The following is a 72089-nucleotide window of genomic DNA, read 5'->3' on the forward strand; positions in this document are numbered from 1 at the left end:
GAATAGGATGCTCTGGTGGATGAACAGGTGGCTGAGGAACTGGTGTAGGGGGCAGGGTTTCAGATTTCAGGATCATTGGGACCTCTTCTGGGGCAGGTGGGACCTGTACAAGAGAGACGTGTTACATTTGAACTACAAGGGGACCAATGTCCTTGCAGGGAGGTGTGTTAGTGCTATTGGGGAGGCTTTAAACTAGATTTGCAGGGGGATGGGAACCAGAGTGCCAGAGCAGATAGTGGAGCGGGGGTGAAAATAATTGATATTAAAAGTTCATGCAAACTCTCAAACAGAGGGATTGTGTGTGGTGGTAATAATCTTCTGAAGTGTGTCTATTTCAATGCCAGGAGTATGGTGGGGAAGGCTGGTGAGCTGAGGGCATGGATTGACACATGGAATTACGACATTATAGCCATTAGTGAAACTTGGCTGCAGGAGGGGCAGGGCTGGCAGCTTAATATTCCAGCGTTCCGATGTTTCAGATGTGATAGAGGCAGACGAATGAAAGGTGGGGGGGGCGGGGGTGGCATTGCTAGTCAGGGAAAATTTTACAGCAGTGCTCAGGCAGGACAGATTAGAGGGCTTGTCTACCGAGGCCATATGGGTGCAGCTGAGAAACAGGAAAGGTATGACCACATTAAGTGCTATAGAGCACCCAATAGTCAGCGAGAATTGGAGGAGCAAATCTACAGAGAGATAGCAGACAACTGCAGGAAACATAAAGTTGTGATAGTAGGGGATTTTAATTTTCCACATATTGATTGGGACTCCCATACTGTTAAAGGTCTAGACCGGTGAAAGTTTGTAAAATAGAGAGGATGCAATATTAGATCTCCTATTAGGAAACGAGTTAGAACTGGTGAGGGAAGTGTGTGTAGGGGAACACTTTGGTTGTAGTGATCATAACACCATTAGTTTCAACTTGATCATGGATAAAGATAGATCTGGTCCTCAGGTTGAGGTTCTAAACTGGAAAAAGGCCAAATTTAAAGAAATGAGAAAGGATCTAAAAAGCTTGGATTGGGACAGGTTGTTTTCTGGCAAGGATGTGATTGGTAAGTGGGAGGCCTTCAAAGGAGAAATTTTGAGTGCAGAGTTTGTTTGTTCCTGTCAGGATTAAAGGCAAAGTGAGTAAGAATATGGAACCTTGGTTCTCGAGGGATATTGGAACTCTTATAAAGAAGACGAGAGAGTTGTATAACATGTATAGAAAACAGGAAGCAAATAAGATGCTTGAGGAATAGAAAAAGTGCAGAAAAATACTTAAGAAAGAAATCAGGAGGGCTAAAAGAAGGTATGAGGCATGAGTCAAGGTGAAGGATAACCAATGAGCTTTTACAGGTATATTAAGAGCAAAAAGCTAGTAAGGAATAAAATCGGTCCTCTTGAAGATCAGAGTGGTCAGCTATGTATGGAACCAAAAGAAATGGGGGAGATCTTATTTTGTTTTTTTGCGTCTGTATTTACTAAGGAAATTGATATGGAGTTAATAGAAATAAGGCAAACAAGTAGTGAAGTCATGGAACCTATAAAAATTGAAGAGGAGGAGGTGCTTGCTATCGTGAGACAAATCAGAGTAGAAATATCCCCAGGACCAGACCGGATATTCCTTCGGACCTTGAAGGAGACTAGTGTTGAAATTGCAGGGTCCCTGGCAGATATGTTTGAAATGTTGGTGTCTATGGGTGAGGTGCCGGAGGACTGGAGGATAGCTCATGATGTTCCCTTGTTTAAAAAAGGCTCAAAAAGTAATCCGGGAAATTGTAGCCCGGTAAGTTTGACATTGGTAGTGGGTAAATTATTGGAAGGAGGACTAAGAGATAGGATCTACAAGTATTTGGATAGACAGGGACTTAATAGGGAGAGTCAACATGGCTTTGTGAGTGGTATGTCACGTTTAACAAATGTATTTGAGTTTTTCGAGGAGGTTACCAGGAAAGTGGATGTAGGGAAGGCAGTGGATGTTGTCTATATAGACTTCAGTAAGGCCTTTGACAAGGGAGTTTAGTTAGGAAAATTCAGTCGCTAGGTATACACAGAGAGGTGTAAATTGGATTAGACATTGGCTCAATGGAAGAAGCCAAAGAGTAGTAGTAGAAGATTGCTTCTCAGAGTGGAGGCCTGTGACTAGTGGTGTGCCGCAGGGATCAGTGCTGGGTCCATTGTTATTTGTCATCTGTATCAATGATCTGGATGATAATGTGGTAAATTGGATCAGCAAATTTGCTGATGATACAAAGATTGCAGGTGTAGTAGACAGCGAGGAAGGTTTTCAGAGCCTGCAGAGGGACTTGGACCAGCTGGAAAAATGGGCTGCAAAATGGCAGATGGAGTTTAATACAGACAAGTGTGAGGTATTGCACGTTTGAAGGACAAACCAAGGTAGAACATCCAGGGTAAATAGTAGGGCACTGAGCAGTACAGTAGAACAGAGGGATCTGGGAATACTGATACAAAATTCCCTAAAAGTGGCGTCACAGGTAGATAGGGTCGTAAAGAGAGCTTTTGGTACATTGGCCTTCATTAATCAAAGTATTGAGTATAAGAGCTGGATTGTTATGATGAGGTTGTATAAGGCGTGAATGGGCCAGTGAAGGAGTGGAACTTTGAGGCTTTGACTCGAGAGGCTTCGGCGAGAAGAGGCGGAGGACAAGCCAGCTTGCAGTTAGTTCTTACAATGTCTCCTGAGACAGTGATGTGCCTCTCATGTGAGATGTGGCAGTCTTGGGGGAGCTCCCCTCTCCCGCAGAGTCACATCTGCCAGAAGTGCATATGGCTGGGCGATCTGGAAGACTGTGTAAGGAATCTGGAGCAGCAGCTGGATGACCGTTGACTCATAAGGGAGAATGAGGCAGTCATAGATGAGAGCTACAGGGAGGTAGTCACACCTAGGCTGTCAGAAGCAGGTCGTTGGGTGACAGTCAGAGGGGGGAAAGCGAAGGTGAGCAGACAGGTAGTGCAGAGCACCCCTGTAGCCATTCCCCTGAATAATAAATTTACCATCCTGGATACTGTTGGTGGGGATGACCGACCAGGTGTGAGCCACGGTGGCAGGGCCTCTGGCACTGAGTCTGACCCTGTGGTGCAGAAGGGTGGGACGGAGAAGAGGAGAGCTGTCGTCATTGGAGACTCTATAGTCAGGGGAGCAGACAGGAGATTTTGTGGACGTGAGAAGGACACCCACATGGTTTGTTGCCTCCCAGGTGCCAGGGTCTTGGATGTCTCCGACCGGGTGCACGACATCATGGTACGAGAGGGAAAGCACCAGAAGTCGTGATACATGTTGGGACCAATGACACAGGCAGGAAGAGGGATGAGGTCCTGAAGTGTGAGTTTCGGGAATTAGGCAGAAGGCTGAAGAACAGGACCTCAAGGGTGGCGTTCTCAGGATTGCTGCCAGTGCTACGTGACAGTGATGGTAAGAATTGGAGGAGATGGCAGTTGAATGCGTGGCTGAGGAGTTGGTGCAGGGATCAGGGTTTTAGATTTTGAGATCATTGGGATCTCTTCTGGGGAAGGTGGGACCTGTACAGATTGGATGGGATGCACCTGAACTCGAGGGGGAGCAATATCCTTGCAGGTAGGTTTGCTAGCATGGTTCGGGAGGGTTTAAACTAATTTGCGAGGGGGATGGGACCCAGAGCGATAGAGCAGTGAAAGAAGTGCATGGAGTAAAGCCAGATCTAACATACAGAGAGGTTTTGAGGAAAGAGAAGCAGAATAAACGGTGTAAAGACAGTGACGTAGAAGGGCTGAAATGTGTGTACCTCAATGCAAGAAGCATCAGGAACAAAGGTGATGAACTGAGAGCTTGGATACATACATGGAATTATGATGTAGTGGCCATTACAGACTTGGCTGGCACCAGGGCAGGAATGGATTCTCAATACTCCTGGATTTCAGTGCTTTAAAAGGGATAGAGAGGGCAGAAAAAGGGGAGGAGGGGTGGCATTACTGGTCAGGGATACTATTACAGCTCCAGAAAGGGTGGGTAATGTAGCAGGATCCTCTTTTGAGTCAATATGGGTGGAAGTCAGGAACAGGAAGGGAGCAGTTACTGTGCTGGGGGTATTCTATAGGCCCCCTGGTAGCAGCAGAGATACAGAGGAGCAGATCGGGAGGCAGATTTTGGAAAGGTGCAAAAATAACAGGGTTGTTATCATGGGTGACTTTAACTTCCCTAATATTGATTGGCACCTGACTAGTCCCAAGGGTTTAGACGGGGCAGAATTTGTTAAGTGTGTCCAGGATGGATTCCTGTCACAGTATGTGGACAGGCCGACCAGGGGGAATGCCATACTAGATCTAGTACTAGGTAATGAACTGGGTCAGGTCACAGATCTCTCAGTGGGTGAGCATCTCGGAGACAGTGACCACCGCTCCCTGGCCTTTATAATTGTCTTGGAAAAGGATAGAATCAAAGAGGACAGGAACATTTTGAATTGGGGAAAGGCAAATTATGAGGCTATAAGGCTAGAACTTGTGGGTGTGAATTGAGATGATGTTTTTGCAGGGAAATGTACTATGGACATGTGGTCGATGTTTAGAGATCTCTTGCGGAATATAAGGGATAAATTTGTCCTGGTGCGGAAGATAAAGAATGGTAGGGTGAAGGAACCATGGGTGACAAGTGAGGTAGAAAATCTAGTCAGGAAGAAGAAGGCAGCATACATGAGGTTCAGGAAGCAAGGATCAGCTGGGTCTATTGAGGAATATTGGGAAGCAAGAAAGGAGCTTAAGAAGGGGATGAAAAGAGCAAGAAGGGAGCATGAGAAGGCCTTGGCGAGTAGGGTAAAGGAAAACCCCAAGGCATTCTTCAATTATGTGAAGAACAAAAGGATGACAGAAGTGAAGGTAGGACCGATTAGAGATAAAGGTGGGAAGATGTGCCTGGAGGCTGTGGAAATGAGTGAGGTCCTCAATGAATACTTTTCTTCGGTATTCACCAATGACAGGGAACATGATGATGGTGAGGACAATATGAGTGAGGTTGATGTTCTGGAGCATGTTGATATTAAGGGAGAGGAGGTGTTGGAGTTGTTAAAATACATTAGGACAGATAAGTCCCCGGGGCCTGACGGAATATTCCCCAGGCTGCTCCACGAGGCGAGAGAAGAGATTGCTGAGCCTCTGGCTAGGATCTTTATGTCCTCGTTGTCCACGGGAATGGTACCGGAGGATTGGAGGGAGGTGAATGTTGTCCCCTTGTTCAAAAAAGTTAGTAGGGATAGTCCGGGTAATTATAGACCAGTGAGCCATACGTCTGTGGTGGGAAAGCTGTTGGAAAAGATTCTAAGAGATAGGATCTATAGGCATTTAGAGAATCATGCTCTGATCAGGGACAGTCAGCATGGCTTTGTGAAGGGCAGATCGTGCCTAACAAGCCTGATAGAGTTCTTTGAGGAGGTGACCAGGCATATAGATGTGGGTAGTGCAGTGGATGTGATATATGTGGATTTTAGTAAGGCATTTGACAAGGTTCCACACGGTAGGCTTTTTCAGAAAGTTAGAAGGCATGGGGTCCAGGGAAGTTTGGCCAGGTGGATTCAGAATTGGCTTGCCTGCAGAAGGCAGAGGGTGCTGGTGGAGGGACTACATTCAGATTGGAGGATTGTGACTAGTGGTGTCCCACAAGGATCTGTTCTGGGACCTCTACTTTTCGTGATTTTTATTAACGACCTGGATGTTGGGGTAGAAGGGTGGGTTGGCAAGTTTGCAGATGACACAAAGGTTGGTGGTGTTGTAGATAGTGTATAGGATTGTCAAAGATTGCAGAGAGACATTGGTAGGATGCAGAAGTGGGCTGAGAAGTGGCAGATGAAGTTCAACCCGGAGAAGTGTGAGGTGGTACACTTTGGAAGGACAAACTCCAAGGCAGAGTACAAAGTAAATGGCATGATACTTGGTCGTGGAGGAGCAGAGGGATCTCAGGGTACATATCCACAGATCCCTGAAAGTTGCCTCACAGGTGGATAGGGTCGTTAAGAAAGCTTATGGGGTGTTAGCTTTCATAAGTCGAGGGATGGAGTTTAAGAGTCGCGATGTAATGATGCAGCTCTATAAAACTCTGGTTCGGCCACACTTGGAGTATTGTGTTCAGTTCTGGTCACCTCACTATTGGAAGGATGTGGAAGCATTGGAAAGGGTACAGAGGAGATTTACCGGGATGCTGCCTGGTTTAGAAAGTATGCATTATGATCAGAGTTTAAGGGAGCTAGGGCTTTACTCTTTGGAGAGAAGGAGGATGAGAGGAGACATGATAGAGGTGTACAAGATAATAAGAGGAATAGATAGAGTGGATAGCCAGCGCCTCTTCCCCAGGGCACCACTGTTCAATACAAGAGGACATGGCTTTAAGGTAAGGGGTAGGAAGTTCAAGGGGGATATTAGAGGAAGGGTTTTTTACTCAGAGAGTGGTTGGTGTGTGGAATGCACTGCCTGAGTCAGTGGTGGAGGCAGATACACTAGTGAAGTTTAAGAGACTACTTGACAGGTATATGGAGGAATCTAAGGTGGGGGCTTATATGGGAGAAGGGTTTGAGGGTCGGCACAACATTGTGGACCAAAGGGCCTCTGTACTGTGCTGTACTATTCTATGTTCTATAGATAGAGTGAATGCAAGCAGGCTTTTTTCACTGAAGTTAGGGGAGAAAAAAAAACAGAAGACATGGGTTAAGGGTGAAGGGGGAAAAGTTTAAAGGGAACATTTGGGGGTGGCTTCTTCACACAGAGAGTGGTGGGAGTGTGGCATGAGCTGCCAGATGAAGTGGTAAATGTGGGTTGTTTTTAACATTTTATAAAAGCTTGCACAGGTACATGGATGAGAGGTGTCTGGAGGGGTATGGTCCAGGTGCAGGTCAGCGGGACTAGGGAGAAAAATGGTTTGGCACAGCCAAGAAGGGCCAAAAGGCCTTTTTTTTGTGCTGTAAAGCTCTATGGTTCTCTGGTTCTATGCTCTATCATCTGATGATTTTACCTGTATTGTTTCAAATTCGCATTCTTCAGAATTTTATTTTCTCTGAAGGAAGCGGGTGTGACAGGGTCCTGAGTTACCCCTATGAACTGTGCTCCATTACCCCTGTGAACTGTGCTTTTGAAAAGAGAGAGAATTATTTAACATCGATATCTTGTTTTAAAGAGAGAGAGGGAGAGAGATGAAGACTAACTGTTGGACTGTCACTTTAAGGCACTGGAAGTAACTTCTGGATTTCTGCTGAGTTGGAGAGAGAGAGATGGCACTGAGCAGCTCGTAAGTTGCTATGGTAACTGAGGGCAGTTATTTGATGGACAATTGATGTTATGATTTATTCGGCAGTGTGTTGATACTTCCCAAGGACATGGCATGCTTTTCATTTCTTACACAGACAAAGGAAGGAGGAGTTATCTGAGTGACAGTTGATGCTCAGCACGGGAAGATAAAATTGAAGGTCAGATGATAGACCTCAGACACATGTTCTGGGACACTGAATGAGCTTTGTTGTGATCGCAGAAAAAGTGGGTTTTTGGAGGATCGATCAGGCAGATTGATCAGTGGCTCTTGCAGTGAAAAGGAAAGGCAGTGACCGGTGGGGAGTTGTCCATGTGTCCATCCTTGCCTGGGTGATAGCTCCACCACAGAAAACCGGTCCCCTTTCTTGTGGTCACAGTCGGTGACTTTTAAAGGATTTCCGAGGACGATGAGAAAATAGATGGCGTCACTCAACTGAAGACTCAAATCTCTCCCTCTCTCTCTCTCCATCACTACTCAACTCAATACCACGAACTGAACTGAACTGAACTTTACTCATCATCGTAAGACTGTATCTTTTTACCCCTAGACTTGAAGAAGCTTGCTTTTTCATACATATATTTCCATACTTACTGATATACTCTCTTTTATATATATAATGATTGCTAACCTGTTTGATTTATCTACATTTATATTACTGTATTGCGTAGTTACTAATAAATATTATTAGTTTATAGCAATGCTACACTCCAAAGTGTTTTCCCTCTCTGCTGGTTCTTTATTCCCGTCACAGGGTACGTTACAGGCTTGGAGTGCGCGGTGTCTCCTGGGTATATATATCGGTGGGTACGGGGTTAATAGTCACCATGGAGTGTTCAGGGTAGGGGCCCAGTGCTCCTGCGGGCGCCGGGTCGCGGATGGAGACTGTGTCCTCCCGCCCATCAGATAAAACCACATAGGCATACTGGGGGTTTGCATGAAGTAAGTGAACCCTCTCGATCATCGGGGAGTATTTATTGCTCCTCGCATACTTCCGGAGCAGCACTGGCCCTGGGGATGTCAGCCAAGTTGGTAGGGTGGTCCCGGTGGTCGACTTCCTGGGAAAAGAAAAGAGTTGCTCGTGAGGGGTGGCATTGGTGGACGTGCATAACAAGAAACGGATGGAGTGGAGTGCCTCAGGAAGGACCTCCTGCCAGCGGGAGACCGGCAGTCCCTTTGACCTGAGGGCTAAGAGTGTGGCTTTCCATACTGTGGCATTCTCCTTCTCCACCTGTCCATTCCCCCGGGGATTATAGCTCGTGGTCCTACTAGTTGCAATTCCCCTAGCCAGCAGGTATTGGCTAAGCTCGTCACTCATAAACGAGGACCCTCTGTCACTGTGGATATAGCATGGGTATCCGAACAGAGTGAAGAGCTTGTGCAGGGCTTTTATAACTGACGTAGTAGTGGTATTGGGGCAGGGGATGCCGAAGGGGAACCGCGAGTACTCGTCGATTACGTTAAGAAAGTACAAGTTGTGGTCGGTGGAGGGAAGGGGGCCCTTAAAGTCAACACTCAGTCGCTCAAAGGGCCGGGTGGCCTTGATTAGTTGTGCCTTTTCGGGTCGGTAGAAGTGCGGTTTGCACTCTGCGCAGACTTGGCAGTCCCTGGTCATCGTCCTGATCATCCTCAAGGGAGTAAGGCAGGTTTCGGGCTTTCATAAGGTGGAAAAGCCAGGTGACCCCTGGGTGGCAAAGATCTGCATGTAGGGCGTATAGCTGGTCGATCAGCGTGCTGGTGCACGTTCCCCAGGATAGGGCATCGGAGGGCTCTTTGAGCTTACCAGGCCGGTACATGATGTCATAGTTGTAGGTTCAGTTCTCCACCTCAGGATTTTATCATTTTTGATTTTGCCCCGCTGTTGGTTATTAAACATGAATGCGACTGAGCACTGGTCAGTCAGCAGGGTGAACTTTTTGCCGGTGAGATGGTGCCTCCAGTGCTTAATAGCTTCCACCATGGCCTGGGCCTCTTTCTCCACCGTGGAATGCCAAATGTTAGGGCCTTGAAGGCTACGGGAGAAGAACGCCACCGGTCTTCCTGCCTGGTTGAGGGTAGCAGCCAGTGCAAAGTCGGAGGCGTCACTCTCTAACTTGGAAGGGAATGGCCTCATCCACCGCGTGCATTGCTGCTTTGGCAATGTTCCCTTTTATGTGGCTGAAGGCTGTGCAGGCCTCGGCTGAGAAGGGGAATGTGGTGGACTTGACCGGGGGTGGGCCTTGTCTGTGTAGTTACAGACCCATTGGGCGGCAGGCTTTATCACTTCCTGCGCATTCCCTTCGGATATGAAAAGAAGCCCAGGCACCTCTTGAGGGCTCTGAGGGTGTTGGGAAGAGGGAGTTCCAACAGGGGACGCATACGGTCGGGGTCAGGGCTAATGACTCCATTCTCCACGACACACCCAAGGATAGCAAGTCGGGTGGTCCCAAACACACACTTGTCCTTGTTATAGGTGAGATTGAAAGCTTTGGCCGCTTGGAGAAATTTTTGGAGGATGTTGTCGTGATCCTGCCGGCTGTGACCGCAGATGGTGATGTTATCCAGATATGGGAACATGGCCTTCAGTTGGCACTAGTCCACCATCCGGTCCATTGCCCTCTGGGAGACAGATACACCATTTGTGACACCGAAGGGAATGCGCAGGAAGTGATAAAGCCTGCCGTCCGCCTCGAAGGCAGTGTGAGGGCGGTCCTCCCGGTGGATGGGGAGCTGGTGGTAAGCGGATTTTAGGTCTATGGTTGAGTACACCTTGTACTGTGCTATCTGATTGACCATATCCGCGACACGGGGTAGAGCTGTGTGAACCTATTGATGGTCTGGCTATAGTCCACGACCATCCTGTTTTTCTCCCTGTTCCGAACAACGACCACCTGGGCCCTCCAAAGACCTGTGCTTGCCTCAATGACCCCCTCCCTGAGCAGCCGCTGCACCTCCGACTTAATGAAGGCTCTGTCTCCCACGCTGTACCTCCTGCTTTTAGTTGCCACAGGTCTACAGTCGGGGGTCAGGTTGGCAAACAGCAGTGGGGGAGGGATTTTGAGTGGAGAGGCCGCAAGTGGTGTCCGTAGTGCTGCTGTCGGTATGGTGTTGAGTGGGATGTGCGGGTCAGTGTGTGGGGGTGGTCAGTAGCGGGGTATGTGACGTATTCCTAGAAAACTGAGGATTTCCGACAGTGATTGGTGGGCGGGGCCCGTCATATACATAGAACATAGAATAGTATAGCACAGTACAGACCCTTTGGCCCACAATGTTGTGCCGACCCTCAAACCCTGCCTCCCATATAAGCCCCCTGCTTAAATTCCTCCATATACCTGTCTAGTAGTCTCTTAAACTTCACTAGTGTATCTGCCTCCACCACTGTCTCAGGCAGTGCATTCCACGCACCAACCACTCTCTGAGTAAAAAAACCTTCCTCTAATATCCCCCTTGAACTTCCCACCCCTTACCTTAAAGTCATGTCCTCTTGTTTTGAGCAGTGGTGCCCTGGAGAAGAGGCGATGGCTATCCACTCTATCTGTAGCTCTTATTATCTTGTACACTTCTATCATGTCTCCTTTCATCCTCCTCCTCTCCAAAGAGTAAAACCCTAGCTCCCGAGACCTAGGTCATAAGAGTAAAGTCATACTCCATTGTCACGCTTTTCAGGTGGCTTTGGAAGTCGAGCCCCAATAGCACAGGGGCACACAGTTGATGCATGACCAGTAATGTAAAGTCTCGATAATCTGTGTCCTGCATCACTAGCGTCGCTACATAATCCCCTCCCCCCACCACCCCAGATGTCTGTTGTATGCAACCCGGAAGCCATGGCGACCCTCTGACACCGGCTGTATCGCGAGTCCGCAATGCTGCACTGTGTCCGGGTGGATAAAACTCGATGTGCTGCCCATGTCAAACAGGCAGCTTGCCCTGTGCCCCTCCACCAGGATGTCTATCATTGACCTTGCGAGCTGGTGGGGAGCGCTTTGGTCGAGGGTCATGGAGGCCAGAGTTGAGTTGCTGTCTTGGTCCGGCGCGGTAGGGTACCTGGTGAGCACCCGTGGGTTGTAGGCGGTGTGAGGTGGTGCCGACCAAGATGGCCGCCCCCATGTCTCGCACATGGTGGCAGCGTGCAGGCAAGATGGCGACGGCCAAGATGGTGACCCCCATGTCTCGCACGCGGCACTGCCCAATCCTGCTCGCGGTTTGGACTTATTGGCCTTGGAGCAGGTAGCTTCTCGGGCCGGGCAGCATTGCTGGTGGTGCTTCTCGGGTCCGCAGAAATAGCACTTCGCGGACTCGCGACTGGCGGCAGTTGAGGTCGATTCGCGGTGAGTTGCGGGGTCTGCGGCGTCCATGAGGCCGTCGGGAGATCGCGTGCCTGGAGAGCCTCAGAGTTGTGCAGAGCGGCCTCCAGCGTGTTGGCCAGCTCAATTGCTGAATGTAAGGTAAGATTGACGTGCATACACTGGCCTGGTCCCCGTGACGAAGGCATCTCTTACTAGGAGCTCCGCATGCTGTTCGGCCATCAGCCCCTGGCAAACACAGGCCCGCACGAGTGTCTGTAGGGCCGGGATGAGCTCAGCGCTTGACTCTCTGGGCCACTGCTGCCGCATCGCTAAGCGATGTCGCACGTAGATGGTGTTTACTGGCCACAGGTATTGTCTTCTGAGGGCGCTCATCGCACCGTTGTAGCTCCACTAGTCTCTAATCATTGAGTAGACCCATGGACTGACACTGGAGAGGAGAACTCTGCGCTTCGCGGCGGACTCAGTCACTTCAATCTCCTCCAGGTATGATTCGAAGCAGGCCAGCCAGAGCTCGAAAGCATTTCCGGCTTCAGGTGTTTGTGGGTCGAGGTTTAGCTTGATGTGTTCCATGCCGTAAAATTACTGTTAATAAAATTGATGCACTATCAATTACTCCAAAAGACTGGAAGTAGAGTAAATACTGAAAGGCTTTAATTAACAATAAAATGGATCCACGTCCATGCTGTATGTCTGTCCTGGACTGTGGGAGGAGCAGTGACACAATCGCCTTTATTCAGAGGTCTGTGGGAGGAGCCACAGGAGCAGTCAGCAGAGGGGCATGTCCAGGCATGTCCAGACAGGTAACCCAGTTACAGCCTATAAGCATGGTTTACCGCACTACCACTGAGAGTCTATAACTTCCAGGATTATCCCCGGTTCCCTTCTTGAATAATAGATCAACACTGACTGCTCACCAGTCCTCCAGGACCTCGCCAGTGGCTAGGGAGGGCACAAAGATATCGACCAAGGCCCCAGCACTCTCTTCACTTGCCTCAGTCGATAATCTGTGGTGTATCCCAACAGGCCCTGGGGTTATCCACCTTAATGCGATTTAAAAACCTGAAGCTACCTGCTTAGTTACTTCAAAATACTCGAGCATATTAATACTCTTCACCTTGATCTTCACATGCTTCACGCCTTTCTCTATGGTAAATATTGATGTAAAGTACTCATTATAAACCTCAGCCACATCCTTTGTATCCAACCAAATGTTCCCCTCCCCCTTTGTCCTTGAGTGGTCCCACCCTCTCCCATGTTATCCTCTTGCTCCTGATGTAATTATAGAATGGTTTCAGATTCTCTTTAATCATACTTGCCAAGGAGATTTTATGGGCTGTCATGGCTTTCCTAATTCTCCTCGAGTTTTTTTTATTTCTTGGAGTTCTTTTCTGGCTTCATATTAATCCTCCAAGTCTCTGTTTGATTTTAGCTTCCTAAGCTTTACCTGCTTTCTGTTTTATTCTGGACTACATTCATGACATCCCTCAACATCCCTGGTTCTCTATCTTGCCATCCTTGTCCTTCCTTGTGACTGGAACATACCTATCCTGTACTCTGTGTAGTTAGGCTTCAAACACTGTCCACCTGTTGGATGTGGACTTGCCCAAAAACAGCTGTTCCCTGTTAACTCTCCCTCCTTCCTGCCTAATCTCTCGTAATTTGCCCTGCTCCAGTTTAATACTCACCCGCAAGGTCTATGTCCTGCTTGGTGGTGCAATAATATCAGCACCGGACTCTGGAGCGAAGGTGCTCGAGTTCGAATCCAAGTCGGGTTGAGTGTCGAGCTAGCAACTTGGCCTCCTGAAAACAAGAAGAGCTTGCTACAGAAACACCGTCATAACGGTGCCCTAATAACTCCACTGCCAAGTTAAGGGCTATTCTTCTTCTCTACTGCAAGGTCTATGCTTATTCCCCGCATTCTCCCCATACATTCCTATCCTGCATTCACTATAACATTACTTCCAGTCATAACTACCATTTCTGCCCTGGAGAAAAATTTCTATTTGTCCACTCGATCTACTGTCGGCCTTTGATCATCTTGTACACCTCGATCAAGTCAGCTCTCCTCCGCCTTTGCTCCAAAAAAGAAACACCCTCTCTCGCTCAAAGTATCATCAGAGCACATGCTCTGTGATCCAGGTAGCATCCTGGTAAACCTCCTCTGCACCCTCTCTATAGTTTCCGCATCCTTCCTATAATAAGGCGCTCAGAATTGAACACAATATTCCAAGTGTGGTCTAACCAGAAATTGTAGAGTTACAACATGACCTTGTGATTCGTCTTCTTAAACTGCCTATCAACGTGTGAAGAAACATTGTGGGATCTGTGGATATGGACCCTAACATCCCTCTGTTCCACCACATTGCTAACAATCCTGCTGTTACCCCTGTACTCTGCCTTCAAATTCATCCTTCCAAAGTGAATCAGTTTGCCCTTTTCTGTGCTGAACTCCATCTGGCACTCCTCATCCCTGTTCTGCATCCTGTCAATGTCCTGTTGTAAACTACGACAATCTTCTATAATAACCACAACTCGAGCAATCTCCATATCATCTGCAAACTTACGAATTCCATCCTTCCAGTTCCTCAAAGAAATAACTTATGGAAAAAATAACACGAAAAAACAGGGGATCACAGAACAGATCCATGCACGTCACCACTGGTTACCAACCTCCAAGGAGAAAACACTCTCTACATAATTATATTCTGCCTTATCTGGATAAAAAAAAAACAACTTTGAATACACCAGACAACTTTCCCTGGATACTGAAATAGCCTATCATGGTTAAACCTATCAAATGTCTTATTAAAATCCATTTTTACCAAATCAACATCTCTACCTTTATCAATGTGCTTTGTCATATCCTCACAAAATAAAATACAGCCTCTGATACATGACCTGCCTCTCTGAAAGCCATAATGACTACTTCAAATCAGGTCTCCAAATTCTCATAAATAATGTCTCTAAGAACCTTTTCCAATAGTTTGTATACAGAGGTAAGTCTCACTAGACTATAATTTTCAGAGTTATCTCTACTTTTTTTAAACAAAGGAATAATATTTTCCACATTCCAAAGCTCTGACACTATTTCTCTGGCCAGTGATAAAGCCAAGGGTGCAGCAATCTCTAACCCACGCTTCCCACGGTGACCTGGGGTATATTGCGACAACACCAGAGCACTTATCTATCCTGATGATTTTCAAAAGTTGCAGCACATCCTGGCTCTGAACCTCATCATGTTGTCTCACATCAGCCCGTTTAACGCTGTCTTCACAAACGTCACAATCTCGCTCACTGGTAAATACTGAAGTAAAGTCTTCATTCAGGACCTGCGCTACCTTCCCCGACCCCAGCACATGTTTAATTTTCTATCCCAGACCAGTTCCTATCTTCAAACTAGTCATCCTTCTTCACATAAATTAACAACGTCTTGGGCGTTTCCTTAATCTCAGTTGCTAATTCCTTTCTATCTCTCCTAATTCCATTTTTCTGTTCATCCTTGACTACCGTGTAACTCTTGCTTCCGAAACCTTAAATCAGCCTCTTGACGAGATGTTCCACATCTCTTGGCAGCCATAGTTCCTTATCCCTACCAACCTCAATGGGACAAACCTATCCAGAACCCCATGCAAGTGCTGCCGACAATGCTTTCACATTTCCGTTGTGCATTTCCCAGAGTGCATCTGTTCCCAATTTATGCTCTGAGGTTCCAATCTGGGATTATATTAATACCACTTCCCACAATTTATTACTTTGTGCCTGACACAAAGCTATGGAGAGAGACCGGGACAGTGGGATTCTTTTGGGGCTGATACGGGCTGTTAGACCAAAAGACCATAAGATATAGGAGCAGAAGTAGGCCATTCAGCCCATCGAGTTTGCTCCACCATTCAATCATGGGCTGATCCACTTCATCCAGTCATCCCCACTCCCCTGCTTTCACCCCATACGCTTTGATGCCCTGGCTAATCAAGAACCTATTTATCTCTGACTTAAATACACCCAATGACTTGGCCTCCACAGCCACTCATGGCAACAAATTCTACACATTTACCACCTTCTGACTAAAGTAATTTCTCCGCATCTCAGTTCTAAAAGGATGCCCTTCAATCCTAAGTCGTGCCCTCTTGTCCTAGAATCCCCTACCATGGGAAATAACTCTGCCCTATCTAATCTGTTCAGGCCTTTTAACATTTGGAATGTTTCTAGGAGATCCCCCCTCATTCTCTTGAACGCCAGGGAATACAGCCCAAGAGCTGCCAGACGTTCCTCATACAGTAACCCTTGCATTCCTGGAATAATTCTTGTGAATCTTCTCTGAACCCTCTCCTATGTCATAGTCATACTTTATTGATCCCAGGGGGAAATTGGTTGTCAGTATATTCTTTCTAAAATAAGCCCAAAACTGCACTAAGTGTGGTCTCATGAGTGCCTTATAGAGCCTCAACATCACATACCTGCTCTTATATTCTATACCTCGAGAAATGAATGCCAACATTGCATTCACCTTCCTCACAACCGGATCAACCTGGAGGTTAACCTTTCGGGCTATATTGCACAAGGACTCCCAGGTCCCTTTGCATCTCTGCATTATGAATTCTCTCCCCATCTAAATAATAGTCTGCCCGTTTGTTTCTTCCACCAAAGTGCTTGGCCATACACTTTCCAACATTGTATTTCATTTGCCACTTCTTTGCCCATTACCCTAAACTAGCCAAGTCTCTCTGCAGGTTCTCTGTGTCCTCAACACTACCAGCTCCTCCACCTATCTTTGTATCATTGGCAAATTTAGCCACAAATCTATTAATACCACACTCCAAATTATAGACATACATCGTAAAAAGTAAGGGTCCCAACATCGACTCCTGTGGAACTCCACTGGTAACCGGCAGCCAGCCAGAATAGGATACCTTTATTCCCACTCTCTGTTTTCTGCAACCAGCCAATGCTCCACCCACGCTAGCAACTTCCCTGTAATTCCATGGCCTCTTATCTTGCTAAGCAGTCTCATGTGCGGCGCCTTGTCAAAGGCCTTCTGAAAATCCAAGTACACCACATTTACTGCATCTCCTTTGTCTACCCTACTTGTAATTTCCTCAAAGAATTGCAGTTGGTTTGTCAGGAAGAATTTTCCTTTCAGGAAACATACTGGTTTTGGCCTGTCTTGTCATGTGCCTCCAGGTAATACATAATCTCATCCTTAACAATCAATTTCAACAACTTCCCAACCACTGATGTCAGGCTAACAGGTCTATAGTTTCCTTTCTGCTGTCTCCCGCACTTCTTAAATAGTGGGGTAACATTTCCATTTTTTCCAGTCATCCAGTACAATCCTAGAATCTATCGATTCTTGAAAGATCATTGTTAATGCTTCCACAATCTCTTCAGCTACTTCCTTCGGAACCCAAGGGTGTATTCCATCAGGTCCAGGAGATTTATTTACACTCAGACCATTAAGCTTCCTGAGCACATTCTCAGTCGTAATTTTCACTGTACAAACTTCACTTCCTTGACACTCTTGAATGCCCGTATATTGCAGACGTCTTCCACTGTGAAGACTGATGTAAAATATGTATTCAGTTTCTCTGCCATCTCTGCATCTCTCGTTATAATATCTCCAGCGTCATTTTGTATTGTCTTATATCTACCGTCGACTCTCTTTTAGCCTTTATACTGTATACTTAAAAAAGCTTTTAGTATCTTCTTTGATATTAGTCGCCTCCTTCCTCTCATAATTCATCTTTTCCTTCCGAAAGACCTTCCTAGATTTCTTCTGCAAAGTTTCAAAAGCTCTCCAATCCTTTATCTTCCCACCAGCTCTGGCTTCCTTGTATACCCTCTCTTTTGCTTTTACTTTGGCTCTGACTTCACTTGTCAGCCACGGTAGTGTCCTTCCTCCCTTTGAAAATTTCTTCTTATTTGGAAAAAAATAATCTGTCTTGCACTTCCCTCATTTTTTTGCGGAAACTCCAGCCATTGCTGCACTGTTGCCCTTCTGCAAATGACCTTTTCCAGTCAACTTTGGCCAGGTCCCCTCTCATACCATTGTAATTTCTTTTATTCCACTGAAATACCGACAGATTGGATATTATTTTTCCCCCTCAAATTTTAATGTGAACTCGATCATATTGTGGTCACTGTTCCCTACGGGTTCATTAACCTTAAGCTCCCTTAACACCTCCGGATCATGCACAACACCCAAGTCGGCACAGCCGATCTCCCAGTCGGCTTAACAATGAGCTGTTCTAAAAAGCCATCCCTTAGACATTCTACAAATTCTCTCTCTTGAGGTCCAGTATGGACCTGGTTTTCCCAATCCACATTCTTGTTAAAATCCCCAACGATTATCATGACATTGCCTTTCTGACATGCCTTTTTCATCTCTTGCTAAATTTGCAATCCACATCCCAGCTGCTGTTTTTAGGCCTGTATACAACTGTCATTAGGGTTCTTTTACCCTTGCCATTTCTTAATTCAACCCATAGAGGCTCTACTCCTTCCAATCCTATGTCATCTCTTTCCAATGATTTAATATTATTTCTTGTACACAGGGCCACACCATTTGCCTACTAACCTATCTTTCTGATACACTGTATATCCTTGGATGTTCAGCTCCCAATGGCAGCCATTCTTTAGCCAAGTTTCACAAGTGGCCACAATGTCATATTTGCCAATCTGTAGCTGAATTTCAAGATCATCCATTTTATTCCTTGTGCTGCATGCATTCAAATACACTGTACAACACTCTCAGTCCAGTATTTGTTGTTTTCTGTTTTAATTGCACCACAACTCTATTGTCCTGTAACTCAGGCCACTGGCTTTGATTAAACTTTATCTCCTGCCTGTTCTTCCTATAATCTCTGTTGCACGCTATCTTTGATTTATTTCTGTTTTCTCCTTCCTCAGCCTAATCACTCTGGTTCCCATCCCCCTGCCAAATTCGTTTAAACCCTCACTAACAGCTTTATTAAATGTGCCCGCTGGGATATTGGACCCCTTTGGGTTCAGGTGTAACCCGTCCTTTTTGTACTGGTCGTACCTCCCCCAGAAGACGCCCCAATGATCCAGGAATCTGAAGCCCTGCCCCCTACACAAGTCTCTCAGCCACACATTAATACACCTGATCGTGCTATTCTTTCATCGCTAGCCTGTGGCGCAGGCAGCAATCCTGAGATTACTACCCCAGATGTCCACAGGGGTCTGTGTTGGCAATGTTTCTTTTTACTTTCTATGTCAATGTATTGGATGACAGTATTGATGGCCCTGTGGCCAAATTTACAAATGAAGTTGAATATTGAAAGGACTGGATAGAGAGGTCGTGGAGGGCTATAGTATCTCGTTATCACAATGCCATAAATACAACTTAAATATATAAACGATAGGCTTGCTCCCTGGCTTGAGATTCTAAATTGGAGAATGGCGCTTTATTCACAAAATCCTCATAACCCACAGTGACTGTACACTGATCCCAGCAATGGAACCCGCCACTGCAGCCCCACAGTGCACTATGTACTGATTGCAGAGCTACCAAGTTGCAGGTGAATAGCCTCCCCACCCCCAACTCCACTCTTTCTGCATCACCAGCAGAATGGGCCATCTCACATCTCGCTGCCCCCGCCAGGCCATTAAACTGTGAACAACTGTGGTCAGGGACTGATCTCTGGGGTACTCCAAACGTTACCCTCTTCCAGTCTGAAAATAACCCACTCATCCAGCCACACACTACCGGCAGTTTATCGATCTCCAAAGAAAAAGCCTGATAACCTACTCCTGAGGTTCAATACCATTGCTGATTCTGAGTTTACCACCGTCAAATGCCAGGAGGGACATAATACTCAGAAAGTCTCTAGTCGCAGCCGTGTAAATAAACTGTGCTCTTTGTAGGTGTGTGGCGCATGGTCAGAATGCGAAGGAGACAGAGAAACTGAGCCAAGTCACAGACTGATGAAGGGGAGGAATAATCCATTTTGATACAGAGAGGGAAGCAAAGAGTTTGATATTGTGCCTGATGCTGGAACTGTAGCCAGTTAGAAGATGAAGTCTTGTTCCTCCAAATTGTTTTGAGCTGTGACAGTGTTTTTATCAGAAGGCACCATGGAGACTAAAATTATCTGAGTTGAAATATTGAAATACTGACGTGCTTTGTAAACTTTTAACAGTGTAGAAAAGTCAAATGATTTGTGTATGGGAATCACAAACACAACAGCACGTTAGTTCCGCTGTATCTGTCAGTTACCAGCGCTTGAATGCCACCGATCTTTGAATGTTGAGGCGAAGATGCTGGAGCAGACAGCGCCCCACTCGCTACAAGGAGAGCCCGATCACGTGTCCATGTCCGTGATCATTTCTGTCCAGAGTGAGCAAAGAGTTTTACTTAATCATCCCAGCTGCTGCAACACCAGGAACTTCACATCAGGGAGGAAGTTCAAATCAGTGTTAAATGCTTAACCATCACGGTGACTGAAGGCAGCTGCAGGTTCAAGAGGGACTGTTACTGTCAGATTCTGCAGTTCTTGCGGCTGCTCATCGCACCCAGGACTGAACCCTAGTTACCGAGCATTGGAGGAGTCTGTTGTGCTGATGTTAGCCCTAAACTAGACTGATGCTTAATACCGTGGATCTGTGAAAGATAAATCAGTTCTGTATCAAATCCCTTGTCGCAGACCACTCAGTACATCTGGACCCTGCCCATGTTTCTGTTCCAGTATTTTAAAATCTATCCCTGCTGCTCCCCTCTCACTCTCCCTCTGATGACAGGTTGCAACTAGTCACCACCCCGTCGGGAAAAAGCTTTCCCTTGAATTTCATAGAATCATATAAATCTACAACACATTACAGGCCTTTCGGCCCAAAATGTTTAGCCAATCATGTAACCTACTCTAGAAACTGCCTAGAATTACCCTACTACATAGCCCTCTATTTTTCTAGGCTTCATGTACCAATCTAAGAATCTCTTAAAGTACCTTATTGAATTCGCCTCCATCACCGTCACTAGCAGTGCATTCCACACACTTGCCACTCTTTGTGTAAAAAACTTACCTCTGACATCTGCCTTGCAACTAATTCCAAGCACCTTAAAACCATGCCCCCTCGCGTTAGCCATTTCCGTCCTGGGAAAAAGCCTGTGGCTATCCACACGATCAATGACTCTCATCATCTTATACTCCTGCGTGAATTCTCTGAATGATTTTCTCCGGCCTGAATAAGACGATGAGCTCACTGTGGTTTTGACTTTCCCCAGGGCTCCGGACTAAGGTGGTTAAACTCCTTCTTCCCTGCTCTTTTCAATATTTTAGGTTATTTTCACCAATTTCAATGGACCGTGCCTCAAGCAGCTGAGTTGTTGCAATGTGTCTCTGAAGTCTGACAGCAGACTGGAGAGTGAATCTTCGATGGAGCAGAGTCAGAAACTAACGAGTTGGCAGCCTGCATCAGGGCTTTGGGGCTCCATAAATAGTTTACAAGGAGGAGGAGGAAGAAGAGGAATCAGGCCAGCAGGATGTAGCTACAAATGAACGATCAAAAACACTTGGAAACTGGTTGATCGAAAAAAAAGGTGGTTAATTTCTGCAAAATACCGTTGGAAGTCAACAGATTAGGCAGCAAATGTGGAGAGGAATAAATAGACAACATTTAGGACGAGCCCCTTCAGCATGTCTAGACTGTGTACTCCTCTGCTTAGTTGCTGCCTGAACTGCAGAATTCCTCTAGCATTTTGTGTGTATGTGTCTACATTTCCAGCAACAGCAGAATCTCTTGTGTTTTTAATCGGCATCTTGTGTTATATATCTGCTTAAGAAGGTTCTACTTTGGCATTAGACACGCGGAAATTTGCTGATATTTAGCGTATTGTTTATGGGAGCTTCTTTCTGCGTTAAAAGAGCTGCTGATTTTTCTACACAAAAAAAAACTAAGTACAGTATGGACATGGAACCGGTGCTTGTAGAAACTTTTAATGGCACCATGATTACCCAGAAAGCTCTGCGTTACTTTTTTCGCTATCGCTGAAGCACCGATCGAATGCGCAGGCGTCAGGGTACCGGAAGTTCCTGAATTTCGCGCACGCGCGCAGTATACAAAAGGGCCTCGGTGGATCAGCTGAAGGTAAGAGCTGTTTTACGCCGCTTGAGGGACAATTGCTGTGAGCTCCGGACACCGTAGGTCCACAATCCCGGCACAGTCCTGTTCTCGTCCCTCTCGCTCAGTCCCACGATCCGTACACGGGCCCCGGGGAGCTTCCGACTGATGAGGGAATGGGAACCGATGGATCTCAGACAGAGCTGAGCTACAGCTATCTAAATGCAAGGATTGGGGACTCGGAGAAAGGGAACAAAATCTTTTACATCACCAGGTGAGAAAATCACCTTTGTTCTACCTCCAATCACAAACAAGAGAAAATCTGCAGATGCTGGAAATCCAAGCAACACACAAAATGCCGGAGGTACTCTTTTCCATGGAGTACTTTTTGGAAGGGGTGATAGATTTGACATGAAGAGGGGTGAGTTACACCCGAGGTGCAGGACAGGAAACTGGGTGAGAGTCAGGAAGGGGAATGAGGTTAAATAGCCATCGCAGAGTACTCTTGTGGCCATCCCACACAACAACTGGTGGACCACTTTAGAAACTGTTGTGGGGGGGGGGATTATCTAGCAGAGGAGTGTCAAATGGGTGATAGGGGATTAAAACTAGCAGAGGTCTAATATCCTCGTGGTAACATAGAAACATAGAGAATAGGTGCAGGAGCAGGCCATTCGGCCCTTTGAGCCTGCACTGCCATTCAGTATGATCATGGCTGATCATTCAACAAAGAACCCTGTACCTGCTTTCTCTCCATACCCCGATCCCTTTAGCCACAAGGGCCATATCTAACTCCCTCTTAAATATAGCCAATGAACTGGCCTCAACTGTTTCCAGTGGCAGAGAATTCCACAGATTCACCACTCTCTGTGTGAAAGGCTTGCTAGTGCTAGTGTGTGGTGGGGGTGGTGTTGGTTAAACTAAAGTTGCAGGGGGGATTGGAGTCAGAATGCTAGAACAGATAGTGGAGAGGGTGACTTGAAATGAATTGACTTTATTACTTATATCCTTCATAGACATGAGAAGTAGAAATCTTTACATTACCTCTCCATCTAAATGTGCAATGTGTAATTTATAATAAATAGTTTGTACATAGGACAGTCATTATAACATAGAAATACAATTGTATCAGCATGAATTAATCAGTCTGATGGCCTGGTGGAAGGAGCTGTCCAGCAGCCTGTGGGGCATGGCTTTTATGCTGCGGTACCATTTCCCGGATGGTAGCAGCTGGAACAGTTTGTGGTTGAAGTGACTCAGGGCCCCCAGTGATCCTTCGGGACTTTTGCACACTTGTTTTTGTAAGTGTCCCGAATAGTGTAAAGTTCACATCTACAGATACCCTGGGCTTTCCACACCACTCTCTGTAGAGTCCTGCAGTTGAGGGAAGTACAGTTTCCATACCACCAATAATGCTCTCAATTGTGCCCCTGTAGAAAGTTCTTAGTATTTGGGACCATACCAAACTTCTTCAACCATCTGAGGTGAAAGAGGCACACAGCCACATACCACACAGCCAGTATGTACAGACCACATGAGATCCTCGGTGATGTTTATGCCGAGGAACTTAAAGCTGTTCATCCTCTCAACCCCAGATCCATTGATGTCAATAGGGGTTAGCCTGTCTCCATTCCTCCTGTGATCCACAACCAGTTCCTTTGCTCCCATGACATTGAGGGAGAGGTTGTTTTCTTGACACCCAGACAGATGTTGTTCAGATCTCAGATAAAGTCAACAGTCAAAAGGTTGAGCATGGTGCAATGACTGTCCTGAGCTGTGTGTATCACAATGCAAGAAGCATCGTTGGAAAGCCAGGTGAGCTCAGGACATGGAATCATGATATTGTAGCCATTACTGGGACTTGGTTGCACTCAGTACTCTGAGAGATTTAGAGGAACAACTTTGTAGAGCTCGCAGAATATGCCAATAAACAACGCGTGATATAGTAAGTGATTTTAACTTTCCATATATTGACTGGGACTCCCATATTGTAAAAGGACGAGATGGGGTAGAGTTTGTCAAATGTGCCCTTAATCAGTACGTAGAATTCCCGATGTAGAAGCGTGCAATAAGCTATTAGGAAATGATCCAGCATTAGTGACAGAAGTTGGTGTATGGGAACACTTTGTATCTAGTGATTGAAATGACTTAAGATTCCAAGTAAATAAGGAAAAAGAGAGGGCTGGACCATGGGTTTAGATTCTAAATTGGAGAAAGTTCAATTTTGATGGTATCAGAAAGGATCTGACAAGTGTGGATGGGACAGGCTGTTTTCTTGCAAAGGAGTACTTGGTAAGTGGGAGTTCTTCAGAAGAGAAGTTTTGAGGGTGTAGAGTTTGTATGTGCCTGTCAAACTAAAAGTTAAAAGGTTACTGGTGCAGGGAATCTTGGTTTTCAAGCGATATTGAGGCCCCGGATATTTTGTTCCTCTAAATGCCTCAGACTGTTGGGTGCTACCAAGACTCATTAATGACTACAATATCAAAATTCCATGCCCTGAGCTCATCCGACTTTTTTCAATCATCTTCTGTTGGCTTTTATGTTGGCTTTGGCTTCTCATTTCAGCCACGGTTGTGTCCTCCTGCCTTTCCAGTGCTTCCACTTCTTTGGGATGTGGCGAACACTCAGCTCCCAAATTGCTCCCAGAAACTCCAGTCATTGCTGCTCCTTTGTCCCTCCTACCTTTTCCCTTCCAAACAAGTTTGTCCAGCTTCTCTGTCATAGAAACATGGAGAAGTTCAGTACGGAAACAGGCTATTTGGTTCATCTATTCAATGCCGACAAAACATTTAAGCTGTCTAATACAACTACCTGGACCATCACCCTCCATACCCCTACCATCCAGGCTCCCATCCAAACTTCTTTCAAATGGTGAAATTGAGCTCATATTCACCACGTGTTGGCATCTCATTCCACACTCACAACCATTTCAGTAAAGGGCTTTTCCAAATGTTTCTGTTAAATTTTCACCTTCCCCAGTTACCCGTGACCTCTGGTTATCGTCCCACCCAACCTCAGTGGAGAAAGCTGCTTGCATTTACCCTATCTATACCCTCATAATTTTGTATATTTCTAACAAATCAAGTCACTTTTTTTGTCATTTCGACCATAAACTGCTGGTACAGTACACAGTAAAAATGAAACAACGTTCCTCCAGGACCATTGTGCTACATGAAAGAACACAAAACTACCCAAGACTAGGTGAGACAACTCAGTGCTACACGAGACTACGTAAAACAACACAAAAATCTACACTAGACTACAGACCTACAAAGGATATATAAAGTGCACAAAACAGTGCAGGGCAGTACAATAATTAATAAACAAGACATTAGGCACAGTAGAGGACAAATAATAAATGATGTAGATGTCAGTCTAGACTCTGAGTATTGAGTCTGATGGCTTGGGGAAAGAAACTGTTGCTCAGTCTGGTCGTGAGAGCCCGAATGCTTCGGTACCTTTTGCCAGATAGCAGGAGGGAGAAGAGTTTGTATGAGCGGTGCATGAGGTCCTTCACAATGCTGTTAGCTTTGCGGGTGCAGCGTGTGGTGTAAATGTCTGTAATGGCGGGAAGAGAGACGCCGGTGATCTCAGCTGACCTCACTATCTGCTGCAGGGTCTTGCGATCCGAGACGGCGCAATTTCCGAACCAGGCATTGATGCAGCTGCTCAGGATGCTCTTGATACAACCTCTGTAGAATGTGGTGAGAATGGGGGGTGGGAGATGGACTTTCCTCAGCCTTCGCAGAAAGTAAAGATGCTGCTGGGCTTTCTTGGCTATGAAGCTGGTGTTGAGGGACCAGGTGAGATTCTCCGCCAGGTGAACACCAAGAAATTTGGTGCTCTTATCGATCTCAACGGAGGAGCTGTCAATGTTCAGTAGAGATTGGTCGTTCCGTGTCCTCCTGAAGTCAACAACAATCTCTTTTCTATGTTCTATGTTCGTGACACTTCTCACGCTCTGAATTTTTTCAATGATTTTAAGTTCACTGTCCCCCACCGCTTTATTTTCACCATGAATGTCCAGTCCCTATATACCTCCATCCCCCACCAGGAAGGTCTCAAAGCTCTCTGCTTCTTTTTGGATTCCAGACATAACCAGTTCCTGTCTACCACTATTCTCCGTCTAGCGGAATTAGTCCTTACTCTTAATAATTTCTCCTTTGGCTCCTCCAACTTCCTCCAAACTAAAGGTGTAGCTATGGGCACCCGAATGGGTCCCAGCTATGCCTGCCTTTTTGTAGGGTTTTTGGAGCAATCTATGTTCCAAGCCAATACTGGTATCTGTCCCCCACTTTTCCTTCGCTACATCGACGACTGCATTGGCGCTGTTTCCTGCACGCATGCTGAGCTCGTTGACTTCATCAAATTTGCCTCCAACTTCCACCCTGCCCTCAAGATTACCTGGTCCATTTCCGACACCTCCCTCTCCTTTCTAGATCTTTCTGTCTCTATCTCTGGAGACAGCTTATCTACTGATGTCTACTATAAGCATACTGACTCTCACAGCTATCTGGACTATTTCTCTTCTCACCCTGTCTCTTGCAAAAATGCCATCCCCTTCTCGCAATTCCTCCGTCTCCGCCGCATCTGCTCTCAGGATGAGGCTTTTCATTCCAGGATGAAGGAGATGTCTTCCTTTTTTAAAGAAAGGGGCTTCCCTTCCTCCACCATCAACTCTGCTCTCAAACGCATCTCTCCCATTTCACACACATCTGCTCTCACCTCATCCTCCTGCCACCCCACTAGGAATAGGTTCCCCTTGTCCTCACCTACCACCCCACCAGCCTCCAGGTCCAATATATAATTCTCTGTAACTTCTGCCACCTCCAACGGGATCCCACCACGAAGTGCATCTTTCCCTCCCCCCCCCTCTGCTTTCCGCAGGGATCGCTCCCTACGGAACCCCCTTGTCCATTCGTCCCCCCCATCGCTTCCCACCGATCTCCCTCCTGGCACTTACCCTTGTAAGCGGAACAAGTGCTACACCTGCCCTTACACTTCCTTCCACACCACCATTCAGGGCCCCAGACAGTCCTTCCAGGTGAGGCGACACTTCACCTGTGAGTTGGCTGGGGTGATATACTGCGTCCGGTGCTCCCGATGTGGCCTTCTATATATTGGCGAGACCCGACGCAGACTGGGAGACCGTTTCGCTGAACACCTACGCTCTGTCCACCAGAGAAAGCAGGATCTCCCAGTGGCCACACATTTTAATTCCACATCCCATTCCCATGCTGATATGTCTGTCCACGGCCTCCTCTACTGTAAAGATGAAGCCACACTCAGGTTGGAGGAACAACACCTTGTATTCTGCCTGGGTAGCCTCCAACCTGGTGGCATGAATATTGACTTCTCTAACTTCCGTTAATGCCCCACCTCCCCTTCTTACCCCATCGCTTATTTATTTATTATTTATTATTTTTTTCCCTTTCTTTCTCTTTTTTTTCTCCCACTGTCCCTCTCACTATATCTTCCTCTGGTGCTCCCCTCCCCCTTTCTTTCTCCCTTGGCCTCCCGTCCCATGATAGAACATAGAACATAGAATAGTACAGCACCTTACAGGCCCTTTGGCCCACAATGTTGTGCCAACCCTCAAACCCTGCCTCCCATATAAGCCCCCACCTTAAATTCCTCCATATACCTGTCTAGTAGTCTCTTAAACTTCACTAGTGTATCTCCCTCCACCACTGACTCAGGCAGTGCATTCCACACACCAGACCACTCTCTGAGTAAAAAACCTTCCTCTAATATCTCCCTTGAACTTCCCACCCCTTACCTTAAAGCCATGTCCTCTTGTATTGAGCAGTGGTGCCCTGGGGAAGAGGCGCTGACTATCCACTCTATCTATTCCTCTTATTATCTTGTACACCTCTATCATGTCTCCTCTCATCCTCCTCCTCTCCAAAGAGTAAAGCCCTAGCTCCCATAATCTCTGATCATAATCCATACTCTCTAAACCAGGCAGCATCCTGGTAAATCTCCTCTGTATCCTTTCCAATGCTTCCACATCCTTCCTATAGTGAGGCAACCAGAACTGGACGCAGTACTCCAAGTGTGGCCTAACCAGAGTTTTATAGAGCTGCATCATTACATTGCAACTCATAAACTCTATCCCTCGACTTATGAAAGCTAACACCCCATAAGCTTTCTTAACTACCCTATCCACCTGTGAGGCAACTTCCAGGGATCTGTGGACATGTACCCCCAGATCCCTCTGGTCCTCCACATTACCAGGTATCCTGCCATTTACTTTGTACTCTGCCTTGGAGTTTGTCCTTCCAAAGTGTACCACCTCACTTCTCTGGGTTGAACTCCATCTGCCACTTCTCAGCCCACTTCTGCATCTTATCAATGTCTCTTTGCAATCTTTGACAATCCTCTACACTATCTACAACACCACCAACCTTTGTGTCATCTGCAAACTGGCCAACCCACCCTTCTACTCCCACATCCAGGTCGTTAATAAAAATCACGAAAAGTAGAGGTCCCAGAACAGATCCTTGTGGAACACCACTAGTCACAACCCTCTAATCTGAATGTACTCCCTCCACCACGACCCTCTGCTTTCTACAGGCAAGTCAGTTCTGAATCCACGTGGCCAAACTTCCATGAATCCCATGCCTTCTGACTTTCTGAATAAGCCTACCGTGTGGAACAATAGACAATAGGTGCAGGAGTAGGCCATTCGGCCCTTCGAGCTAGCACCGCCATTCAATGTGATCATGGCTGATCATCCACTATCAGTATCCAGTTCCTGCCCTATCCCCATAACCTTTGATTCCGCTATCTTTAAGAGCTCTATCCATCTCTTTTTTGAAAGCATCCAGAGACTTGGCCTCCACAGCCTTCTGGGGCAGAGCATTCCATATATCCACCACTTTCTGAGTGAAAAAGTTTTTCCTCAACTCCGAACCTTGTCAGATGCCTTACTAAAATCCATGTAGATCACATCCTGTGCACTACTCTCATCTATATGCCTGGTCACCTCCTCAAACAACTCTTATCAGGCTTGTTAGACATGATCTGCCCTTCACAAAGCCATGCTGACTGTCCCTGATCAGACCATGATTCTCTAAATGCCCATAGATCCTATCTCTAAGAATCTTTTCCAACAGCTTTCCCACCACAGATGTAAGGCTCACTGGTCTATAATTACACGGACTATCCCTACTACCTTTTTTGAACAAGGGAACAACATTCGCCTCCCTCCAATCCTCCGGTACCATTCCTGTGGACAACGAGGACAGAAAGATCCTAGCCAGAGGCTCAGCAATCTCTTCTCTCGCCTTGTGGAGCAGCCTGGGGAATATTCCGTCAGGCCCCGGGGACTTATCTGTCCTAATGTATTTTAACAACTCCAACACCTCCTCTCCCTTAATATCAACATGCTCCAGAACATCAGCCTCACTCATATTGTCCTCACCATCATCAAGTTCTCTCTCATTGGTGAATACCAAAGAGAAGTATTCATTGAGGACCTCGCTCACTTCCACAGCCTCCAGGCACATCTTCCCATCTTTATCTCTAATCGGTCCTACCTTCACTCCTGTCATCCTTTTGTTCTTCACATAATTGAAGAATGCCTTGGGGCTTTCCTTTATCCTACTCGCCAAGGCCTTCTCATGCCCCCTTCTTGCTCTTCTCAGCCCCTTCTTAAGCTCCTTTCTTGCTTGCCTATATTCCTCAATAGACCCATCTGATCCTTGCTTCCTAAGCCTCATGTATGCTGCCTTCTTCCACCTGACTATTTTCCACCTCAGTTGTCACCCATGGTTCTTTCACCTTACCATTTTTTATCTTCCTCACTGCGACAAATTTATCCCTAACATCCTGCAAGAGATCTCTAAACATCGACCACATGTCCATAGTACATTTCCCTGCAAAAACATCATCCCAATTCACACCGGCAAGTTCTAGCCTTATAGCCTCATAATTTTCCCTTCCCCAATTAAAAATTTTCCTGTCCTCTCTGATTCTATCCTTTTCCATGATAATGCTAAAGGCCAGGGAGCAGTGGTCACTGTCCCCCAGATGCTCACCCACTGAGAGATCTGTGACCTGACCCGGTTCATCACCTAGTACTAGATCTAGTATGGCATTCCCCCTGGTCAGCCTGTCCACATACTGTGACAGGAATCCGTCCTGGACACACTTAATAAACTCTGCCCCATCTAAACCCTTGGAACTAATCAGGTGCCAATTAATATTCGGGAAGTTGAAGTCACCCATCATAACAACCCTGTTATTTTTGCACCTTTCCAAAATCTGCCTCCCAATCTGCTCCTCGGTATCTCTGCTGCTACCAGGGAGCCTATAGAATACCCCCAATAGAGTAACTGCTCCCTTCCTGTTCCTGACTTCCACCCATACTGACTGAAATGAGCCTCTCCCTTCTCCAGCCTTGTATCCCTTTTGCCAATAAACTTCCCAGCTCTTGGCTCCATCCCTCTCCCTCCTGTCTATTCCTATAATTTTGGAACTTCCCCTCCCCCTCCCCTTTCAAATCTCATACTATCTCTTCTTTCAGTTAGTCCTGACGAAGGGTCTTGGTCCGAAAGGTCGACTGTACCTCTTCCTATAGATGCTGTCTGGCCTGCTGCGTTCTACCAGCATTTTGTGTGTGTTGCTTGAATTTCCAGCATCTGCAAATTTCCTCGTGTTTGCTTTTTTAACCATCTCTTTTGTTTTGTTCACATTCAGAAACAGGTTGTTGGCTCTGCACCAGTCCGTTAGCCGCTACACCTCCTCTCTGTAGGCTCACTCGTTGTTCTTGCTGATGAGACCCACCATGTTCATGTCATTGGCAAACTTGATGATGTGATTCGAGCTGTGTGTTGCAGCACAGTCATGGGTCAGCAGAGTGAACAGCAGTGTACTGAGCACACAGCCCCGTGCTCAGTGTGATGGTGTTGGAAGTGCTGCTTCCAATCCGGACTGACTGGGGTCTCCCAGTCAAGAAGTCTAGGATCCAGTTACAGAGGGAAGTGTTCAGACCCAGCAGTTTCGGCTTTCCAATCAGGTGCTGAGGAATGATTGTGTTGAATGTGGAACTGAAGTCTATGAACAGCATTTGAACGTATGTGTCTTTTTTGTCCAGGTGGGTGAGGGCCAGGTGGAGGGTGGTGGCGATGGCGTCGTCTGTTGAACAGTTGGGACGATAAGCGAACTGCAGGGTCTTTATGTGCCTCATGACGAGGCTGTCGAAACACTTCATGATGATGGATGTGAGTGCAATGGGACAGTAATCGTTGAGGCAGGACACTGAAGGCTTCTTCGGCATGGGGACAATGGTGGCGGCCTTGAAGCATGTTGGAACGACAGCGCTGCTGAGGGAGATGATGAGGATGTCAGTGAGAACATCAGCTAGCTGGTCTGCATATCCTCTGAGCACTCTGCCAGGAATATTGTCTGGTCCAGCAGCCTTCCGTGGGTTGACCCTGCACAGCGTTCTCCTCACATCAGCCACGGTAAGACACAGCACCTGGTCATTGGGAGGAGGAGTGGCCTTTCTCGTCACCACGTCATTTTCTGCCTCGAAACAAGCGTAGAAGTTGTTCAACGCATCTGGGAGGGAGGCATCACCCGCACAGACAAGTGGTGATGTCCTGAATGCCCTTCCACATGCGTCGCATGTCACCGTTGTCCTGGAAGTGGCTGTGGATTCGCTGGGCGTGTGCACGCTTTGCCTTTCTGATGGCCCAGGACAGTTTGGCCCTCGCTGTTGTTAGGGCTGCCTTGTCACCTGCTCTGAAGGCGGAGTCACGGGTCCTCAGCAGCGCACGCACCTCCGCGGTCATCCATGGCTTCTGGTTAGAGTGTGTAGTGATGGTCTTGGCCACAGTGACGTCATCGATGCACCTGCTGATGTAGCGAGTCACTGCCGTGTGCTCCTCTAAGTTGGTAGAGTCGCCATCGATTGCAGCCTCCCTGAACATGTGCCATTCAGTGTGCTCAAGGCAGTCTTGAAGAGCAGAGATGGCTCCTGCTGGCCAGGTTTTCACCTGCTTCTGAACTGGTCTGGAGCCCCTGACGAGCGGTGTGTATGCTGGGATTAGCATAACAGAGATGTGGTCTGAGTAACCGAGGTGGGGGCGGGAATCCGCCTGGTACGCATCGGGAATGTTTGTGTAAACGAGGTCCAACGCATTCTCCCCTCTCATTGCAAAGTCCACATACTGATGGAATTTGGGGAGCACTGACTTGAGGTTCACGTGGTTAAAATCTCCGGTGACAATAAACAGTCTACCAGGGTGTGCGTTCTGCAGTTCACTAATAGCCCCATACAGTTCACAGAGCGTCTCCTTAGCATTAGTGCTGGGGGGAATGTAGACACCGACTATAAGGACGGTGGTGAATTCCCGTGGTAAATAAAATGGTCTGCATCTAACAGTCTCAAACTCCACTAGCGATGAGCAGTCACAAGAGACCAGCACAGAGTTCTTGCACCATTCCGTGTTGATGTATACACACAAGCCCGACTGCACAGAGCTGTATCTCTGTTGGCCCGAAACAAGGCGAGCCCATCGAGCTGAATGGCGGTATCCGGAACTCTGTGGCTAAGCCACGTTTCCGTGAAAACGAAAGCGCAGCAGACTCAGACTTGCTGAGTGGTCCGCTGGAGCCGGATGTAGTCCAATTTATTGTCCAGGGAGCGGATATTGGAGAGCAAAATGGACGGCAGAGCTGGCCGGCTAGGGTCTGTTTTTAGCCTGGCACGGACCCCTGCCCGCTTGCCGAGCTTCCACTTCCTCTCACACACCTTACGATGTCCCCAACCCCGGCCACCTGCCACCAGCATCAGGCGATATCGAGGACTGTTGGCCTGGTCCCCAAAGCAAGCCGATGTCACGTAGCTTCTGCAGCAGATCCTCGTGAAGGTTTGTTGTTAGGCGATTTCTGTATTGCAGCAGTGTCTGGCGATGGAAGATACGTACACTGGTTGTGCAATTAAAAAATTGTGTCCTAGTGCCCTAGTTAAAAAAAAAATTAAATTAAAATAACACCAGGTCCGGAGAGGCCACTGCTGCCGCCTGCTGCACCGCCTCAAATCCTCAAAGCAATTTGTAATTTCCTTGTTTATGGTTAGAGCCTTTTTTAGGTGTATAAGATGATGAGGGGCATTGATTCTGTGGATAGCCAAAGTTTTATTCCCAGGGCTGAAATGGCTAACATGAGGAGGCATAGGTTTAAGGTGCTTGAAAATAGATACCGAGGGGATGTCAGGGGTAAGTTTTTTTACACAGAGAGTGGTGGGTGCGTGGAATGCACTGCCGGCTATTTGTGTGACAGTGTTTCAGTTACTGTGGGGCCAGGAACCCACGCAGCTCAGTGGGAACAGGGAATAATACCAATGGAGAGAGTCAAACTGAGCCAGGTCATGGATTGGAGATGGCAGAAATGCCCCATTCTTATAGAGACAGGAAGAGCATCAGAGAAAAGTGGCCAGTGCGTGAGTGGGCCAGAGTTTGATATTGTGCCTGATGCTGGAACTGTAGCCAGTTAGAAGATGAAGTCTTGTTCCTCCAAATTGTTTTGAGCTGTGACAGTGTTTTTATCAGAAGGCACCATGGAGACTAAAATTATCTGAGTTGAAATATTGAAATACTGACGTGCTTTGTAAACTTTTAACAGTGTAGAAAAGTCAAATGATTTGTGTATGGGAATCACAAACACAACAGCACGTTAGTTCCGCTGTATCAGTCAGTTACCAGCGCTTGAATGCCACCGATCTTTGAATGTTGAGGCGAAGATGCTGGAGCAGACAGCGCCCCACTCGCTACAAGGAGAGCCCGATCACGTGTCCATGTCCGTGATCATTTCTGTCCAGAGTGAGCAAAGAGTTTTACTTAATCATCCCAGCTGCTGCAACACCAGGAACTTCACATCAGGGAGGAAGTTCAAATCAGTGTTAAATGCTTAACCATCACGGTGACTGAAGGCAGCTGCAGGTTCAAGAGGGACTGTTACTGTCAGATTCTGCAGTTCTTGCGGCTGCTCATCGCACCCAGGACTGAACCCTAGTTACCGAGCATTGGAGGAGTCTGTTGTGCTGATGTTAGCCCTAAACTAGACTGATGCTTAATACCGTGGATCTGTGAAAGATAAATCAGTTCTGTATCAAATCCCTTGTCGCAGACCACTCAGTACATCTGGACCCTGCCCATGTTTCTGTTCCAGTATTTTAAAATCTATCCCTGCTGCTCCCCTCTCACTCTCCCTCTGATGACAGGTTGCAACTAGTCACCACCCCGTCGGGAAAAAGCTTTCCCTTGAATTTCATAGAATCATATAAATCTACAACACATTACAGGCCTTTCGGCCCAAAATGTTTAGCCAATCATGTAACCTACTCTAGAAACTGCCTAGAATTACCCTACTACATAGCCCTCTATTTTTCTAGGCTTCATGTACCAATCTAAGAATCTCTTAAAGTACCTTATTGAATTCGCCTCCATCACCGTCACTAGCAGTGCATTCCACACACTTGCCACTCTTTGTGTAAAAAACTTACCTCTGACATCTGCCTTGCAACTAATTCCAAGCACCTTAAAACCATGCCCCCTCGCGTTAGCCATTTCCGTCCTGGGAAAAAGCCTGTGGCTATCCACACGATCAATGACTCTCATCATCTTATACTCCTGCGTGAATTCTCTGAATGATTTTCTCCGGCCTGAATAAGACGATGAGCTCACTGTGGTTTTGACTTTCCCCAGGGCTCCGGACTAAGGTGGTTAAACTCCTTCTTCCCTGCTCTTTTCAATATTTTAGGTTATTTTCACCAATTTCAATGGACCGTGCCTCAAGCAGCTGAGTTGTTGCAATGTGTCTCTGAAGTCTGACAGCAGACTGGAGAGTGAATCTTCGATGGAGCAGAGTCAGAAACTAACGAGTTGGCAGCCTGCATCAGGGCTTTGGGGCTCCATAAATAGTTTACAAGGAGGAGGAGGAAGAAGAGGAATCAGGCCAGCAGGATGTAGCTACAAATGAACGATCAAAAACACTTGGAAACTGGTTGATCGAAAAAAAAGGTGGTTAATTTCTGCAAAATACCGTTGGAAGTCAACAGATTAGGCAGCAAATGTGGAGAGGAATAAATAGACAACATTTAGGACGAGCCCCTTCAGCATGTCTAGACTGTGTACTCCTCTGCTTAGTTGCTGCCTGAACTGCAGAATTCCTCTAGCATTTTGTGTGTATGTGTCTACATTTCCAGCAACAGCAGAATCTCTTGTGTTTTTAATCGGCATCTTGTGTTATATATCTGCTTAAGAAGGTTCTACTTTGGCATTAGACACGCGGAAATTTGCTGATATTTAGCGTATTGTTTATGGGAGCTTCTTTCTGCGTTAAAAGAGCTGCTGATTTTTCTACACAAAAAAAAACTAAGTACAGTATGGACATGGAACCGGTGCTTGTAGAAACTTTTAATGGCACCATGATTACCCAGAAAGCTCTGCGTTACTTTTTTCGCTATCGCTGAAGCACCGATCGAATGCGCAGGCGTCAGGGTACCGGAAGTTCCTGAATTTCGCGCACGCGCGCAGTATACAAAAGGGCCTCGGTGGATCAGCTGAAGGTAAGAGCTGTTTTACGCCGCTTGAGGGACAATTGCTGTGAGCTCCGGACACCGTAGGTCCACAATCCCGGCACAGTCCTGTTCTCGTCCCTCTCGCTCAGTCCCACGATCCGTACACGGGCCCCGGGGAGCTTCCGACTGATGAGGGAATGGGAACCGATGGATCTCAGACAGAGCTGAGCTACAGCTATCTAAATGCAAGGATTGGGGACTCGGAGAAAGGGAACAAAATCTTTTACATCACCAGGTGAGAAAATCACCTTTGTTCTACCTCCAATCACAAACAAGAGAAAATCTGCAGATGCTGGAAATCCAAGCAACACACAAAATGCCGGAGGTACTCTTTTCCATGGAGTACTTTTTGGAAGGGGTGATAGATTTGACATGAAGAGGGGTGAGTTACACCCGAGGTGCAGGACAGGAAACTGGGTGAGAGTCAGGAAGGGGAATGAGGTTAAATAGCCATCGCAGAGTACTCTTGTGGCCATCCCACACAACAACTGGTGGACCACTTTAGAAACTGTTGTGGGGGGGGGGGGGATTATCTAGCAGAGGAGTGTCAAATGGGTGATAGGGGATTAAAACTAGCAGAGGTCTAATATCCTCGTGGTAACATAGAAACATAGAGAATAGGTGCAGGAGCAGGCCATTCGGCCCTTTGAGCCTGCACTGCCATTCAGTATGATCATGGCTGATCATTCAACAAAGAACCCTGTACCTGCTTTCTCTCCATACCCCGATCCCTTTAGCCACAAGGGCCATATCTAACTCCCTCTTAAATATAGCCAATGAACTGGCCTCAACTGTTTCCAGTGGCAGAGAATTCCACAGATTCACCACTCTCTGTGTGAAAGGCTTGCTAGTGCTAGTGTGTGGTGGGGGTGGTGTTGGTTAAACTAAAGTTGCAGGGGGGATTGGAGTCAGAATGCTAGAACAGATAGTGGAGAGGGTGACTTGAAATGAATTGACTTTATTACTTATATCCTTCATAGACATGAGAAGTAGAAATCTTTACATTACCTCTCCATCTAAATGTGCAATGTGTAATTTATAATAAATAGTTTGTACATAGGACAGTCATTATAACATAGAAATACAATTGTATCAGCATGAATTAATCAGTCTGATGGCCTGGTGGAAGGAGCTGTCCAGCAGCCTGTGGGGCATGGCTTTTATGCTGCGGTACCATTTCCCGGATGGTAGCAGCTGGAACAGTTTGTGGTTGAAGTGACTCAGGGCCCCCAGTGATCCTTCGGGACTTTTGCACACTTGTTTTTGTAAGTGTCCCGAATAGTGTAAAGTTCACATCTACAGATACCCTGGGCTTTCCACACCACTCTCTGTAGAGTCCTGCAGTTGAGGGAAGTACAGTTTCCATACCACCAATAATGCTCTCAATTGTGCCCCTGTAGAAAGTTCTTAGTATTTGGGACCATACCAAACTTCTTCAACCATCTGAGGTGAAAGAGGCACACAGCCACATACCACACAGCCAGTATGTACAGACCACATGAGATCCTCGGTGATGTTTATGCCGAGGAACTTAAAGCTGTTCATCCTCTCAACCCCAGATCCATTGATGTCAATAGGGGTTAGCCTGTCTCCATTCCTCCTGTGATCCACAACCAGTTCCTTTGCTCCCATGACATTGAGGGAGAGGTTGTTTTCTTGACACCCAGACAGATGTTGTTCAGATCTCAGATAAAGTCAACAGTCAAAAGGTTGAGCATGGTGCAATGACTGTCCTGAGCTGTGTGTATCACAATGCAAGAAGCATCGTTGGAAAGCCAGGTGAGCTCAGGACATGGAATCATGATATTGTAGCCATTACTGGGACTTGGTTGCACTCAGTACTCTGAGAGATTTAGAGGAACAACTTTGTAGAGCTCGCAGAATATGCCAATAAACAACGCGTGATATAGTAAGTGATTTTAACTTTCCATATATTGACTGGGACTCCCATATTGTAAAAGGACGAGATGGGGTAGAGTTTGTCAAATGTGCCCTTAATCAGTACGTAGAATTCCCGATGTAGAAGCGTGCAATAAGCTATTAGGAAATGATCCAGCATTAGTGACAGAAGTTGGTGTATGGGAACACTTTGTATCTAGTGATTGAAATGACTTAAGATTCCAAGTAAATAAGGAAAAAGAGAGGGCTGGACCATGGGTTTAGATTCTAAATTGGAGAAAGTTCAATTTTGATGGTATCAGAAAGGATCTGACAAGTGTGGATGGGACAGGCTGTTTTCTTGCAAAGGAGTACTTGGTAAGTGGGAGTTCTTCAGAAGAGAAGTTTTGAGGGTGTAGAGTTTGTATGTGCCTGTCAAACTAAAAGTTAAAAGGTTACTGGTGCAGGGAATCTTGGTTTTCAAGCGATATTGAGGCCCCGGATATTTTGTTCCTCTAAATGCCTCAGACTGTTGGGTGCTACCAAGACTCATTAATGACTACAATATCAAAATTCCATGCCCTGAGCTCATCCGACTTTTTTCAATCATCTTCTGTTGGCTTTTATGTTGGCTTTGGCTTCTCATTTCAGCCACGGTTGTGTCCTCCTGCCTTTCCAGTGCTTCCACTTCTTTGGGATGTGGCGAACACTCAGCTCCCAAATTGCTCCCAGAAACTCCAGTCATTGCTGCTCCTTTGTCCCTCCTACCTTTTCCCTTCCAAACAAGTTTGTCCAGCTTCTCTGTCATAGAAACATGGAGAAGTTCAGTACGGAAACAGGCTATTTGGTTCATCTATTCAATGCCGACAAAACATTTAAGCTGTCTAATACAACTACCTGGACCATCACCCTCCATACCCCTACCATCCAGGCTCCCATCCAAACTTCTTTCAAATGGTGAAATTGAGCTCATATTCACCACGTGTTGGCATCTCATTCCACACTCACAACCATTTCAGTAAAGGGCTTTTCCAAATGTTTCTGTTAAATTTTCACCTTCCCCAGTTACCCGTGACCTCTGGTTATCGTCCCACCCAACCTCAGTGGAGAAAGCTGCTTGCATTTACCCTATCTATACCCTCATAATTTTGTATATTTCTAACAAATCAAGTCACTTTTTTTGTCATTTCGACCATAAACTGCTGGTACAGTACACAGTAAAAATGAAACAACGTTCCTCCAGGACCATTGTGCTACATGAAAGAACACAAAACTACCCAAGACTAGGTGAGACAACTCAGTGCTACACGAGACTACGTAAAACAACACAAAAATCTACACTAGACTACAGACCTACAAAGGATATATAAAGTGCACAAAACAGTGCAGGGCAGTACAATAATTAATAAACAAGACATTAGGCACAGTAGAGGACAAATAATAAATGATGTAGATGTCAGTCTAGACTCTGAGTATTGAGTCTGATGGCTTGGGGAAAGAAACTGTTGCTCAGTCTGGTCGTGAGAGCCCGAATGCTTCGGTACCTTTTGCCAGATAGCAGGAGGGAGAAGAGTTTGTATGAGCGGTGCATGAGGTCCTTCACAATGCTGTTAGCTTTGCGGGTGCAGCGTGTGGTGTAAATGTCTGTAATGGCGGGAAGAGAGACGCCGGTGATCTCAGCTGACCTCACTATCTGCTGCAGGGTCTTGCGATCCGAGACGGCGCAATTTCCGAACCAGGCATTGATGCAGCTGCTCAGGATGCTCTTGATACAACCTCTGTAGAATGTGGTGAGAATGGGGGGTGGGAGATGGACTTTCCTCAGCCTTCGCAGAAAGTAAAGATGCTGCTGGGCTTTCTTGGCTATGAAGCTGGTGTTGAGGGACCAGGTGAGATTCTCCGCCAGGTGAACACCAAGAAATTTGGTGCTCTTATCGATCTCAACGGAGGAGCTGTCAATGTTCAGTAGAGATTGGTCGTTCCGTGTCCTCCTGAAGTCAACAACAATCTCTTTTCTATGTTCTATGTTCGTGACACTTCTCACGCTCTGAATTTTTTCAATGATTTTAAGTTCACTGTCCCCCACCGCTTTATTTTCACCATGAATGTCCAGTCCCTATATACCTCCATCCCCCACCAGGAAGGTCTCAAAGCTCTCTGCTTCTTTTTGGATTCCAGACATAACCAGTTCCTGTCTACCACTATTCTCCGTCTAGCGGAATTAGTCCTTACTCTTAATAATTTCTCCTTTGGCTCCTCCAACTTCCTCCAAACTAAAGGTGTAGCTATGGGCACCCGAATGGGTCCCAGCTATGCCTGCCTTTTTGTAGGGTTTTTGGAGCAATCTATGTTCCAAGCCAATACTGGTATCTGTCCCCCACTTTTCCTTCGCTACATCGACGACTGCATTGGCGCTGTTTCCTGCACGCATGCTGAGCTCGTTGACTTCATCAAATTTGCCTCCAACTTCCACCCTGCCCTCAAGATTACCTGGTCCATTTCCGACACCTCCCTCTCCTTTCTAGATCTTTCTGTCTCTATCTCTGGAGACAGCTTATCTACTGATGTCTACTATAAGCATACTGACTCTCACAGCTATCTGGACTATTTCTCTTCTCACCCTGTCTCTTGCAAAAATGCCATCCCCTTCTCGCAATTCCTCCGTCTCCGCCGCATCTGCTCTCAGGATGAGGCTTTTCATTCCAGGATGAAGGAGATGTCTTCCTTTTTTAAAGAAAGGGGCTTCCCTTCCTCCACCATCAACTCTGCTCTCAAACGCATCTCTCCCATTTCACACACATCTGCTCTCACCTCATCCTCCTGCCACCCCACTAGGAATAGGTTCCCCTTGTCCTCACCTACCACCCCACCAGCCTCCAGGTCCAATATATAATTCTCTGTAACTTCTGCCACCTCCAACGGGATCCCACCACGAAGTGCATCTTTCCCTCCCCCCCCTCTGCTTTCCGCAGGGATCGCTCCCTACGGAACCCCCTTGTCCATTCGTCCCCCCCATCGCTTCCCACCGATCTCCCTCCTGGCACTTACCCTTGTAAGCGGAACAAGTGCTACACCTGCCCTTACACTTCCTTCCACACCACCATTCAGGGCCCCAGACAGTCCTTCCAGGTGAGGCGACACTTCACCTGTGAGTTGGCTGGGGTGATATACTGCGTCCGGTGCTCCCGATGTGGCCTTCTATATATTGGCGAGACCCGACGCAGACTGGGAGACCGTTTCGCTGAACACCTACGCTCTGTCCACCAGAGAAAGCAGGATCTCCCAGTGGCCACACATTTTAATTCCACATCCCATTCCCATGCTGATATGTCTGTCCACGGCCTCCTCTACTGTAAAGATGAAGCCACACTCAGGTTGGAGGAACAACACCTTGTATTCTGCCTGGGTAGCCTCCAACCTGGTGGCATGAATATTGACTTCTCTAACTTCCGTTAATGCCCCACCTCCCCTTCTTACCCCATCGCTTATTTATTTATTATTTATTATTTTTTTCCCTTTCTTTCTCTTTTTTTTCTCCCACTGTCCCTCTCACTATATCTTCCTCTGGTGCTCCCCTCCCCCTTTCTTTCTCCCTTGGCCTCCCGTCCCATGATAGAACATAGAACATAGAATAGTACAGCACCTTACAGGCCCTTTGGCCCACAATGTTGTGCCAACCCTCAAACCCTGCCTCCCATATAAGCCCCCACCTTAAATTCCTCCATATACCTGTCTAGTAGTCTCTTAAACTTCACTAGTGTATCTCCCTCCACCACTGACTCAGGCAGTGCATTCCACACACCAGACCACTCTCTGAGTAAAAAACCTTCCTCTAATATCTCCCTTGAACTTCCCACCCCTTACCTTAAAGCCATGTCCTCTTGTATTGAGCAGTGGTGCCCTGGGGAAGAGGCGCTGACTATCCACTCTATCTATTCCTCTTATTATCTTGTACACCTCTATCATGTCTCCTCTCATCCTCCTCCTCTCCAAAGAGTAAAGCCCTAGCTCCCATAATCTCTGATCATAATCCATACTCTCTAAACCAGGCAGCATCCTGGTAAATCTCCTCTGTATCCTTTCCAATGCTTCCACATCCTTCCTATAGTGAGGCAACCAGAACTGGACGCAGTACTCCAAGTGTGGCCTAACCAGAGTTTTATAGAGCTGCATCATTACATTGCAACTCATAAACTCTATCCCTCGACTTATGAAAGCTAACACCCCATAAGCTTTCTTAACTACCCTATCCACCTGTGAGGCAACTTCCAGGGATCTGTGGACATGTACCCCCAGATCCCTCTGGTCCTCCACATTACCAGGTATCCTGCCATTTACTTTGTACTCTGCCTTGGAGTTTGTCCTTCCAAAGTGTACCACCTCACTTCTCTGGGTTGAACTCCATCTGCCACTTCTCAGCCCACTTCTGCATCCTATCAATGTCTCTTTGCAATCTTTGACAATCCTCTACACTATCTACAACACCACCAACCTTTGTGTCATCTGCAAACTGGCCAACCCACCCTTCTACTCCCACATCCAGGTCGTTAATAAAAATCACGAAAAGTAGAGGTCCCAGAACAGATCCTTGTGGAACACCACTAGTCACAACCCTCTAATCTGAATGTACTCCCTCCACCACGACCCTCTGCTTTCTACAGGCAAGTCAGTTCTGAATCCACGTGGCCAAACTTCCATGAATCCCATGCCTTCTGACTTTCTGAATAAGCCTACCGTGTGGAACAATAGACAATAGGTGCAGGAGTAGGCCATTCGGCCCTTCGAGCTAGCACCGCCATTCAATGTGATCATGGCTGATCATCCACTATCAGTATCCAGTTCCTGCCCTATCCCCATAACCTTTGATTCCGCTATCTTTAAGAGCTCTATCCATCTCTTTTTTGAAAGCATCCAGAGACTTGGCCTCCACAGCCTTCTGGGGCAGAGCATTCCATATATCCACCACTTTCTGAGTGAAAAAGTTTTTCCTCAACTCCGAACCTTGTCAGATGCCTTACTAAAATCCATGTAGATCACATCCTGTGCACTACTCTCATCTATATGCCTGGTCACCTCCTCAAACAACTCTTATCAGGCTTGTTAGACATGATCTGCCCTTCACAAAGCCATGCTGACTGTCCCTGATCAGACCATGATTCTCTAAATGCCCATAGATCCTATCTCTAAGAATCTTTTCCAACAGCTTTCCCACCACAGATGTAAGGCTCACTGGTCTATAATTACACGGACTATCCCTACTACCTTTTTTGAACAAGGGAACAACATTCGCCTCCCTCCAATCCTCCGGTACCATTCCTGTGGACAACGAGGACAGAAAGATCCTAGCCAGAGGCTCAGCAATCTCTTCTCTCGCCTTGTGGAGCAGCCTGGGGAATATTCCGTCAGGCCCCGGGGACTTATCTGTCCTAATGTATTTTAACAACTCCAACACCTCCTCTCCCTTAATATCAACATGCTCCAGAACATCAGCCTCACTCATATTGTCCTCACCATCATCAAGTTCTCTCTCATTGGTGAATACCAAAGAGAAGTATTCATTGAGGACCTCGCTCACTTCCACAGCCTCCAGGCACATCTTCCCATCTTTATCTCTAATCGGTCCTACCTTCACTCCTGTCATCCTTTTGTTCTTCACATAATTGAAGAATGCCTTGGGGCTTTCCTTTATCCTACTCGCCAAGGCCTTCTCATGCCCCCTTCTTGCTCTTCTCAGCCCCTTCTTAAGCTCCTTTCTTGCTTGCCTATATTCCTCAATAGACCCATCTGATCCTTGCTTCCTAAGCCTCATGTATGCTGCCTTCTTCCACCTGACTATTTTCCACCTCAGTTGTCACCCATGGTTCTTTCACCTTACCATTTTTTATCTTCCTCACTGCGACAAATTTATCCCTAACATCCTGCAAGAGATCTCTAAACATCGACCACATGTCCATAGTACATTTCCCTGCAAAAACATCATCCCAATTCACACCGGCAAGTTCTAGCCTTATAGCCTCATAATTTTCCCTTCCCCAATTAAAAATTTTCCTGTCCTCTCTGATTCTATCCTTTTCCATGATAATGCTAAAGGCCAGGGAGCAGTGGTCACTGTCCCCCAGATGCTCACCCACTGAGAGATCTGTGACCTGACCCGGTTCATCACCTAGTACTAGATCTAGTATGGCATTCCCCCTGGTCAGCCTGTCCACATACTGTGACAGGAATCCGTCCTGGACACACTTAATAAACTCTGCCCCATCTAAACCCTTGGAACTAATCAGGTGCCAATTAATATTCGGGAAGTTGAAGTCACCCATCATAACAACCCTGTTATTTTTGCACCTTTCCAAAATCTGCCTCCCAATCTGCTCCTCGGTATCTCTGCTGCTACCAGGGAGCCTATAGAATACCCCCAATAGAGTAACTGCTCCCTTCCTGTTCCTGACTTCCACCCATACTGACTGAAATGAGCCTCTCCCTTCTCCAGCCTTGTATCCCTTTTGCCAATAAACTTCCCAGCTCTTGGCTCCATCCCTCTCCCTCCTGTCTATTCCTATAATTTTGGAACTTCCCCTCCCCCTCCCCTTTCAAATCTCATACTATCTCTTCTTTCAGTTAGTCCTGACGAAGGGTCTTGGTCCGAAAGGTCGACTGTACCTCTTCCTATAGATGCTGTCTGGCCTGCTGCGTTCTACCAGCATTTTGTGTGTGTTGCTTGAATTTCCAGCATCTGCAAATTTCCTCGTGTTTGCTTTTTTAACCATCTCTTTTGTTTTGTTCACATTCAGAAACAGGTTGTTGGCTCTGCACCAGTCCGTTAGCCGCTACACCTCCTCTCTGTAGGCTCACTCGTTGTTCTTGCTGATGAGACCCACCATGTTCATGTCATTGGCAAACTTGATGATGTGATTCGAGCTGTGTGTTGCAGCACAGTCATGGGTCAGCAGAGTGAACAGCAGTGTACTGAGCACACAGCCCCGTGCTCAGTGTGATGGTGTTGGAAGTGCTGCTTCCAATCCGGACTGACTGGGGTCTCCCAGTCAAGAAGTCTAGGATCCAGTTACAGAGGGAAGTGTTCAGACCCAGCAGTTTCGGCTTTCCAATCAGGTGCTGAGGAATGATTGTGTTGAATGTGGAACTGAAGTCTATGAACAGCATTTGAACGTATGTGTCTTTTTTGTCCAGGTGGGTGAGGGCCAGGTGGAGGGTGGTGGCGATGGCGTCGTCTGTTGAACAGTTGGGACGATAAGCGAACTGCAGGGTCTTTATGTGCCTCATGACGAGGCTGTCGAAACACTTCATGATGATGGATGTGAGTGCAATGGGACAGTAATCGTTGAGGCAGGACACTGAAGGCTTCTTCGGCATGGGGACAATGGTGGCGGCCTTGAAGCATGTTGGAACGACAGCGCTGCTGAGGGAGATGATGAGGATGTCAGTGAGAACATCAGCTAGCTGGTCTGCATATCCTCTGAGCACTCTGCCAGGAATATTGTCTGGTCCAGCAGCCTTCCGTGGGTTGACCCTGCACAGCGTTCTCCTCACATCAGCCACGGTAAGACACAGCACCTGGTCATTGGGAGGAGGAGTGGCCTTTCTCGTCACCACGTCATTTTCTGCCTCGAAACAAGCGTAGAAGTTGTTCAACGCATCTGGGAGGGAGGCATCACCCGCACAGACAAGTGGTGATGTCCTGAATGCCCTTCCACATGCGTCGCATGTCACCGTTGTCCTGGAAGTGGCTGTGGATTCGCTGGGCGTGTGCACGCTTTGCCTTTCTGATGGCCCAGGACAGTTTGGCCCTCGCTGTTGTTAGGGCTGCCTTGTCACCTGCTCTGAAGGCGGAGTCACGGGTCCTCAGCAGCGCACGCACCTCCGCGGTCATCCATGGCTTCTGGTTAGAGTGTGTAGTGATGGTCTTGGCCACAGTGACGTCATCGATGCACCTGCTGATGTAGCGAGTCACTGCCGTGTGCTCCTCTAAGTTGGTAGAGTCGCCATCGATTGCAGCCTCCCTGAACATGTGCCATTCAGTGTGCTCAAGGCAGTCTTGAAGAGCAGAGATGGCTCCTGCTGGCCAGGTTTTCACCTGCTTCTGAACTGGTCTGGAGCCCCTGACGAGCGGTGTGTATGCTGGGATTAGCATAACAGAGATGTGGTCTGAGTAACCGAGGTGGGGGCGGGAATCCGCCTGGTACGCATCGGGAATGTTTGTGTAAACGAGGTCCAACGCATTCTCCCCTCTCATTGCAAAGTCCACATACTGATGGAATTTGGGGAGCACTGACTTGAGGTTCACGTGGTTAAAATCTCCGGTGACAATAAACAGTCTACCAGGGTGTGCGTTCTGCAGTTCACTAATAGCCCCATACAGTTCACAGAGCGTCTCCTTAGCATTAGTGCTGGGGGGAATGTAGACACCGACTATAAGGACGGTGGTGAATTCCCGTGGTAAATAAAATGGTCTGCATCTAACAGTCTCAAACTCCACTAGCGATGAGCAGTCACAAGAGACCAGCACAGAGTTCTTGCACCATTCCGTGTTGATGTATACACACAAGCCCGACTGCACAGAGCTGTATCTCTGTTGGCCCGAAACAAGGCGAGCCCATCGAGCTGAATGGCGGTATCCGGAACTCTGTGGCTAAGCCACGTTTCCGTGAAAACGAAAGCGCAGCAGACTCAGACTTGCTGAGTGGTCCGCTGGAGCCGGATGTAGTCCAATTTATTGTCCAGGGAGCGGATATTGGAGAGCAAAATGGACGGCAGAGCTGGCCGGCTAGGGTCTGTTTTTAGCCTGGCACGGACCCCTGCCCGCTTGCCGAGCTTCCACTTCCTCTCACACACCTTACGATGTCCCCAACCCCGGCCACCTGCCACCAGCATCAGGCGATATCGAGGACTGTTGGCCTGGTCCCCAAAGCAAGCCGATGTCACGTAGCTTCTGCAGCAGATCCTCGTGAAGGTTTGTTGTTAGGCGATTTCTGTATTGCAGCAGTGTCTGGCGATGGAAGATACGTACACTGGTTGTGCAATTAAAAAATTGTGTCCTAGTGCCCTAGTTAAAAAAAAAATTAAATTAAAATAGCACCAGGTCCGGAGAGGCCACTGCTGCCGCCTGCTGCACCGCCTCAAATCCTCAAAGCAATTTGTAATTTCCTTGTTTATGGTTAGAGCCTTTTTTAGGTGTATAAGATGATGAGGGGCATTGATTCTGTGGATAGCCAAAGTTTTATTCCCAGGGCTGAAATGGCTAACATGAGGAGGCATAGGTTTAAGGTGCTTGAAAATAGATACCGAGGGGATGTCAGGGGTAAGTTTTTTTACACAGAGAGTGGTGGGTGCGTGGAATGCACTGCCGGCTATTTGTGTGACAGTGTTTCAGTTACTGTGGGGCCAGGAACCCACGCAGCTCAGTGGGAACAGGGAATAATACCAATGGAGAGAGTCAAACTGAGCCAGGTCATGGATTGGAGATGGCAGAAATGCCCCATTCTTATAGAGACAGGAAGAGCATCAGAGAAAAGTGGCCAGTGCGTGAGTGGGCCAGTGAAGGAGTGGAGCTTTGCGGCTTTGACTCGAGAGATTTTGGCAGTTGGTCTGCGCAATCAAGTCAATGAAGATTTGAATAGATCAGCAGAAAGCTGTTGATTAGACAATCAAGATTTGAATAGCTCAGACTCAGCAGAAAGCAGCTGATTGGGCAGTCGAGGTCAGGGGACCAAACATCTTGAAAAGCTCAAACAGATAAATAGAGGGACAGCTCAAGCGAAGCGGCCAGTGTATGAGTGGGCCAGTGAAGCAGTGGAGCTTTGAGGCTTTGACTCGAGAGATTCTGGCAGTTTTGTCAGTTGGTCTGTGCAATCAAGTCAATCAAGATTTGAATAGATCAGCAGAAAGCCGTTGATTAAACAATCAAGATTTGAATAGCTCAGACTCAGCAGAAAGCAGCTGATTAGCCAGTGGAAAGCGGCCAGTGTGTGAGTGGGCCAGTGAAGGAGTGGAGCTTTGAGGCTTCGATGAGAAGAGGCAGAGGACAAGCTAGCTCGCAGTTAGCTTTTACAATGTCTCCTGAGACGGTGATGTGTTTCTCACGTGAGATGTGGCAGTCTTGGGGGAACTTCCTTCTCTCGAAGAGTCACATCTGCCAGAAGTGCATACGGCTGGGCGATCTGGAAGACCTTGTAAGGAATCTGGAGCAGCAGCTGGATGACCTACGACTCATAAGGGAGAATGAGACCGTCATAGATGAGAGCTACAGGGAGGTAGTCACACCTAGGCTGTTGGAAGCAGGTCGTTGGGTGACAGAGGGAGGAAAGCGAAGGTGAGCAGACAGGTAGTGCAGGGCACCCCTGTAGCCATTCCCCTGAATAATAAGTTTACCGTCCTGGATACTGTTGGCGAGGACGACCGACCAGGTGTGAGCCACGGTGGCAGGTCCCCTGGGACTGAGTCTGACCCTGTGGTGCAGAAGGGTGGGACGGAGAAGAGGAGAGCTGTTGTCATTGGAGACTCCATAGTCAGGAGATTTTGTGGATGTGAGAAGGACACCCGCATGGTTTGTTGCCTCCCAGGTGCCAGGGTCTGGGATATCTCTGACCGGGTGCACGACATCCTGGTATGAGAAGGAAAGCAACCAGAAGTCGTGATACATGTTGGTACCAACGACATAGGCAGGAAGAGGGGTGAGGTCCTGAAGTGTGAGTTTCGGAAACTAGGCAGAAAGCTGAAGAACAGGACCTCAAGGGTGGCGTTCTCAGGATTTCTGCCATTGCTACGTGACAGTGATGGTAAGAATTGGAGGAGATGGCAGTTGAATGCGGGGCTGAGGAGTTGGTGCAGGGAGCAGGGTTTTAGATTTTTAGATCATTGGGATCTCTTCTGGGGAAGGTGGGACCTGTACAGATTGGATGGATTGCACCTGAACTCGAGGGGGAGCAATATCCTTGCAGGTAAGTTTGCTAGCTTGGTTCGGGAGTGTTTAAACTAATTTGCAAGGGCACTGGGACCCAGAGCGATAGAGCAGTGAAAGAAGTGCATGGAGTAAAGCCAGATCTAACATACAGAGAGGCTTTGAGGAAAAAGAAGCAGAAAAAACGGTGTAAAGACAGTAAGGTAGAAGGGCTGAAATGTGTGTATCTCAATGCAAGAAGCATCAGGAACAAAGGTAATGAACTGAGAGCTTGGATACATACATGGAATTATGATGTAGTGGCCATTACAGAGACTTGGCTGGCACCAGAGCAGGAATAGATTCTCAATATTCCTGGATTTCAGTGCTTTAAAAGGGATAGAGAGGGCAGAAAAAGGGGAGGGATGTGGCATTACTGGTCAGGGATACTATTACAGCTACAGAAAGGGTGGGTAATCTAGCAGATCCTCTTTTGAGTCAATATGGGTGGAAGTCAGGAACAGGAAGGGAGCAGTTACTCTACTGGGGGTATTCTATAGGCCCCCTGGTAGCAGCAGAGATGCAGAGGAGCAGATGGGGAGGCAGATTTTCGAAAGGTGCAAAAATAACAGGGTTGTTATCATGGGTGACTTTATCTTCCCGAATATTGATTGGCATCTGATTAGTTCCAAGGGTTTAGATGGGGCAGAGTTTGTTCAGTGTGTCCAGGACGGTTTTCTGTCACAGTATATGGACAGGCCGACCGGGGGAATGCCATACTAGGTCTAGTACTAGGTAATGAACCGGGTCAGGTCACAGATCTCTCAGTGGGTGAGCATGTGGGGGACAGTGACCACCGCTCCCTGGCCTTTAGCATTATCATGGAAAAGGATAGAATCAGAGAGGACAGGAAAATTTTTAATTGGGGAAAGGCAAATTTTGAGGCTATAAGGTTAGAACTTGCGGGTGTGAATTGGGATGATGTTTTTGCAGGGAAATGTACTATGGACATGTGGTCGATGTTTAGAGATCTCTTGCAGGATGTTAGGGATAAATTTGTTCCAGTGAGAAAGATAAAGAATGGTAGGGTGAAGGAACCATCGGTGACAAGTGAGGTGGAAAATAGGTGGAAGAAGGCAGCATACATGAGGTTTAGGAAGCAAGGATCAGATGGGTCTATTGAGGAATATAGGCAAGCAAGAAAGGAGCTTAAGAAGGGGCTGAGAAGAGCAAGGAGGGGGCATGAGAAGACCTTGGCGAGTAGGGTAAAGGAAAACCCCAAGGCATTCTTCAATTATGTGAAGAACAAAAGGATGACGAGTGAAGATAGGACCAATTGGAGATAAAAGTGGGAAGATGTGCCTGGAGGCTGTGGAAGTGAGCGAGGTCCTCAATGAATACTTCTCTTCAGTATTCACCAATGAGAGGGAACTTTATGATGGTGAGGACAATATGAGTGAGGTTGATGTTCTGGAGCATGTTGATCTTAAGGGAGAGGAGGTGTTGGAGTTGTTAGAACACATTAGGACAGATAAGTCCCCGAGGCCCGACGGAATATTCCCCAGGCTGCTCCACGAGGCGAGAGGAGATTGCTGAGCCTCTGGCTTGGATCTTTATGTCCTCGTTGTCCACGGGAATGGTAGCAGAGGATTAGAGGGAGGTGAATGTTGTCCCCTTGTTCAAAAAAGGTAGTAGGGATAGTCCGGGTAATTATAGACAAGTGAGCCTTACGTCTGTGGTGGGAAAGCTGTTGGAAAAGATTCTTAGAGATAGGATCGATAGGCATTTAGAGAATCATGGTCTGATCAGAAGCAGTCAGCATGGCTTTGTGAAGGGCAGATCGTGTCTAACAAGCCTGATAGAGTTCTTTGAGGAGGTGACCAGGCATATAGATGAGGGTAGTGCAGTGGATGCGATCTATATGGATTTCAGTAAGGCATTTGACAAGGTTCCACATGGTAGGCTTATTCAGAAAGTTAGAAGGCTTGGGATCCAGGGAAGTTTGGCCAGGTGGATTCAGAATTGGCTTGCCTGCAGAAGGCAGAGGGTGGTGGTGGAGGGTGTACATTCAGATTGGAGGATTGTGACTAGTGGTGTCCCACAAGGATCTGTTCTGGGACCTCTACTTTTCGTGATTTTTTTTATTAACGACCTGGATGTGGGGGTAGAAGGGTGGGTTGGCAAGTCTGCAGCTGACACAAAGGTTGGTGGTGTTGTAGATAGTGTAGAGGATTGTCAAAGATTGCAGAGAAACATTGATAGGATGCAGAAGTGGGCTGAGAAGTGGCAGATGGAGTTCAACCCGGAGAAGTGTGAGGTGGTACACTTTGGAAGGACAAACTCCAAGGCAGAGTACAAAGTAAATGGCAGGATACTTGGCAGTGTGGAGGAGCAGGGGGATCTCAGGGTACATGTCCACAGATCCCTGAAAGTTGCCTCACAGGTGGATAGAGTAGTTAAGAAAGCTTATGGTGTGTTAGCTTTCATAAGTCGAGGGACAGAGTTTAAGAGTCGCGATGTAATGATGCAGCTCTATAAAACTCTGGTTACGCCACACTTGGAGTACTGTGTCCAGTTCTGGTCACCTCTATAGGAAGGATGTGGAAACATTGGAAAGGGTACAGAGGAGATTTACCAGGATGCTGCCTGGTTTTGAGAGTATGCATTATGATCAGAGATTAAGGGAGCTTGGGCTTTACTCTTTGGAGAGAAGGAGGATGAGAGGAGACATGATAGAGGTGTACAAGATAATAAGAGGGATAAATAGAGTGGATCGCCATCGCCTCTTCTGCAGGGCACCACTGCTTAATACAAGAGGACATGGCTTTAAGGTAAGGGGTGGGAAGTTCAAGGGGGATATTAGAGGAAGGTTTTTTACTCAGAGTGGTTGGTGCGTGGAATGCACTGCCTGAGTCAGTGGTGGAGGCAGATACACTAGTGAAGTTTAAGAGAGTACTAGACAGGTATATGGAGGTATTTAAAGTGGAGGCTTATATGGGAGGCAAGGTTGAGGGTCGGCACAACATTGTACTGTGCTGTCCTATTCTATGTTCTCTGGTCTATGTTAGAATTTGATGGTCATTCCAGATAGCAGCACTGTGCCCAGTTAGAAGATGATTTCTCTCTCCAATTTGGCTTGAACTTCACTGTAACAGTGTGATGTCAGATCACACCTTGACAACTCAAGTGATCTCATCTGAAATATTGTCCTACACCCATTGATGGATTTTGTAAATCTTTTTGCAGGTTAAAAATGACACGGAACTTGTCTACAGGAATCTCGAACACAACGCGCCAGTTTTGCTGTCTCTGTCCAGATGTTTAAGAAGTGGAGCAAGGGATTCACTTGATCATCCTTCCTGCTGAGACTGTGGGGAGGGTTCACTCGATCATCTGACTGACTGTCACGCCCGTCATTTTACACAGGGGAGAGGCCGTTCACCTGCTCAGACAGTGGGAATGGATTCCATTGGTCATTTCAACTGAAGGTACGTCAGCAAGTTCATACTGGGATAAGGCCATTCAGCTGTTCTGTGGGTGAGAAGGGATTCAGTCGGTCTTCCCACCTGTGGACACACCAGTCAGTTCACACTGGGCAGAGGCTGGTCATCTGTTGAATTCGTGGGGAAGGATTCACTCGGTCATCTGACCTAATGGCTCACCAGCGAGTTCACACCAGGGAGTGGCTGTTCCCCTGCTCGGACTGTGGGAAGGGATTCTCTTGCTCATTTAAACTGAAGGTACATCAGCGAGTTCACACTGGAGAGAGGCCATTCACCTGCTCAGAATGTGGGAAGGGATTCACTCAGTCATCCGACTTACTGGCACACAAGTCAGTTCACACTAGGGAGTGGCCGTTCATCTGCTCAGACTGTGGGAAGGGGTTCACTCGGTCATCTCAACTGAAGGTACATCAGCGAGTTCACACTGGAGAGAGGCCGTTCACCTGCTCAGACTGCGGGAAGGGATTCACTCGGTCATCTAAACTGAAGGTACATCAGAGAGTTCACAATGGAGAGAGGCCGTTCACCTGCTCAGACTGTGGGAAGCGATTCACTCGGTCATCTGACCTACTGGCACACCAGTCAGTTCACACTGGGGAGTGGCCGTTCACCTGCTCAGACTGTGGGAAGGGATTCACTCAGTCATCCAACTTACTGGCACACAAGTCAGTTCACACTAGGGTGTGGCCGTTCATATGCTCAGACTGCGGGAAGGGATTCACTCGGTCATCTCAACTGAAGGTACATCAGAGAGTTCACACTGGAGAGAGGCCATTCACCTGCTCAGACTGTGGGAAAGGATTCACTCGGTCATTTCAACTGAAGGTACATCAGAGAGTTCATACTGGAGAGAGGCCGTTCACCTGCTCGGACTGTGGGAAGCGATTCACTCGGTCATCCCACCTACTGGCACACCAGTCAGTTCACACTGGGGAGTGGCCGTTCATCTGCTCAGACTGTGGGAAGGGATTCACTCAGTCATCCGACTTACTGGCACACATGTCAGTTCACACTAGGGAGTGGCCATTCATCTGCTCAGACTGCGGGAAGGGATTCACTCGGTCATCTCAACTGAAGGTACATCAGAGAGTTCACACCGGAGAGAGGCCGTTCACCTGCTCAGACTGCGGGAAAGGATTCACTCGGTCATCTGAACTGAAGGTACATCAGAGAGTTCACACCGGAGAGAGGCCATTCACCTGCTCAGACTGTGGGAAGGGATTTACTCGGTCATCCGACCTACTGGCACACCAGTCAGTTCACACTGGGGAGTGGCCGTTCACCTGCTCAGACTGCGGGAAGGGATTTGCTCGGTCATCTAAACTGAAGGAACATCAGAGAGTTCACACTGGAGAGTGGCCGTTCACCTGCTCAGACTGTGGGAAGGGATTCACTCGGTCATTTCAACTACAGAGACACCAGCGAGTTCACACTGGGTAGAGGCCGATCAGCTGCTCAGACGTTGGGAAGAGTTTCTCTCAGCCAAATCAACCAAATGTGCATCTTGTGAGTCTGGAAGAGAGATTTTCGTGGTCTTTTGCTGGGGAGAGATGAGAAAACGCGAATGGTGAGAGTGGGCCCTTTTTCTTTTTTTTTTGTTTACTTCACTAACCCTATAGCCAAAGTAAGAATTATAAAGCTCAATCGTTTAATTGCATATGGTCTACTCTTTGTTACTTCGGGTTACAGATTTTGTAACGGGAGAGTTACATAAGATTCAAGATTCAAAAAACTTTGTTGTCATTCTAACCATACATCAGCTCTGCAGGACAGAATGAGACAGCGTTTCTCAGGGGCAGTGCAATCATAACATAACAAACGCAACACTAAATAACAAACATAACAATAAATAGTAAAACACAACAGCCACATGTCCGTTAAAATCAGTTATAAGTGTCCAGTGCAAGTTAAAAGTGTCCAAAGTAGAGTCAGGTGGAGCAGCTGTTTAGCAGTCTGACTGCCTGTGGGAGGAAGCTGTTTAGTAGTCTTGTGGTTTTAGTTTTGATGCTCCTGTAATGTTTGCCTGATGGCAGAAGAACAAACAGTTCATGGAGAGGGTGTGAGGGGTCTTTAATGATGTACCGTGTCTTCTGGAGGCATCGACTCTGAAAGAGATCTTGGACAGAAGGTAGAGAGACCCCAATAACCTTCTCTGCTCCCCTAACCACCTTCTGCAAGGCTTTTTTGTCGACAGCACTGCAGCTGGAGTACCAGGTTGTGATGCAAAAGGTCAGCACACTCTCAACCACGCCTCTGTAGAATGTAGTTAAGATGTTAGTGGGGAGTGATGCTTGTTTAAGCTTCCTCAGAAAGTGCAATCTCTGCTGGGCCCATTTCACAATCCCAGTGGTGTTCCTGGAGCAGGTGAGATTGTCCGAGATCTGCACCCCAAGGAACTTGATGTTTTCCACTCTTTCCACTGTGGAGCCGCTGATGCTGAGGGGTGTGTGCTCAGGCTGAGACCGTCTGAAATCGACAATCATCTCCTTGGTTTTGGTGACATTAAGCATCAAGTTGTTATCCCTGCACCATCTCTCTAGGTGTTTGACCTCCTCCCTGTACATAGTTTCATCATTTTTGCTGATGAGCCCCACCACTGTGGTATCATCTGCAAATTTAATGATCAGGTTCTCCTTGAATCTGGCTGCACAGTCATGTGTTAGCAGTGTAAACAGCAATGGGCTAAGCACACAGTCTTGTGGGGATCCAGTGCTCAGTGTGATGGAGTCAGAGATGTTCCTGCCAACACGGACTGACTGTGGTCTCTCTGTCAAGAAATCCAGAATCCAGCGACACATGGCAGTGCTAAGGCCAAGCAGCGACAGTTTCTCCACTAGTCTCTGCGGGATGATGGTATTGAACACTGAACTGAAATCAATGTACAGGATTCTGGCATAAGTGTCTTTGTTGTCCAAGTGAGAGAGAACTGTGTGCAGTGTGGTGGATATTGCATCCTCCGCAGAGCGATTTGGACGATAAGCAAACTGTAGAGGATCCAGTGATGAGGGGAGGCTGGCTGTGATATGAGGCTTGACAAGCCGTTCAAAACATTTCATCACTATGGGGGTCAGGGCAACGGGACGATAATCATTCAGACAGGCTACAACTGATTTCTTTGCTACAGGGATGATTGTGGAGGTTTTGAAGCATCTGGGGACAATAGCTTGACTAAGGGAGATGTTGAAAATGTCTGTCAGGACATCTGCTAATACATCAGCACATTCCTTGAGCACACGTCCAGGGATGTTGTCGGGACCTCCTGCTTTTCGTGGGTTGACCCTGGCAAGGGTCCTCCGTGTTTGCTCTGGACCAATGATTGGAGCCGGCTGGTCAGATGATAAAAAGGGACTGACTCTCCCTCTTGCTGTAGTACTTGATGCTTCGAAGTGGGCAAAGAAATTGTTAAGCCTGTCTCGTAGAGAGGTGTCGCTGTCGTCAGTTTTCTGCCTGATCTTGTAGTCTGTCAGGGTTTAATTCCCTGCCACATTCGTCTGGGGTCACCTGTGTCACAGAAGTGTCCATGTATTTTGCCCGCGTAGGCCCCTTTTGCTTTCCTGATCCCTAGTGAAAGCGCAGACCTGGCTGAGCGAAGCGCACTCCTGTCCCCCGATCTGTAGGCTGTGTCACGGGCCTTCTGTAATGAATGCACCTCTGTTGTCATCCATGGCTTTTTATAACCATGTGCGGTGAAGGTTTTCATCACAGTTACATGCGCCGTGCATTTGGCTATGTAGCTGATTACTGCCTCCGCATACTCCTCAATATCTGTATGGTCGTCATAGGAGGCTGCTGTTTTGAATATGTCCCAGTCTGTGTGCAAAAAACAGTCTTGCAGTGCTGAGTCATAGTCATAGTCATGGTTATAGTCATACTTTATTGATCCCAGGGGGAAATTGGTTTTCGTTACAGTTGCACCATAACTAATAAATAGTAATAGAAATAGTAATAGAACCATAAATAGTTAAATAGTAATATGTAAATTATGCCAGTAAATTATGAAATAAGTCCAGGGCCAGCCTATCGGCACAGGGTATCTAACCCTCCAAGGGAGGAATTGTAAAGTTTGATGGCCACAGGCAGGAATGACTTCCTATAACGCTCTGTGCTGCATCTTGGAGGAATGAATCTCTGGCTGAATGTACTCCTGTGCCCACAAAGGCTGTTCCTTTTGGCCAGACCCTTATCTCTCTTTTCTCTGCTCTCACACCTTTAAGCAGTGGTTTATATGCTGGTGTTAGCATGACAGATATGTGGTCAGAGTGGCTAAGATGGGGGCGGGGGGCTGCTTTGTATGCCTGTGGTGTGTTGGTATAAACCAAGTCCAGTGCGTTGTTTCCCCTGATTTTGAAATTCACATATTGCCGGAATTTGGGGAAAACAGTCTTTAAGTTGGTGTGGTTAAAGTCCCCAGTAATCACCACAAAGCTGTCAGGATGTGTAGCTCACTGATGGCTTCATGTAGGCATGCTTCGATAGCATTAGCCTTAGCATTGGCACTGGGAGCTACGTAAACAGCTGCCGCAAACATGATGGTGAATTCCCTCGGCAGATAGAACGGCCGGCATTTCACAATGAGAAACTCAGCCAGTGGTGAGCAGTGTTTAGCAGCTGCTGTAGCGTTAGGTTAATGACCGTTAATAAGGTTAGATGACCGAGTGTTCACAATGGGGAAAGGCCGTTCACCTGCTGTGAATGTGGGAAGAGATTCACTCAGCCATCTAACCTTATGTAACTCTTGCTTTGGCTAGCAGCTTAATATAGGGTGTGATATATTCGTGTCTCTCCATTCATGCCTTCTCATCTCTCCCCAGCAAAAGACCACAAAAATCTTTCTTCCAGACGCGCAGGAATGAAAATTTCTCATTGGATAGCCCCGCACTCCAAAACCGCGGTTATCTCTAGTCGTAAACTAAACATTGCTGCTACAGAGAAACCATTACCTCAGCGATGTTACCTCAGCAGTGAAACATTGCAGAGAGGCCATTACATTAGCAGTGAATCCTTACAGCGTGTTTCACTTGTGACACACTACTGGTTTCACAATGGGGAGAAAGTTTCAATAAGCTGTTGCTGAATGCAATTTCGAGAGTGACTGTCAGTGCTGAACACTAATTATTACTGCAGCTCACCACGCCCAGTTCTGCACCCTGGTCACTGGGCATGGGAGGAGTTTCTTCTGCAACGGGACTGGAGTTTAATATTCTGGATCTGAGACAAATAAATCAGTTCTATTTTAAAACCTGTCTCCGGTACTTGGTGAATTTATAACACAACTAGTGCACAGTAGAGAGTACCGGCTGGTTGGCTGGACCCTGCCAGTGATTCTGTTCCACGACGGTCCTTTTAAATCCTCCCCTGTTGTTCCCCTCTCGCTCTCCCTGTGGTGATAGGTTCCAAACAGTCACCACTCTGTGGGTGAAGAGGTTTCCCTTGAATTTTCTGCAGACTGAAGAAGTCGAGCTGACTGCAGTTCTGTCTGAGATGTTCTTCACCCCTCAAATCTCTGGGCTGAGGAAGAATGACATTGGTAGTTAACCTCCGTACTCAGGGCTCATTTCCACATCATGGGTCATTTTCCCTGCTTCTAAAGAGTTGTTGAAAACACCACAGTCCTCTACAGACTGAAAGCAGAGTGGGAAACCATCAGTTGCATGTTCAACAACGCAGGGTTAGAAACCAGAGTCAGGTCTGCACAGGGCAGAGTTTGGGCTCTGGACGATGGGGTAAGAACGTATGTTGAGGAGAAGGGAATTGGCAGTGGGGAATGGCAACGAATGACAGAGTAGCAACATTTGGAAGCTGATTGACAGAGAAAATCTTTTGTTTGTCTGACTGATGACACAAACAATACCTGTGGTGAGGTGCTCCACTGGTCGAGGAACATGGGTGTGTTGGGAATACTTTTATGTATTGAGGGAGTTATTCCTGCTTGTTTATCCTGTAATATTATACGCGGATGTCATGGTCCGGTCCGTGAAGTCCGCTTTCAACCAAATGTGCATCTGCGAGTTTGGAAAGCGGCCAGTGAGTGAGTGGGCCAGTGAAGGAGTGGAGCTTTGAGGCTTTGACTTGAGAGATTCTATCAGTTTTGGCAGTTGGTCTGCATAATCAAGTCTATGAAGATTTGAATAGATCAGCAGAAAGCCGTTGATTAGACAATCAAGATTTGAATAGCTCAGACTCAGCAGAAAGCAGCTGATTGGGCAGTCGAGGTCAGGTGACCAAGCATTTTGAAAAGCTCAAACAGATAAGTAGAGGGATAGCTCAAGCGGAGTGGCCAGTGAGTGAGTGGGCCAGTGAAGGAGTGGAGCTTTGAGGCTTTGACTGGAGAGGCTTCGACGAGAAGAGGCGGAGGACAAGCTTGCTCGCAGTTAGTCTTTACAATGTCTACTGACATGGTGATGTGCCTCTCATGTGAGATGTGGCAGTCTTGGGGGAACGCCAATCTCCCGCAGAGTCACATCTGCCAGAAGTGCATACGGCTGGGCAATCTGGATGACCGTGTAAGGAATCTGGAGCAGCAGCTGGATGACCTTCGACTCATAAGGGAGAATGAGGCAGTCATAGATGAGAGCTACAGGGAGGTAGTCACACCTAGGCTTTCGGAAGCATGTCGTTGGGTGACAGTCAGAGGGAGGAAAGCGAAGGTGAGCAGACAGGTAGTGCAGAGCACCCCTGTAGCCATTCCCCTGAATAATAAGTTTACCATCCTGGATACTGTTGGCGGGGCCGACCGACCAGGTGTGAGCCACAGTGGCAGGGCCTCCGACACTGAGTCTGACCCTGTGGTGCAGAAGGGTGGGATGGAGAAGAGAAGAGCTGTCGTCATTGGAGACTCTATAGTCAGAGGAGCAGACAGGAGATTTTGTGGATGTGAGAAGGACACCCGCATGGTTTGTTGCCTCCCAGGTGCCAGGGTCCGGGATGTCTCTGACCGAGTGCACGACATCCTGGTACGAGAGGGAAAGCAACCAGAAGTCATGATACATGTTGGTACCAACAACATAGGCAGGAAGAGGGATGAGGTCCTGAAGTGTGAGTTTCGGGAACTAGGCAGAAGGCTGAAGAACAGGACCTTAAGGGTGGCGTTCTCAGGATTGCTGCCAGTGCTACGTGACAGTGATGGTAAGAATTGGAGGAGATGGCAGTTGAATGCGGGGCTGAGGAGTTGGTGCAGGGAGCAGGGTTTTAGATTTTTGGATCATTGGGATCTCTTGTGGGGAAGGTGGGACCTGTACAGATTGGATGGGTTGCACCTGAACTCAAGGGGGAGCAATATCCTTGCAGGTAGGTTTGCTAGCATCAGGAGGGTTTAAACTAATTTGCGAGGGCGCTGGGACCCAGAGTGATAGAGCAGTGAAAGAAGTGCATGGAGTAAAACCAGATCTAACGTATAGAGAGGCTTTGAGGAAAGAGAAGCAGAATAAACGGTGTAAAGACAGTAAGGTCGAAGGGCTGAAATGTGTGTACCTCAATACAAGAAGCATCAGGAACAAAGGTGATGAACTGAGAGCTTGGATACATACATGGAATTATGATGTAGTGGCCATTACAGAGACTTGGCTGGCACCAGAGCAGGAATGGATTCTCAATATTCCTGGAATTCAGTGCTTTAAAAGGGATAGAGAGGGCAGAAAAAGGAGGAGAGGTGGCGTTACTGGTCAGGGATACTATTACAGCTACAGAAAAGGTGGGTAATGTGGCAGGATCATCTTTTGAGTCAGTATCGGTGGAAGTTTGGAACAGGAAGGGAGCAGTTACTCTATTGGGGGTATTCTATAGGCCCCCTGGTAGCAGCAGAGATACAGAAGAGCAGATTGGGAGGCATATTTTGGAAAGGTGCAAAAATAACAGGGTTGTTATCATGGGTGACTTTAACTTCCCCAATATTGATTGGCACCTGATTAGTTCCAAGGGTTTAGATGGGGCAGAGTTTGTTAAGTGTGTCCAGGATGGATTCCTGTCACAGTATGTGGACAGGCGGACTAGGGGGAATGCCATACTAGATCTAGTACTAGGTAATGAACCGGGTCAGGTCACAGATCTCTCAGTGGGTGAGCACCTGGGGGACAGTGACCACCGCTCCCTGGCCTTTAGCATTATCATGGAAAAGGATAGAATCAGAGAGCACAGGAAAATTTTTAATTGGGGAAGGGCAAATTATGAGGCTATAAGGCTAGAATTTGCGGGTGTGAATTGGGATGAAGTTTTTGCAGGGAAATGTACTATGGACATGTGATCGATGTTTGGAGATCTCTTGCAGGATGTCAAGGATAAATTATTGCTTGGTGGTGGGATCCCGTTGGTGGTGGCAGAAGTGACGGAGAATTATATTTTGGACCCGGAGGCTGGTGGTGTGGTAGGTGAGGACAAGGGGAACCCTCTCCCTGGTGGGGTGGCAGGAGGATGGAATGACAGCAGATGTGCGTGAAATGGGAGAGATGCGTTTGAGAGCAGAGTTGATGGTGGAGGAAGCGAAGCCCCTTTCTGTAGAAAAGGAAGACACCTCCTTCGTCCTGGAATGAAAACCCTCATCCTGAGAGCAGATGCGGCGTAGACAGAGGAATTGCGAGAAGGGGATGGCATTTTTGCAAGAGACAGGGTGAGAAGAGGAATAGTCCAGATAGCTGTGAGAGTCAGTAGGCTTACAGTAGACATCAGTAGATAAGCTGTCTCCAGACATGGAGACAGAAAGATCAAGAAAGGGGAGGGACGTGTCGGATATGGACCAGGTAAATTTGAGGGCAGGGTGAAAGTTGGAGGCAGAGCTAATGAAGTCACCGAGTTCAGCATGCGTGCAGGAAGCAGCACCAATGCAGTCGTCCATGAAGCGAAGGAAAAGTGAGGGATAGATACCAGTATAGGCTTGCAACATGGATTGTTTCACTTTAAAGAAAAGACAACATACAGTGTTTACGAGAAGGATGTATACGAGAAGCGTTGAAACGCAATTTGAGAAAACGTGTTAAAGAAAAGATTGAGTAATAATAATCACATTAGCTTGTATCGAAATGGAAGGATTGAGGAACATGTGCACTAATTTAAGCACATTATGCATGTAATGCCGAAATCATTATCAGAAAAAAACGTAACACTGGAGATCACATGAAAATTCTGACAGAGAAAGAAAAGCTGCAGGATAAAGGAAGAAAAGCTGCAACTTGCCCATTCAGAAAGAAACAAAATGTTCTTTTGCATCTGAAATGGAAGGCGCGTTAATAATGAAAGTGGTAACGCACCTCCGTGCCGTTATGACGTTTAAAGGCAGCCTACTTCCAAACATCTCCTGCCAGAATAAGACAGAAAGAATACAGTACTGCTGTCGATGGCACTAATCCCACCCCTTTCCGCATTTGCGAACAGAGAGAAAACACAATGTAAAGAAGCAAGGGCAGAAAACTGAAACGATGATGTAACATGCATCATATCTTTTCAGCTTCCGAATATGAGGGATGTTGCTTATGATGTTGAGATATCAGTGCCCGCGGATGATCATAGTGAGCAGTTACAGGTCACTGATCACTGGAAAGCTCTGCTGTACACTGTCTAGGTACCGCAGAGGAAAGGAAATTGATGAGACGGTATTCCCATCTGAGCGTAACATAAGGCCGTAACACATACCAGCTTTATTATAGAACATAGAATAGTATAGCACAGTACAGGCCCTTTGGCCCACGATGTTGTGCCGACCCTCAAACCCTGCCTCCCATATAAGCCCCCTGCTTAAATTCCTCCATATACCTGTCTAGTAGTCTCTTAAACTTCACTAGTGTATCTGCCTCCACCACTGACTCAGGCAGTGCATTCCACGCACCAACCACTCTTTGAGTAAAAAACCTTCCTCTAATATCCCCCTTGAACTTCCCACCCCTTACCTTAAAGCCATGTCCTCTTGTATTGAGCAGTGGTGCCCTGGGGAAGAGGCGCTGGCTATCCACTCTATCTATTCCTCTTATTATCTTGTGCACCTCTATCATGTTTCCTCTCATCCTCCTTCTCTCCAAAGAGTAAAGCCCTAGCTCCCTTAATCTCTGATCATAATGCATACTCTCTAAACCAGGCAGCATCCTGGTAAATCTCCTCTGTACCCTTTCCAATGCTTCCACGTCCTTCCTATAGTGAGGTGACCAGAACTGGACACAGTACTCAAAATGTGGCCTAGCCAGAGTTTTAGAGCTGCATCATTACATCGTGACTCTTAAACTCTATCCCTTGACTTATGAAAGCTAACACCCCATAAGCTTTCTTAACTACCCTATCCACCTGTGAGGCAACTTTCAGGGATCTGTGGACATGTATTATGGACATTATTAAGCCGCGAAATTGCATCCTTAACACTGGACTTTGCAGAAAATACAAGGATAGCAAAGGAAGTGAAGAATTAAAGAATCCGGTAAGATACTTTTGGGTATTAAGAGGATTCCGCTAGATGTGCAAACCAAATGTAAACTAATGAGCGGCCAGCATACAGATGCATCTACGGCAGATCCAGGAATCATGTTCCAAGGCTCTTAATGAATGAATGTTATATCGAAACAATTTAGAGCCAGAAATCACGTATATTTGTTGATGAATTTCAGTGTCCCACAGCACTGACAAATCTAGAAAGTCTTTGGTAGCATTTGATCCCTCTGTCCTTAGACAGAGTGAGGCATGGAAACTTCATAAAATGACTGGTTACAGCAGTTGTAAGATTATAAGTGTAGGTATCATGCTAAAGGAATATTCCTTCACTCCATCACTAAGGCGGTAAACACAATAGTTCCGGACTGGGGATGTGTTTGCCAAAGATACCAGCAGTGTCCAAATCTATTAATTCAACGGTGGCAATAGGGATTATTAACCCTGATACTATACAACATAACGTTCATTTAATCCCAATCCTATCCTCAGAGATTAGAGGTGAGAAAGCTGGAAATCATTGGAGGTTTGCTGTCGTGGTGACGTCATGATTTGATTATATTGAATGTTAACGTGCGGACGATACATACTTCCATGGTTTCTTTGGTTTAGATGCGATAGGATTTCTTAAATGTTTCAAGTTTATACCTTCCTTGCGGGACATCATTGGCCCTGTCGTCCAAACAGAATTCCCCCCATCTACTATCTGAACTGCCTTCTGTTAATAAGCCAATTCTGAGTCCACGCAATCAGATTTCCTTAGATGCAATGCCGTCTGACCTTCTGAATGTGTCTACCATGCATAATCTGGTCAAACAGTTTACAAAATTAACACATCCCACAACGAAGACCATCATCCTCGACCAAGGGATAGCCATGACGACCATATTTTTCCTGTTGCCTCCTCAAATATATATTGTAATAGAAGAGCAGATGAGAGGAGCTTCCGACCAGTTGAAATAAGCCCTCTGGCTGCCCACAGAGGCACATGTTCTGTAAGGCTGTTGTAAACTACATACAATCAGATTGTATGCCTGACTCTGGCAAAAAACTTTCTGGCGCTCTCACCAGGTATGCTGCAGCTGCCAACTCTACTGCCTGTGCACTCATGGGTTTTGGTAACTTTAAAGCCACATTTCCTGGCCAAGTTCCTCCTCTACATATTTGCCTCACTCAGTTCTCTCTCCATCCTGCACTGATGAGGAACCATATACAAAAAATATGTGCCAGTGTGCCTTTGTTCTCAGTCATTACTGTATCTGATCTTCCACCCATTCTCTTTTTTTTTGTTTTTTTTTGATAAAATAAACCCTTGAGACTATTTGCTATCATAAGCTGAGACTCATTTTCACTTCCTTGGTACAGCAGGTTATTGGCTGACATTAAAGTTGTGTTTATATCCTTTACACTAATATTTCTTCCTTGCAACAGCAATGTCCATCTAATTCTGATTTGCTTTACTCAACCATTTTGAATCCTTCCCTCTAACTGTAATTGTATGGGCGTGTGTTCTGTCAGTACTGTAACTGGATTAAATCCCACTATGTAGGTGAAATATTGTACCGCCCAGAGAACCGCTAACAAATGATTTTACAGACAGTATCCCCCTGTTCAGCTGTTCAGAGCATGCGTGATGCATACATTACTGGTCTTAAATTCTCGTGCATCTTCTGTAACAGCAGTGCTGAGAGGGTGGCATCAGTTGTCGCCACTTCCAATGAGAATGGTTTATTCCATTAAAGGAGCTGCCTTACTGGAAAATCCATCAATGTGATCCCTACAGCAGCCTACCAGCCCCAGAAAGTACCACAGTCCTTTCAGTTATCGGAGAACAGGCAGTTTCATAACCGATTCCACTCTTCACTTTTCGATTTCTCTTTTTCCCAATGTCAAGATCATTCCCAAATAACTAACTACTTGTTTCATCACCTGTGCCTTTTTAGGGGTTACCTTTAGTCCCAATGCAAGTAATAATTGCAGCAGGTCTGTCAATAACTCATAATGTTCCCGCTTGGTTTCAGAATCCAGGAGTAGATAATCTACATATTATACCAAGTATTCGAGTTTTGGTAACCATTTTAAATCTTCCCCTAAGGGCTGGTGAAATATAGACGGGGAATTCTGAAACTCCTGTTGTAGACTGCTGTCCCTGAAATGCAAATGCAAACTTGTATTGATACTCTCCGTCTAATGAGATAGACCAAAGACCATTATTTATATGTGAACCTGTCAACCATGCCCTCTTTCATTCTGTTTGACCACTGTATTCGGGTCAGTTGCAACTTTTGGGCTGTCAAAGGAGTTGCTTTATTCATCTGTCGAGAGTCTATTGTGGACCTCCAGCTGCCAGCTGGTTCCTTCACTGGCCATATGGGTGAGTTATTAGTGGAGGCTACTGGCCTCAGTACTCCTTGTTATAGCAAACTCTGTATTATCTTGCCTACACCTTTCTCTATTTTTTTTGGGCGGGGGGGGCCCATATTGCTTCTGTGGTTTAGGGTCTGGACCTTGAATGCACAAACTGCCAGCTTTCTTTGCGTAGTCATGCTTGTGCCTTGGAAATATGTCTAAGATCTGTGCACTAATTCTCTGCACCTTCCGATCGTTGCTCATCTCCTCCAGTTTGATCTACATTTCACCCATTGTGCATATTCCATCCTCATATACTCCAACTGCGATCTGTATGTTGTTTATGTATTCATGCTAGTTGTATCTTCCAAATCATACAATTAACTGGCTGAAAACAGATCAGGCTTTGGCCATATAATCACTCACTACTATATGTTCCTGCTACCTGGGTTACTTCACCAACACTGCTGAATACTTCAACACTATGTCTCCTATTCTAACTTTCAATGGTACATTCATATGTCCTATTTGTTAATGTCTTGTGAATCCACGTAGGATAATTTTACATTGTATCTTCCAATCTGCTTTTTTTTCACATTAGTGTTGTTGACAGTGTTTTCGAGATCTTGCAGTGCCCATAACAAGGTAACAGGGTGGCCTGAAACCCTTCCACTAACTAGAGGTCGTCTGGTATCATCCTACTTTTTGTCACACACCCATGTTGGTGAGGTCTGATACCGCCACTGAGGCTCAGCGTGCAATTCTCTGCATGGTGGTGTATCCACTATATTACTTTGTAGTCTCGGTCTTGCTGGCCCCTTTAAAGGCAAACCGCCTTGCTCTGCGCTTTCATGTCTCAGGTTTGGGCATTCTTCCTTAATATGCCCCCTGATGCACCTTCAATTACTCCAAAAGACTGAAGTAGGGTAAATACTGAAAGGCTTTTATTCGCAGTAAAATATGACATCCAGCATGCTGAGTGTCTGCCCCTGGACTGAGGGGGAGGAGCAGGGTGAAATCACCTTTATTCAGGGTCTGTGGGAGGAGCCACAGGGGCAGTCAGCAGAGGGGCATGTCCAGACAGTTAACCCAGTTACTATATATATATAGTTTACCACACCCCTGTGAGCACAGTTGCAGCATTTAATTACTCCACCTTCAGTTCTCCCTGTTCCGTTTCCTCTGCCCTTACTTGCCCTTTGATAGTGTGCCAGAGAGGACCCCGTCCCTCATTTCTCCAGACAGACTGATATTTAATAGGCATCACCTTCCCATTAGCGAGTTTTGTTGGTCTTGGCATTTTCTTTTCCCGTGTTCTACCCATGTTCCTCAGTACCCATGCCTCAGTATGTGTGGGTTCCTGTACCGTTTTAGTTTCATCGGTACTGTGAGACGCAACTGTCCTCAACGATCTATGTGAGGCTTCTGTTCCTCAATGGTCCAGCTATAATGCTGCTCCATACAAACCTTGGAACACAATCCATAAACTGGATGCAATTACAGTGTGATGTTCACCTGTCCTCTGGTAACATGTGATGAGTGCGTCTACCGGGTCCCCTTTGTCAAGACCCATAACAATCATTATTGCGTTCTTCAAACCATCACGTGTTCCCCCATCATGTCGCTGTATATTTCGTAGAGCTGAGTGTATATTTGGATGCAAGCACATTACAGTTAACTTCCTTTCTTCAGAGTTATCTAGGTCATGTGTTGCTTTCTGATGACTAGTTGATTGGAAAAGCTCTCAAGGATCGTCTCCGAGCACACAGGTGCTGATATATTTAGCAATATCCTTAAGCTGCTGTACCCCAAGCGGTGTGGCTTATGTGTGTTCTGATTTGAGTTGCTCACCCCGCTGCCCCCTCTCTGATAGTAGATCGATAGTAGCTTCCCTAGCAGTTTTCCCTTCACAACCACGGTGATCGACAGTCTCCTCAAATTGCGGCCATTTTCCCAACGCATATTTCGGAAGGTATCCACTACAATTACACAAATCCAAGTTCTTTGAACTTGCAGAGTTTCCCGAATTCATCATGCTGAGTTAGAAACCACTAGCAACCCAGCCCTAGACAGCTCTGTACCTCACTCACGTGGTCCAACTCGAGTCCCCCACTGAACAAACAGAGTTATCCTCGACACCACCCAGCAACGCAAATCCTGAATCACTTTTTGTTGTATGATCAGTGAGGTACAGAGAATCCGTATTTAAGACCATAAGACAAAGGAGCAGAAGTCGGACATTCGGCCCACCGAGTCTGCTCCGCCATTTTATCATGAGCTGATCCATTCTCCCATTTAGTCTCACTCCCCTGCCTTCTCACCATAACCTTTGATGCCCTGGCTACTCAGATACCTATCAATCTCTGCCTTAAATACACCCAATGACTTGGCCTCCACTGCTGCCCGTGGCAACAAATTCCATAGATTCACCACCCTCTGACTAAAAAAATTTCTTCGCTTTTCTGTTCTGAATTGGCACCCTTCAATCCTTAAGTCATGCCCTCTCGTACTAGACTCCCCCATCATGGGAAACAACTTTGCCACATCCACTCTGTCCATGCCTTTCAACATTCGAAATGTTTCTCTGAGGTCTCCCCTCATTCTTCTAAACTCCAAGGAATACAGTCCAAGAGCGGACAAATGTTCCTCATATGTTAACCCTCTCATTTCCGGAATCATTCCAGTGAATCTTCTCTGTACCCTCTCCAATGTCAGCACATCCTTTCTTAAATAAGGAGACCAAAACTGCCCACAGTACTCCAAGTGAGATCTTATCAGCGCCTTATAGAGCCTCAACATCACATCCCTGCTCCTATACTCTATTCCTCTAGAAATGAATGCCAACATTGCATTCGCCTTCTTCACTACTGACTCAACCTGGAGGTTAACCTTAAGGGTATCCTGTATGAGGACTCCCAAGTCCCGTTGCATCTCAGAACTTTGAATTCTTTCCCCATTTAAATAATAGTCTGCCCGTTTATTTTTTCTGCCAAAGTGCATAACCATACACTTTCCAACATTGTACTTCATTTGCCACTTCTCTGCCCATTTATCCAATCTATCCAAGTCTCTCTGCAGACTCTCCGTTTCCTCAGCACTACCGGCCCCTCCACCTATCTTCGTATCATCAGCAAACTTAGCCACAAAGCCATCTATTTCATAATCCAAATCGTTGATGTACAATATAAAAAGAAGTGGCCCCAACACAGACCGCTGTGGAACACCGCTGGTAACCGGCAGTCAACCAGAATAGGATCCCTTTATTCCCAGTCTCTATTTCCTGGCACTCAGCCAACGTCCTATCCACGTATGTAACTTTCCTATAATTCCACAGGCTCTTATCTTGTTAAGTAGCCTCGTGTGGCACCTTGTCAAAGGCCTTCTGAAAATCCAAATGTACAACATGCACTGCATCTCCCTCGTCTAGCCTACTGGTAATTTCCTCAAAAAAATTGTAATAGGTTTGTCAGGCAGGATTTTCCTTTAAGGAATCCATGCTGAGTTCTGCCTATCTTGTCATATGCCTCCAGGTACTCTGTAACCTCATCCTTGACAATCGACTCCAACGACTTCCCAACCACCAATGTCAAGCTAACAGGTATATAATTTCCTTTTTGCTTCCTTGCCCCCTTCTTAAATAGCGGAGTGACATTTGCAATCTTCCAGTCCTCCGGAACCCTGCCAGAATCTTATCGACTTTTGCAAGATCATCGCTAAAGCCTCCGCAATCTCCACAGCTATTTCCTTCAGAACATGAGGGTGCATTCCATCTGGTCCGGAAGATTTATCTACCTTTTGACTATTCAGCTTTCTGAGTACTTTCTCTGTCGTAATTGTGACTGCGCACACTTCTCTTCCCTGCCACCCTTGAGTGTCCGGTATACTGCTGATGTCTTCCTCAGTGAAGACTGATGCAAAATACTCGTTCAGTTCCTCCGCCATCTCCACCTATCTGTCTTTTCTCCATAACCCTTAATTCCCCAACTATGCAATAATCTATTCAACTTTGTCTTAAATATATTTACTGAGGTTCCCTGCACTGCTACATTGGGCAGAGAGTTCTGCAGATTCACCACTCTCTGGGAAAAGCAGTTCCTCCTCATCTCCGTCCAAGATCTACATCTTGAGGCTATACCTCCAAGTTTTAGTCTGATCTGGCAGTCGAAACAACTTTAATGTCTCTATCGTATCTATCCGTTTCATAGTTTTATATGTTTCTTTCGCGTGTAACTCCAGGCGATAGTCTTCAAAAGAACCCTGAAAAGGAAGAAAAAGAGATATTAAAGATAGAAATAGAGCTGTTTCCGAAGATGCAAATAAATCAAATTCCGTTTGCTCCACCATCCTCAGCTTCGCCCTCGGATTATACGGGAGATATCACACTAAATAAATATACCTTCACTCCATCAATAAGGCATTATAGACTATAGTTACCGATTGGAGGTGCGTGTGACAACGGTCCCAGTATAGTCCAAATCTGACACTTCAACGGTGGTAATGGCCATTATTAAGCTTGATACTATGCAACAAATCGATCACTTAGTCTCAATCCTATCTTTGGTCAATGATTGGAGGTGAGAGCACATTTAAGTTGTTGGAGATTTGGTCATGTGGTGACCTCATGATTTTAATATGTTGAATATTAACTTCCGTACATATCTACCAGCATCCCTTTGCTTTAAACTCGAAAGGATTTCTTAAATGGTGTACCATTCTAATCATAGATTATTTGTTCTCTGCTCAACAATAAAAAAGTAAGTCATGCTCTGCGATAGTTTGAAGTGTGAACGCATTGAGAATGTTAAATATTTCACAAGGACTGGACATTTGTGAGTTCAGTTGAAAGAGAAATGCAAGTAATGCGAACGCGAATGAACGAAAGGCATTCTTGTGATTGTTAGGATTGTATTGAAAAGATGTTTGAATTATTCATTTCCTTCACAATAGGATCTCACTGTCTGCAAATGTGTGCTTTAATTGGTTGAAATAAATTTGCAGGAACATGTGAATATCGCAGTTTGCTTCCTTTTCCGAAATTGTATAAAGTCTTAGTGTATGGGGGCCGCAATCACCCACATCTGGTTTTCCTTTGTTCCTTAGAATATTTGATAAGGATTTTCACCCTTGGAATTAACTGTTTATTCTATATGCGCCAGTTACTGGTGACACTTTTGAGGAATGAAACGTCAAGCTTAGATTTTTGCTTTGCCCTACCTGCGTATTTAGAATGTGTTATTTTGTTTGTTTGCTTTGGTATTGATTTCAGAGGGAGACACGGATACCACACTGGCCATGTGAAATCAAGGTTAAAGTAATTAAGTTATTAGTTTATCTATTCTGGGGACGATAAACCGCTGTTCAAAGATAAATTGACATTCCCACAAATTCGTGTATACTTGAATTGGGAATTTGAAATTCGTATCTTGGGAGAGTTGTTCGTTTGGGCAGCACCAAAAGATGCTGCAGAAGACCTTGAAACGCTGATTTTGAGTTGCACGGTTCCATTGGGAAATATGACAGTATTTTGGTGTAATCGTAGCATCTGCCCCGTAATAAGTACACGGGATTTCAGTTTAGACAGCGTGCAGTTTATGTCGGATTCAGTATTTTGCTTTCATCATCAGCCCTAACTCAGTAAATTATCCAGGTGCTGCAGGATTGTCAAATTAATGTCAGTCGCAGAACACTGTAATAACAGAGTCTAGATATAGTTGTAGAGTGTACTAAAGATTATACCTTCCTTGCGGAAAATCTCCATCCACTGCCTCATGCCTTCCCTTGCTTAGCCAGTTCTGAATCTATGCAGCCAGGTTTCACTAGATCCCAGGCCATATGACGTTCTGAATGCACCAGAGGGAATCCAGTCAAACATCTTAAAATACCTCAGTTAGACTGTTCTGACTTCATCTGCCTATTTTTTACTTTTTCATGGAATTGATTCTGGCCCATAAGGGACGACCGGTCCCTCTCAAAACTATGCTGACTATTCACAACCAGGATACGTTTCTCCAGATACTCATAAATTCTGTCTCTAAGAAACCTTTCCAAATTCTTGCCCACTACTGACCAAAGACTCACTGGCCTGTAATTCTCAGGACTACCTTACATTTCTTGAACAAAGAAATAACATTTGTCATTTTCCAATCCTCCCGCACTATTTGTGTGGCCAGTGATGACGCAAATGTCATGTCCAAAAGCACAGCAATATCTTTGCTCGCCTTCTCTAATTACCTGCAGTACATCCTTTCTAGCACTGGGGAAAGATTTATTTTAATCCTAAGCGTCTGCATGTCCCAGCACATCTGCCCTTTTTCACTCTATCAACATTCATCTTGTTGAACTCACTAATGAGTATTGAAGCAAAGTATCAGTAAGGGCCTTCACTGCCTCCTTGCACTCCAGACACATGCTTCCTCATTATCGCTGATCTCTCTCACGCTCTCACTCGTCATCCTCCTTAATGCGGCTCTCTGAAGCCTTCTCATGTCCCCTTTTAACACTTCTAAGTCCATGGTTAAATTCCTCCTGGCTACATTGTGACTTTCCATAGCTCTGCCGGATCCTTTCTTCCAGAACCTTAAGTATATTCCTTTCTTCTTCTTGAAGAGGAGTTCCATCTATCTTATCAACCAGGGATACTTTACACGGCCACCCGTTCCCCACCTCAATGAAACAAGCCTACACTGAACCCTAATCTAGTGCTACATTGACAATCTGCATATTTCGGGTTGTGCATCACTTCCCAAATTCAGCTACCAAGTTCCTACCTAATAACACCAATTAATACATTCCATACTGTCTGCTCCTATCCCAGTGTAAGGTATTACTAAATGTCGAATAGCTGTGCCCTATCGTTCTGAAATGCTGACCCACGGAGAGATTTGTTATCTGATCCGTTTAATTTTCTGGTACTAGATCCAAGATGGATTGTTCGTTAGTCCGCCTGCCCGCTTATTGTGCCAGGAGTGCTTCCTGGACACAACTGAGAAATTCTGTTACATCTAAAGCTTTTAACCAAATCATACGCCAATGAATATTAGTGACGTTTTGCCTGTGACAACTGCTGTGGTAAAATGGCACCTGCCCAAAATCTATCAATGTCTCTGCCTGTTGTTTTTGTTTTGGTGATGGGAGCTCTGTACAGAATACTTCCAAATGAGTGTTTGTTCCTTTCCTACTTCTGAGTTCCACTCACAGTCAATTAAAAGACAATCCCTCCACAGTGTCCTCCCTTACTGCAGCTGTGATACTATCACACTCTCTCTGTGTTTAAAAGAGACTCTCCTCTCCCTTACTCTCTTTTACCCGACTATGAACATTTTGAAACATCTGAACCCCAAAAGGTCCGGAAGTCATTCCTCCCATAGTGACTGAATTGATTTTATTTCCACCACATACATGAGGATTAAAAATCTTTAGGATATGTCTCTGTCTTAAATGTGCAATGTGCAACCCTAGTAATTTATAATAATGTATAATAAAGAGAACAGTCAATGTAACATAGAAAAACACTCAAATCAGCGTGAGTTAATTAGTTTGATGGCCTGGTAGAAGACGCTGTCCCAAAGTCTTGGTTTTTATGCTGCGATACCATTTCCCGGATGATTGTCAAGTCTCTGCGATAGTTTGGAATTTATTCATTTCAGGATGACCAGGCACATGATTGTTTGAATTTATGACATATTTGCCAAGCCTGGAGATTTTTAAAAACACTTTTTTATTCTAAAACCCCACGGAATTACAATTGGAGTGGGCGTTATCAACACAGATGGCCATTCAACGTAAACACATACTTTATTCCATCCTTCAGCTCTTGTCTGAATTTTCTCTCTGTCAGTGTATAGATACA

General features: G+C 46.4%; 1 protein-coding gene across 2 annotated transcripts; it reads left to right on the forward strand.

The window, feature by feature from the left end:
- Positions 1-34285: 34285 nt before the first annotated feature.
- Positions 34286-52941, forward strand: LOC134343797 (zinc finger protein 229-like). 2 transcript variants are annotated; one of them, XM_063042539.1, is made up of 2 exons: positions 34286-35206; positions 51234-52941. In XM_063042539.1, the coding sequence occupies exon 2, from the start codon at positions 51641-51643 to the stop codon at positions 52928-52930; it is 1290 nt and encodes a 429-aa protein (XP_062898609.1). In that variant the 5' UTR covers positions 34286-35206; positions 51234-51640; the 3' UTR covers positions 52931-52941. The 2 variants fall into 2 exon arrangements, with proteins under 2 accessions (XP_062898609.1, XP_062898610.1); XM_063042540.1 differs by having other exon boundaries at positions 34286-34658.
- The last annotated feature ends 19148 nt before the right edge of the window (positions 52942-72089 follow it).

This window comes from Mobula hypostoma, chromosome 3, assembly GCF_963921235.1.
Source record: "Mobula hypostoma chromosome 3, sMobHyp1.1, whole genome shotgun sequence".
NCBI lineage: Eukaryota > Metazoa > Chordata > Chondrichthyes > Myliobatiformes > Myliobatidae > Mobula > Mobula hypostoma.

Excerpts from the sequence above, each read along its gene's own strand:
- LOC134343797 (XM_063042539.1), top strand. The coding sequence starts at position 51,641 with ATGGCTCACCAGCGAGTTCACACCAGGGAGTGGCTGTTCCCCTGCTCG.